Here is a 71,277-nt window from a genome sequence, read left to right as displayed (position 1 = left end):
GAGCTTATGTATGGTACTCCAGTCCTCTAATTAGTTTCCTGTGTGGGTTTGTAACTTCCAATCCTGGCCGGTGCCAGGGCTCACTAGGCTAATCCTCTGCCTTGCGGCGCTGGCACAACCGGGTTCTAGTCCTGGTCGGGGCGCCGGATTCTGTCCCGGTTGCTCCTCTTCCAGGCCAGCTCTCTGCTGTGACCCAGGAGTGCAGTGGAGGATGGGCCAGGTCCTTGGGCCCTGCACCCCATGGGAGACCAGGAGAAGCACCTGGCTCCTGCCATCGGATCAGCACAGTGCGCCGGCCGCAGTGGCCATTGGAGGGTGAACCAACAGCAAAGGAAGACCTTTCTCTCTGTCTCTCTCTCTCACTGTCCACTCTGCCTGTCAAAAAATAAATAAATAAATAAAAAGTAAATATTCCAATCCTCTCTGAACTCTGCTGAAAAGGATTGTGTATCAATTCTATTTTAAAAAAAAGATTTATTTTATTTATTTGAAAGGCAGAGTGGCAGAGAGGAAAAGGGAGAGTCAGAGAGAGAAAGAGATTTTCTGTGTGCTGGTTCACTCCCCCAAATGGCTGCAAGCACTGAGTCTAGGCCAGGCCGAAAGCAGGAGCCGGGAACTCCGCCCTGGTCTGCCTCACCGGGGGCCCAAGCACTTGAGCCATCTGCTGCTGCTCTCCAGGCGCAGTAGCCGCGAGCCTGACTGGATGCGGAGTCGCCAGGGCCCAGAGCAGACAGCAGACATGGGATGCTGGTGCTGCAAGGGCTGAACCTGCTGTGCTGCAGCGCGGCCTTGCGTGCCCGTCCTGCGCCCCACTGTCAGGGTCAGAGCAGCGCCGACCCCAGGCTGCTGCGACCATGGCCTTGGTGACTGTAGAAGAGGTTGCATCTTTTTTTTTTTTTTTTTTTACCTTTTTTTGAGTTATGGATCCTATTGAAGCCTGGTGAAGGAATAGTTGCTTTTTTCATTCACCCAATTCCCACTTTTCTATATTTTATGTCAATGCCATCACATTTATAGTATTATATGAGCTTTTACACACACACCCCCTTATTTATTTATTTTCATAAAGCAGTAGATGTGAGCGAGCAAATGCAAGTTGCCCAATACTGTGGCGCTTCTCCAGACGTGTCCGAAGTGCCCGATAAAGCACAGTGCCTAGGCGTCTAGCCAGGTGGACTCAGGGCAAACTCCGGGTTTTCTTTTTTGGCTGGAATTGGGGGGAAGAGGGTTGGGGTGCTCTGGGCAGGCAGGTGCTCCCTGTTGAGCAGAGCAGAAAACTCCAGTGTCCCCTTCGGCGCTCTGTGAAACAGGCGGGTTCTGAGAGTCAGCCGCACTCGTCTTCACAGAGAACGGCAAGGGTTTTGACAAAGATCGGAGGTGGGGACACTGGCGGGGGGGCAGCAGGGTGCAGCGGCTGGCCCAGTGCACCCCCCTGGTGTCTGGGTGTGGGGGTGAGCGATGCACCGCGTTCAGCACAGTGGGGAGAGTAGCAGTGTCTGAGGTGTGGCAGCTTCGGGTGCCACTGCAACTGCCACGTCAAAGCTCTTGGGTGTGGAGCCAGCAGCGTGACTCGGCAAGCGGGAGCATCATAGCTTAGGCAGCCACAGGGTGGGCGTGGAGGGCCCCGTTGCTACCTAACTCTGACTAGCTGTGTGACCTTGGAGGAGATTCCTCATGTGCAAGAGAGGAGAAATCATAGATTTTGTGGGGAGGATTGAGTGCGTTAACATTTTAAACCACTTGAAAGAGTGGCATGTGGCAAACCATCGTTTTCATGCTCAGAATATGCGACATCCTCTGGCCAGCAGGCTTGTAGTAGTCAGTTGACTTTTATTTTGAAACGGGAATAGTGATCGGAGATGGGGGGGCAGAAAACTGAATAGGAGGTGCGGGTCACTGCAGTCCTCGTTTTACCAAATAGTGGTGGAATTTTGTCAGGAAGCTGGTGACAGCTGGTGCCCCAGGCACTACCCAGGACCCGTTAGTGAGCTCTTAGATCTTTACGAAGAGATTCAGAGGGAGTCCTTTCAGCCATTCACAGATCTCTTTAACTGGACCCATGAGGTGAGGGTCAAAAATCTCTGGCTTGGGGGGGTGCAAGGTTTTCCATTTTCTTACAACAAGATAGTATATTGTGACAGAAAGCAATCCAGGTCCACCCTGGTCTACAGCCAAAGAAACACCTGCCCTGGAGTGCGGTGCAAGTTTTAATTTCTACTCCATCATTCCCAAACATAGCGTTCCCTGAAGGGGGAAAAAAGCAAAAAGGAAAGATGGAAATGCATAATTGGTCTCCAAAAGGCTGGAAGTAGTCCGAGATCTGCCTCCTGGGAACGGGCTGTACTGTCTCGGAATTTCTCCTCTGCGCCCCATCCTCCCCACTCCTGTCACATCCCAGCCAAGCGCCTGAGTCCAAAGCTCACCGGAGGAATGTGAGTGGAAGCAGGACTCTGCAGGTGCACCCCAAAACCGACCCTCCTGTCCCAGGCACTGGCAGATCTGCGTGAGGAGCTGCAGATAGGCAGCACTCGCCCACCCGCCTGCACCCCCTGCCCCCTGCGGCCAGCCCACTGGCCTATTCGGAACTGTGGCCCCCTTGCCAGGGTGATGCCCATGTCATGTCCCAGGCCTCAGTCCTCGGGAGACCTCCACGTTCGTGTTCAGACCCAGATCGGCTGTCTTACCTGAGGGCAGCCAGAGTAGCAGGAGACAGAGCAGCCCCGAGAGAGGGAGGCTCATGGCTGAGCAGGTCGCAGGGCGGGAGCCTCTGCAGGTGGCTCTGAGAGCCTCCTTTATAGCGATGGGCAGCAGTGGGTGGGGCTAGCCTCCAGCCCAAGGCTTTCTGGAAGGGAGTTTGAAGGGCTAGGGGAAGATCAGCCCTGGGACTGCTCACTGCCGCATTCTTTTCCACATATGAGAGAGAGAAGAGAAAGGGAGAGAGAGAGATGAAGAGGTTCTGCCAAGCCTCAAATGTTTCCCACCAGCAGTGCAGGGCCAAAGACCAGCTCCTCCGGTCGAGCCCCGAGCACTCGCCCTCTTACTTCCAATGAACACTGGCATGAGAATGACAGGGAACGTTCTGGAGTCCCACAGAGAGCTCGGAGCACAGGGACGTGGTGTTCGTTTCCCACGCGGGAAGGGTGTGCGCAAGGACTTTTGGGCATGGCTTCGAGACTCGAAGGGTCTCAAGGCATCAACTGTTGACCAAGAGTGGGCGGGAGTTCAGAAGCTGTGACTGACAGCTTCCTCTTCCGGAAGGGGACTACTGGCCCTGCTGGAGGCAATACTGCCAGGATGGCCCCAGACGGCCTCCGACGGCCTCTGTTCTCCAAATGTTGGCCAGGAGCTGCGGACTGTGAAGGCTCTGGGCGAGGGCCCACTTTGAAGTACATGGGTTGGGCCAGTCCCTTGATCTCTCACAAGGACAGTGGATTCAGTGCTGCATTCAAGGTTGGGTGGCCAGGGTCGGACAGCACTTCCCTGCAGCTACTGAGATGCAGCCCTGGGGAAGACCTGTCCCCCCAGGTGTGGCGATGAGTGACCAAGAGTGGAGAAAACACTCACTTTGATTTTATTCTGCCCCTTGAGGCAAGAGCGTGTCCAAGTGGCCCACGACTGTAGGATTCTGAGACTGATGAGGCAGCAGAGCATGGTTTTGTTGGTTACACCTGCTATGCAGGCGCACGCCACCAGGTAGGTCATTTAGCATCTCTGAGTCTCAGGGCCCTCTATTAACTACTGTGTTGTAAGAGGGCTTTTTGAAGATAAAATGCGGTAAAGCTTATACAATGCTGGTATATATTAGGTACTCATTACTATTAAATCCTATCACTGTAGCAGCCCCGTATTACTCAGGCCTCATATCAACAACCCGCTGCCACAGGTGGTGGCCCTGGCTCTGTGGCTTCCCCTCATTCTATGAGAGATGGAGAAAACAGGGCTCAGAGATGGGCTTGTGAGAGAGGAAGCACACAGTAGGCTGTGGGGAGTTGCCCATTCAGGTCTCTTGGTTCAGAACCCTGTCCTCCATATGTCTTATTTTTTGAAAAATTTATTTATTTTTATTCAAAAGGCAAAGTTATAGAGAGAGGGGGAGACAAAGACTGAGAGATCTTCCATCTGCTGGTCCACTCCCCAGATATATAATATATACACATATAGTATATATTTGGTTTACTCTCAAATATATATATATATATATTTAAAGATTTGATTTATTTATTTGAGAGGTAGAGTTACAAACAGAAAAAGAGGCAGAGAGAGGTCTTCCATGTGCTGGTTCACTCCCCAAATAGCCACACCAACACCAGCCAGAGCTGGACTGATCCAAAGCCAGGAGCCAGGAGTTTCTTCTGGGTCTCCCACATGGGCGAGGGTCCAAGCACTAGGGCCATCTTCCACTGCTTTTCCAGGAGAATTAGCAAAGAGATGTACTGAAAGAGGAGCAGCCAGGTCATGAACTGGCGCTGCAGGTGGAGGCTTAACATATTACAAGACAGAGTTACAGAGAGAGGTAGAGACAGAGAGAGAGGTTGTCCATCTACTAGTTCACTCCCCAGATGGCCACAGTGTCCAGAGCCTTGCTGATCTGAAGCCAGGAGCCAGGAGCTTCTCCCGGGTCTCCCACGTGGGTGCAGGGGCCCAAGCACTTGGGCCATCTTCTATTGCTTTCCAGGCCATAGCGGAGAGCTGGGTTGGAAGAGGAGCAGCCGGGACTAGAACCTGGCGCCCATATGGGATGTTGGCACTTCAGGCCAGGGCTTTAACCCGCTGCGCCACAGCGCCAGTCCCACCCCCTCCATATATTTTAAGTCATTCACTGCCTTATTAGGGAAGGTGCAAAGTCGGATTCTTACATTTTCTAAATAAAATGAGCCCACTCCTAGACATGATTCTAAAAAAGCAGACCTGAAACGTGGTTGGAGATCACTCCATGCTCAGGACAGGCCTTTCCCTCCCACCCACTCATGTCCTTGATAAGCCACCTACCTCATCTGTGGCAGGTGCCTCTTTTCCCAGTGGTGCTGCATGTTCCCAGAGCCTGCTTGAGAGCTTGTTGGGAAAAATTGCCAGGGAAATGAAAACTGCCTCCTTTTCTTCCCATTATTGTTGCTCACTTTAAAAAAAAAAAAGATTCATTTATTTATTTGAAAGGCAGAGTTATAGAGAGGCAGAGGGCAGGGTGGGGGGGGAGAGAGAGAGAGAGAGAGAGAGGTCTTCCATCCGCTGGTTCCCTCCCTAGATGGCCGTAACAGCTGGATCTGGACCAGGCCAAAGCTGAGAGCCAGGAGCTTCTTCAAGGTCTCCACGTGGGTGCAGGGGCCTAAGCATTTGGGCCAGCCTCTTCTGCTTTCCCAGGCACATTAGCAGGGAGCTGGATCAGAACTGGAGCAGGTGGGACTCGAACTGGCGCCCATATGGGATGCCGGTGCTGCAGACGGGTTTTACCTACTACACCAGAGCCCTGGCCCCTATCATGTCTACCTTTAAGAAAAAAGCATCCAATCCACATCTACACATGCTAACGAATTCTTGCATTGAAGGGAACTGCCTACCCTTTCATCACAGCCATGGTTCTTGACCTGGGAACTTTAATCTCTTCTGGTGCTCTGTTTGTCTATATGCTTTTTTTTTTAAATTTATCTGACAGAGTTATAGACAGTGAGAGAGAGAAACAGAGAGAAAGGTCTTCCTTCCGTTGGTTCACTCCCCTGAATGGCTGCTATGGCTGGCAGTGCTACGCCAATCCGAAGCCAGGAGCTAGGTGCTTCTTCCTGGTCTCCCATGCGGGTGCAAGGGCCTGAACACTTGGGCCATCCTCCACTGCTCTCCCGGGCCACAGCAGAGAGCTGGCCTGGAAGAGGAGCAATCGGGACTAGAACCCATGCCCATATGGGATGCCGGCGCCGCAGGTGGAGGATTAACCAGGTGAGCCACAGAGCCAGCCCCTGTCTATATGTTTAAGAAAAGGTTTATTTATTCATTTGAAAGGCAGAGTTACAGAGAGAGGGAGATTTAGAGATACAGAGATAGAGATAAAGAGATAGGGATTGAGGGATTGTGGGTTAAGCCACTGCATACAGCGCTGCCATCCCATATGGATGCCAGTTCGTGTCCCTGCTGCTCCCCGATCCAGCTCCCTGCTAATGTGCCTGGGAAAGCAGCAGAGGATGGCTCAAGTGCTTGGGCCCCTGCACCCATGTGGGAGAACCTCGTTGAAGCTCCTGACTCCTGGCTTTGGCCCCGCCCCACCCTGACTATTGCTACCACTTGGGGAGTGAACCAGTGGATGGAAGAAGCCAGAGCCTGGAGCTCCAACTGGATTCCCTATGTGGGTGCAGGGGCCCAAGCATTCGGGCCATCTTTCGGTGCTTTTCAGGGTGCATTAGCAGGGAGCTGGATTGGAAGTGGAGCAACCAGGATTCGAATCAGTGCTCATATGGGATTCCAGTGTCACAAGTGGCAGCTCAACCCACTGCGCCCCAACACTGGCCCCTATTAGTCTATAATTGCACTGATACCGCACTGTCCTAACTGCTACAGTTTTATAAGTCTAATAGGCTTTTAAGTAAGAACTATCTTTCTCACTCTATTTATCACCTGTCTTCAATAAAACAAATCCTCTAACTTTTCTTTTTTCCTGTGTGTCTTGGCTATTTTTGGTTCCTTGCATTTTCTTAGACATGTCAGAATCAACTTTTCAGATATCCACCCCCCCCAGTGTCATTTGGATATTTATTTAATTTGCTTTCATTCTGTAGATTAATTTGTAGACAATAAGCATTTTTAAAAGGGGATGTGCATGTGACTGCTTTATTTCACTTTATTTTTTTGAAGATTTACTTATTTATTTATGTTACACACACATGCACGCGCACACACACAGAGAGAGAGACAGACAGACAGACAGAGAGAGATATCTTCCATTGGCTGGTTCACTCCCCAATGGCTGCAATGGCCAGGGGTGGGCCAGGCTGAAGCCAGGAGCCAGGAACTTCTTCCACATCTCCATGTGGGTGCAGGGGCCCAGGCACCTGGAACGTCATCTGTTGCATTCCCAAGCACATTAGCAGGGAGCTGGATGGGAAATGGAGCAGCTGGGACTCAAGCCAGCACCCACATGGCATGCTGGCGCTACGGACGGTGACTTAACCTGCAGCACCACAGAGCCTGCCCCAACAATAAACATTTTTACATGATCAAGTTTTTTCAGGCCATGTGCTGAAACACTCTAAGTTGTTTAGTTCTTTAATTTCACAAATACATTTCTCTCTCTCTTTCTCTCTCTTTTTTTTTTTTAAGATTTATTCATTTATTTCAAAGGCAGAGTTGCAGAGGCAGAGGCAGAGAGAGAGAGAGAGAGGTCTTCCGTATGCTAGTTCACTCCTCAAATGGCTACAAGGGCCAGAACTGAGCCGACCCAAAGCCAGGAGCCAGGAGCTTCTTCTGGGTCTCCCATGCAGGTGCAGGGCCCCAAGGACTTGGGCCATCTTCTGCTGTCCTCCCAGCCTACAGCAGAGAGCTGGATTGGAAGTGGAGCAGCCAGGACTCGAACCGGCATCCATACGGGATGCTGGCACTGCAGGCAGCGGCTTTACCTGCTATGCCACAATGCCTGCCCTCACTTAATACATTTCTATGATTTTTCCACTGAGGATTTGCACATCTTTTGCTGGATTTGTTCTAAGGTACTTGATCATTTTTGATGTATTTAACGTGTTAATATTATGGAAAGAATTTTGCTACTGTGTGTATGGGTGATACTGGCCTGTAATTCTCCTTTCTTGTGTTGTCTCTATTGTGTTTTCTATCACTATTATGCTAATTTCATTTCCATTTGTTGTTTGTTGTTGTTTATCCTACACTTTACTACCTGTACTTTTTTTACTTGTGAAAATCTAATGTTAAGTTGAACCTGCAACTTTCCCGAATGCATTCATTAGTTCCAACGGTTTTTTGGTTGCACTTTTTAGGGATTTCTGTGTATGATATGTCATCTGCAAGCAAGGGCGTTTTGACTTCTTCCTTTCCAGTTTGGCTGCCTTTTACGTCTTTCTCCTGCCTAATTGCTCTGATTGGGACTTCTAGTGCTAGCTTGAGCAAAAGTACTGAAAGTGGGCATTCCTGAATGGATCTAGGAAGAACATTTTAAAAAATTAATGTGTTTATTTGAAGGGCAGCAAGTTGTAACAGAGAGAATGGAAGAGAGGGAGAGAGATCTTCCTTTGCTCACTCCCCAAATGGCTACAACAGCCAAAGCTGGGCCAGGCTGAAACCAGGAACCTGGAACTCCATCTGGGTCTCTCATGTGAGTGGCAGGGTCCCAAGGACCTGGACAATTTTTCTCTGCTTTCCCAGGTACATTAGCAGGGTGCTGGAGCAGGTTGGAACATCCAGGACTCAAACTCATGTCTCCTACCCCAACCCTGGGGTGCCAGCAATGCAAGCGGTGGCTTAACCCACCGCAACACACACCAGCCCCTAAAGATGTTCATTTTCCCTGAGTCTGATCTTAGCTATGAGTTGGTGATATATGGCTTTCAGTGTATTGAGGTATCCTTCTTGTATGCGGAGTTTGTTGGGACTTTTTTCAGGGAAAGATGTTGAATTTTCCTTTACCTATTGGAATGATCAGATGGTTTTGTGCTTGATTCTGTTAATGTGATGTATTACATGTTGGACTGTCCTTGCGTCTCTGGGATAAATTCCACCTGATCATGTTGAATGATTGTTCAAAGGTGTTGTTGTGTGAGGCTTGCTAGTGTGTTGAATGCAGGTTTATCAGGGATATTGGCTTGTAGCTTCCTTTTTTGTGTGTGTTGTGTCCTCATCTGGTTTTGGCATCAGGATATTGCTGGTCTCTCAGAATGAGTCTGGAAGGATTTCCTCCTCGTCAACTTCTTGGAATAGTTGGAGAACTGGTATGAGTTCTTTAAGTGCTTGATGGGATTCATCAATCAAATCATCAGGCCCTGGGATTTTTATTAACTGTTTTGTCATTTTGTCTAATTGTTCTGTTCAGTTTTCTGTTTCTTTCATGATTCAATTTTGGCAGTTTGCATGCACTAGGAGTTTACTCATTTCTTTAGCTTTTCCATGTGTTGGTGTATAGTTACTTATAAGAGTCTTTTATGTTCCTTTGTATTTCTGTGGTGTCAGTCGCCATGCCTCTTCATCTCTCATTTTATTTTAAACTTCTTTCTCAGTCCAGCTAAAGATCAGTTTTATCTGCTCAAAAAAGCCTTTTTACTGTAATGTAAATTTGAAATATGTTATCTCAAAAACTAAAAAGAAGAAAGGGAGAAGGAAGGAGGATGGGAGATAAGGAGGGGAGGAGGGAATATCATTATGTTCTTAGAACTGTATCTGTAAGTCACACAGCCAGACCTAAACCAGTGCTCATATGTGGGATGCCAGCATCGCATGTGCATGTGCTGGCTTAACCCTCTGTATGACAGCACCACTCCTAAATCAACTTTTGGTATCATTCTGAAAATAGAAATATATTGCCCTAAGCTTAAATATAGTCAATGATAAAAGTACAAACATTTTAATACATTTTACATTTTTTTCATATTTCAAGTAGAAAACATATGATGAGTGATGAGTCAGAGGAAGAAAGTGTGTAAAATACTATTTTGTTAACTTTCTGTATGAATAAGGTCAGGATTAATCACAAAGTTAAGAAGATTTCTCTAGGCAAGAGTTCTTTTGAACTCTTTTTTCTACAGAGTGTAGCGTGCTTTCTCTCACATGTATTCAGTGTAAATACTTTACTGTACAAATTTAGAACATTACCATGGGTTCAAGCTACATGTCTTAGGATTAATGATGAACAAAGAGGTGGAAGATACTTAAAAAGTCTCAGTTGGGACCAGTTTTCTAGCCTATGACCCACGTAAATATGCACTGACCTGTATGAAGAAAAGTGTTTTCAACCACACTTGGTGGGGGGTACAGGAAAGACAGCTGCATTGCTGAATACTCATTAATGCAGATCCTGATGAAATGGGGAATTTGCGTAATTGTCCTTTCAACACTGTGGACACCTAAACCCTACAAGGCATCAAAATAAAGGCTAATTTGTAAAACTGGGTACCTTTTTTTTTAAAAAAAGACTTTTTTATTTGAAAGAGTTATATGGAGAGAGACAGGGAGAGAGAGAGAGAGAGAGAGAGAGAGAGAGATCTTCCATCTGCTGGTTCACTTGCCAAATAACCACAATGGCCAAGACTGGGCCCAGGCTAAAGTCAGGAGCCAGGAGCTTCATCTGGGTCTCCCACAAGAGTGCAGGGGTCCAAGCACTTCAGCCATCTTCCACTGCTTTCCCAGGCCAGTTGGCAGGGAGCTGGATTGGATGTGGAGCAGCTGGCACTGGAACCAGTGCCCATATGGGATACAAACACTGCAGGTGGTGGCTTAACCCATTATGCTACAATACCGGCCCCCAATCTGGGTAACGTTAACGTCTTATCATTTAATAGTTTTGCTTTTCTTTCTTACAGATATAAATTTGTTTTCATTGAAGCAGCAGTCACATTATCTGTTAGCTAGCTTTAGATTAGGCTGCACAGAGTGAACCGGTCCTGAAAAAATGGTGTGTCTTTTTGCACACATGACGTAACATGTTTTCATACATCTTCGAATTCAGGAATGAAAAAACTCAAACACAACATGTGTCAGTGACTGGGTAGGTACAGTCCCGCTGTTAGCAGAGTTCATGTAGTTTACAGAGACCCCAAAGAGCATGACTAGTAAGACGAAAATTAAAAGCAAATAGAGTGGGGGCCGGCACTGTGGTGCAGCAGGTTAACACCCTGGCCTGCAGTGCTGGCATCCCATATGGGTGCTGGTTTGAGACCCGGATGCTCTACTTCTGATCCAGCTCTCTGCTACGTCCTGGGAAAGCAGTAGAAGATAGCCCAAGTCCTTGGGCCCCTGCACCCACGTGGGAGACCCAGAAGAGGCTCCTGGCTCCTGGCTTCAGATCAGCACAGCTCCGACCATTGCAACCAATTGGGGAGTGAACCATCGGATGGAAGACTTCTCTCTCTCTCTCTCTCTCTGTCTCTCTGTAACTCTTGACTTTCAAATAAATAAAATAAACAAACAACAAAAAAAGGCAAATAGAGTGACAAAAAACCATGAGCAAGGTAATCAAAGACAGAAGCTTATACATGTTTTTGCAATTGCTCTTTTCAGGGATGTTTTCTTTCTTTTCACAACAGTGGCTGCAAAGCTTCATTTAAATCAAATTCACAGATTTCTGGGATGGAAGCAGCACCTCTGGTGGCTGTACAATGGAACAATATCATCTGAAAGGATGACGTGTGGTTTCAGATCTTGAGGTCACATATATGAGTTTTAGAATCAGTAGCTAAAAATCCACAAAAATGATGGGCTCAACAAGAGAGATTCAAGAGTGAGAAGAGAAGAATGAGGAACACTTCTCATGTGGATATTTACAAGGAGGGACAGGAAGGTAGAGTCGTGGAAAACACTCTGAAGCCGTCAGAAAGGAAGGAAGCCCGCGAGGAAGAGTGTGATTGTGGTACCCACCAGTACACAGTGTTCAGACAGAGAAAACGGGGCAGGGTGACAGGACAGGCCAACTCAGATAGGGACCGAAAATGTGCATTGTATTTGCCAAGTAGGGTCTTATTAGATAACGCAACAGAAGTCTTAGTGAGCTGATGAAGTCAGAAACAAGATTTTAGTGGCTGAGAAGTGAACAGGGTGATAGAAAGTTGGGGCCATGGGTACAGAAAATTCTTATAAAGTGTGGTGAGAGAATGAGAGGTATTTTAGGAATGTAAGGTGAAATGAGAGTTTTGCTGGAAGAGTTTGAGTTAGATGTTGAGGTAGAGTTTTAAAAAATCTGAGTACGGTCATGCACTACATAATGACATTTCAGTGGACAACAGACTGCATTTTTCTTCAGCAGCTGAGCACACATATGACAGTCTCATGAGATTGTATCACCCAGTGATGCCACAGCCATCTTAGTTTGTGATGTTTGACAGCAATGAATTTGCCTGATGATGCATTTCTCAGAACATACCTGCATCTTTAAATGGTGCATAATTGTACATAAAAACTATGTGGAATTGGTGAGTTATTGGAAATTCATGCCATAGCAGTATCTAAAATACCCTCCAATGTGCATCCCAAGTGGACATCAATAGTTTGATAAATAAGAAATACAGGATGTGGGCAAAGTTTCAATACTACTTGGTGACTGAACCTGTATGTATCCTCAACCCCCAAAATACAAGCAGATGGGAATAAAACAAAAATCAATGAGAAGAGCTTATGATACCAGTCTCTGTGTGGGGTAGGGAACAGAAAGAAGCCAAAGTGTCTGACAGATCTGAGACCAAGAGTTGTATTGTGGAGAGCAGTTTATAAATTTAGTAGCTGGGGCCGGCACCTGCTGTGCCAGCATCCCATATGGGGGCCGGCTTCTAGTCCCGTTTGCTCCTCTTCCAGTCCAGCTCTCTGCTGTGGCCCGGGAGGGCAGTGGAGGATGGCCCAGGTGCTTGGGCCCTGCACCCGCATGGGAGACCAGGAAGAAACTCCTGGCTCCTGGCTTCGGATTGGCATAGTTCCGGCTGTAGCGGCCATTTGGGGGGTGAACCAACGGAAGGAAGACATTTCTCTCTGTCTCTCTCCCTCACTGCCTAACTCTATTTGTGAAATAATAACAATAAAAAAAAAAAACTGAGTAGCTAAAAAGGGAGGGTATTTTTTTTTTCAATTCAACAGCCAATGCCTTGTGGTGATTTCAGTACATGCTGATACTTACAACTCAAATATGTATGTATTTATCACTATTCTTTCCACCCAATATCTAGAAACAGTGATCAACCCAGTAGCCCTGATAATCTCTGTGCTCAGATTGTGGTCTTGAAATACCACTTCCTAGAAAAGTAAATTAGGGCCTTTGTACAAATGATTATTCCAGATCTGGGGCAGGAGATCTGTAAGAAGAATCTGGACTATCTTGTCATACCAGATAGCAAGGGACTCATCAAAGACCACTAGCGGCCAATTTTGAAGAGACTCTCTCTGATCAAAAATAGGATGAACTGAGCTTAAGTGATAATGATGATTGCAATAGATAGAAATCTATCAAAACATTTAAATCCATGATCTCATCATAGTAGAAAAATCTAATTGGACACCTTTGAAAAAAGAGAAAACCAATTCACTGTTTGGAAAACCAGTAAGTAAAGGATGGGAAAATACTTATTTTGACATTGATCCTGGCGAGGAAAAGTGTCTGCATGGAATCTTTAAATATTCCAACAAATATCTGCATAATGATAGGAATTACAAATTCACCCTTTTGTAATCTTTGATGAATTAATGGATCTATGCATTGAATATCAGCAGTGACCGACATCATGAAAAGAGAGATAACTAGACATTGTGAGCCTCTTAATGAAAATTACAAGAAAACCTGTGACCCTGCGAAAGGGACTGACCTGAATCTGATCAAGGCTTTGAATCCAACTTCAATTTTCAGGAACTATGAGGCCAGAGGTGAAAGTTAAACTGTAGCATGAAGAAATGTGCAATCAGCAAGATCAGGTTGTGGGTAACCCTGCAGGCCAAATGGCCCAGGTTCTTCAACATATAAATTATCAGAAAGGGGAAGGGAAACATGTCAACAGAAAGAGATAAAAAATAAGGCAAAAGTGGGAAAAATGAAATTTAATTTGTGAGATGCACACTGCGTGGTAAAACTTAAAGAAATTCAGACGTGTGGTTACAAAAGCAGGCAGGACAGTGTGAAGTTGAGGGAAGGAAGATATTGTGATTGTGGTGACTGTACAAGAAGAGGTTTCTGGGATACCCACAAAGGTCTATTTCTTTTTTTTTAGATTTATTTATTTTTTGAAAGGCAGATTATGGGGGGGGGGAGAGGTCTTCCATCCACGGGTTCACTCCCCAAATGGCTGCAATGGCTGGAGCTGCACTGATTCAAAGCCAGGAGCCAAGAGCTTCTTCTGGGTCTCCCACGCGGATGCAGGGGCCCAAACACTTGGGCCATCTTCCACTGCTTTTCCAGGTCACAGCAGAGAACTGGATTGGAAGTGGAGCAGCCGAGACTCGAACTGGTGCTCATATGGGATGCTGGTGTCTCAGGCAGAGGCTTCACCTGCTGCATTACAATGCCAGCCCCTGTTTTTACATTGTTTTAAAAGAGATTTATGTATTTATTTGAAAATCAGAGTTACACAGAGGAGAGTCAAAGAGAGGTCTTCCATCTGCTGGTTCACTCCCCAGTTGTCTGCAACGGCTGGAGCTGTGCCAATCTGAAGCCAGGAGCCAGGAGCTTCTTCTGGGTCTCCCTCGTGGGTTCAGGGACCCAAGGACTTGGGCCATCTTCTGCTGTTTTTCTGGGCCATAGCAGAAAGCTGGATTGGAAGTGAAGCATCCAGGACTCTAACCAGCACCCATGTGGGATACTGGCACTGCAGGTGGTGGCTTCACCCACAGCACCGGCCCCAAAGGTCTATTTCATGATCTAAGTGGCGATTACAATGGGATTAAAATTATGACAATTTGTGAAACTATCTTTTTAAGGGATTTTTGTATCCATGTATTATACTTTAAATACAATCTTTAATATTTCTTTTTATATATTTATTTATGTTATTTGAAAAGCAGAGAGAAAGAGCAAGTGCTTCTCTTCATAGGTTAACACCCCAAATGACCACAACAGCTGGGTCTGGTCCAGGGTGAAACCAGGAGTCTGGAACTCCACACAGGCTCCTACTCTGGGTGGCAGGGGCCCACGCACTTGGGCTATCATCTACTTCCTTCCAAGGCCAATTAGCAGGAAGCTGGATTGGAAGCTGCACAGCTGGGACTTGAACTGGCCCTATTCTATGAGATATATGGGTCACAGTGGCTGTGTAACCAGCTGTGCCACAATGCCAGCCGCACTTTAATTTTCTTTGAAGGAAAGGTTTTGACAAAGTAATGGAATGTACTTAGAGCATGGGTAGAAGGATACAACTTGGGGAAGACAATTGGTACCTGCTATTCTGAGGAAGAAAGAAAAGGAAAGGTGCATATATATATATATATGTATATATATATGTATATGGGCATATGATTGTTGGGTGAGTAGGGTGGGAATGGTGTGTAAAGGTAATTAATTTAAACCCTCTAACCTTTGCTTTCTCAGTGAGATGAAAAGCCAGAACATCTAATGAGAGTAGGGTGGGCTATGGTGTGTGCTATGCTGATTAGAATGCATACAGGAATTGGCCTGCGCCGCTGCTCAATAGGCTAATCCTCCGCCTGCGGCGCCGGCACACTGGGTTCTAGCCCTGGTCGGGACACCGGATTCTGTCCCGGTTGCTCTTCTTCCAGTCCAGCTCTCTGCTGTGTCCCGGGAGTGCAGTGGAGGATGGCCCATGTCTCTGGGCCCTGCACCCGCACGGGAGACCAGGAGAAGCACCTGGCTCCTGGCTTCAGGTCAACGCGGTGCGCCGGCTGCAGCGCGCTGGCTGTAGCGGCCATTGTCAAAAAGAAAGAAAGAAAGAATGTATACAGATATGGTCTAATTTCTAAATTCTGCTGGGTTGTGTGATACTCTCCCATGGCTTTTTTTGATTTGCAGAGTGGATAGTGAGAGAGAGAGAGACAAGAGAAAGGTCTTCCTTTGCCGTTGGTTCACTCTCCAATGGCTGCCACGGCCAGCGTGCTGCGGCCAACGCATCGTGCTGATCCGAAGCCAGGAGCCAGGTGCTTCTCCTGGTCTCCCATGGGGTGCAGGGCCCAAGGACCTGGTCCATCCTCCACTGCACTCCCTGGCCATAGCAGAGAGCTGGCCTGGAAGAAGGGCAACTGGGACAGAATTCGGCACCCCGACTGGGACTAGAACCCTGGGTGCTGGCGCCGCAGGCGGAGGATTAGCCTAGTAAGCCACAGTGCTGGCCCCGTGGCTTTCAAAAGTCTGGGAATATAAGCAGTGCTAAAGATGGCTTTTCTCAACCGGCACTGCGGCTCACTAGGCTCATCCTCCGCCTGTGGTGCCAGCACCCAGGGTTCTAGTCCCGGATTCTGTCTCTTCTAGTCCCGGTTGGGGCTCTGGATTCTGTCCCGGTCGCTCCTCTTCCAGTCCAGCTCTCTGCTGTGGCCCGGGAAGTCAGTGGAGGATGGCCCAAGTGCTTGGGCCCTGCACCCACGTGAGAGACCAGGAGGAAGCACCTGGCTCCTGGCTTCTGATCTGTGCAGTGTGCCAGCTGTAGCCGCCATTTGGGGGTGAACCAACGGAAGGAAGACCTTTCTCTCTGTCTCTCTCTCTCACTGTCTAACTCTGCCTGTCAAAAAAAAAAAAAAAAAAAAAGAAGAAGGAGAAAAGAAAAAAAAAGATGGCATTTCTCCTGAATGGAGGCTGTGGAAAGGAAAAGGTAAATTGGTGTTCTAGAAAAAAACATGGTTGATGTGATGTCCCTGAGGTCGCAGTTACTACCAGGAACAGGGAAGATTTATGTTTGTTTTGGGTTGAATTTTTCTCTATAAAATACACTGAAGCCCGATCTCTAGTTCTTGTGACTGAGACCTTATTTGAGAACAGTGTCTTTTGCTTATTATTATTTATTTGACACATAGATTTATAGAGAGTGAGAGAGAGAGACAGAGAGAAAGGTCTTCCTTCCGTTGGTTCACTCCCCTAAATGGCCGCTATGGCCGGCAGCGCTACGCCGATCCGAAGCCAGGAGCCAGGTGCTTCTTCCTGGTCTCCCATGCGGGTGCAAGGGCCTGAACACTTGGGCCATCCTCCACTGCCCTCCCGGGCCACAGCAGAGAGCTGGACTGGAAGAGGAGCAACCGGGACTAGAACCAGCACCCCCATGGGATGCCGGCTTCACAGGCAGAGGATTAACCAAGTGAGCCACAGCGCCGACCCCGTGAGAACAGTGACTTTACAGAGGACCAAGTTAAGATGAAGTCATTAGGGTAGGCCCTAGTCCAATATGATTCTATTCTTCTGAGAAGGGAAGAATTCAACTCGGGCGCAGATGTGTACAGAGGGAAAATGATGAGTCTCCCAGGGGAATAACATCCTCTCCAAGCCAAGGAATGCCTGGGGCTCCCAGAAGCTCTGTGAGGAGCCTGGGATAGACCCCTTTCTGCCGCCTCTGAGAAGGAACCAATCCTACTGACATCTTGATTTCAGACTTCTGGTCTCCAAAGCTATGAGACGATACATTTCTGCTGTTTGAGCCACCTACTTTGTTGCTACCTTACTGTAGCTGTCCTAGAAAAGTGATAGCATTCTAGAAAAAGAAAATCAGACTTCATTTATGTGGTGTCATGCATATTGACATACATGGTCCATGTTACTGTGGAGCTTATAGTCAAATGCAGGGAGAAAATGTTGAAGAAAGAAAACCATGGATGTACATCATGGCATTGTAATGTTTTATATACTAATGATGAAAAAAGGGTCTATGATGGGGGTTTACAAAGGGGAACCCAATTTTTATGGAGGCTCAGGAATATCTGTAGCAGAGATGGAGGCTTTCACTCTAAATAAGTCTGTGTTAGGTAAAGATGAGGGAGGGGAGTGATGCAGGTGTCCAGACCATGTGACAGCATGCATGGAAGTGCTGACGTAGGCACGTTTGGGAACAGGAAAGGCAGTGGGGTGCAATACAGTGAGAGAGAGAGAGAAAGAGGAGGTGAGTGGGGAGAAGAAACCAAGGACCAGACCTGGATCCATACTAAGCAGTTTCTACTTTAACCCAAAAGGAAGCCACTGAAGGCTATCACACAGGGCAAATTTATGAACCAATTTCAATTTCCTAAAGGTCGTTTTGATTACTGAGTGGAGATGAAAGACAACTGTCTGGAAATTGATATGGGAGGCTGTTTAGCCAGGTTGTGACTTGGATCAAGTGACAGTGGTGGAGATGGAGGGAACTGGGTGGCGTGAAGTATATGGTGAAGGCAGAATGGGTAAAATTTGATAACCAATTCAATGTGAATGGGGAAAGAGCAAGGAAGTGACAGGATCATGTCAGTTATTGTTCTGGCCATGGAATGGGGGCTGTTAGGAGATTGAGACATGCTACTTGATTGGCCAATGGTGTGGAGAGCCTGGGCAGATGCACAGCTTCCAATCACCAAAGGCTTCCAAGAAGCAGCGTCCTCAGGGGAGGACACACCGTTGTACTGAGACACAGAAGTGAAAGGTTGTGCTGGGGAGAAGAAGGGTGTAAAAGGTAAATTTTCAGTGGAACTTGGTTCTGAAGGGCACAGCAGGAAGGGGTGAGACAGAGCCTAAGGAGACTGGTGGAAAAGAGAACGCCAGAACTGTGTGAGCTGGGGAGTGCATGCCTGGCTGCCCCTAATGCCCTAGGTTGCAGAGTGGTCCTCAGAAGCCTCCTTTGTGCATTCATGCTCACTGGTTGTTCCCCCTGGGGCTCCTCCAGACTTGCGTCTTCTACTCTTTCTCTACTTAGTGATTTTCTGCTCTGTTAGTTCTTTTATGAGTCTTTTGCAGATATGTAATTTCAACCACAGCACAAACTTCCCAAAGCTGGAAAATAAGAGTTCACCAAAGGGTGATCATCTATGTCTATGTCTATGTCTATGTCTATGTCTATGTCTATGTCTATGTCTATCTGTCTATCTATCTAACTATCCATCCATCCATCCACCCATCCATACTATGGTGAATAACACATGGGACAGACTGATGGAAGAACTGGCTCCTAATACTGGCTCTTTCACTATCTAGTTGGAGGAGCAACATTTCTACCATTTCTACAACATTTCTACCATCTTTATTAAAAACATTTGGTCAACTACATAAAGTATGATTTTCTGTGCACAAAAGGCAGCTGTTCAGTGAGTGTACAATAAAAATACAAAGACGTGTACAAAGCACCATTCCCAGGCCAAGAATAGGGCTGTTCACGTGGTGTGAACTCAGTTGCTTAGAACACAAGTGGCACCCAGGAAGTGTGGCTTTGATGGTGAGATGTCAGGTTCAACATGAGAATGCTCGCTTATTGGGCTGCTCAGTGGAGCAAGCAGGTGTTCTTGTTCCTAAAGGTTCACTAGCCACACGTCTCCCCATCTCTCGAAAGCTACATATACAGTGGCTCCCCTTGGCATCTCACTTGCCTCTTTGCTGATTGGTTTGGCCATGAGGAGCTCAATCTTGATCCTTGTGGTCCTTGTCTTGCTCTCCTACGTTCCACCAGGTAAAAACGGAATCCCCTCCCCGTGGAATTAGGAATGGTGAAAGTTGAAGGAGTATTAGGTACTACAAGAGTTAGAAAAAAAAAAAACCAACAAGGACTCATCCAAAGAAAACGGCAAGAGGTAGAGATGCGAACAGAGACGGTTGCACCGAGCTTGTCCGGGGACTGGAGGGGAGATGCCAATGCTGTGTAACAGGAGGTGGCTCTCTCTGAAGAAGAATCACCCTCTGGATTTTGGTCTGGGGAGTCTATGAAGTTAGAGGGGAAGGTTGGACTGCTGGCATTGGCAGAAATGGGGCAGAGCAAAAAAGATGAGGTCTTTAGAAGACAGGTGGGGATGGAAGGGAGGTTCTTCCTGGAGAACTTCCTCCCAAATTCACTATCCATCTGGTCTTTCAGTCATTTGGAAGTCAAGCAGTGTTTATGCCTAGTAGGCTCATAAACAGTGCTCGTTGTTAAAACCTATCCGATTAGCTTATAGCGTGATAAGACCTGACAGAACATCAGTTTGAGGGACCAGAATTTATACTCTCAGGACAGAAGTCAGCAAGTCAGTAATATCGCGAACATACCATTTGAGTCATTAACGTTCTCAAAATTGCTTTTTTTTTTTTTTCTGGGATCTGTAGAGAGCACCTACCCCTTGCCTCAAACCTTCACATTCAAAAGACCACTGAAGGTTCAATTGTGAACTATCTCACAAAGACATAGAGGAGGAAACTCTGCTGCTGTCTTAGAGAAGATGACCTCCATGAATTTCTGCTGTCTCTCCGCTCGACCTCTCTGTCCCCAGAGAGGTGCCCCAGGGCCAGCAAGCACAGAGTGGGCAAGTCTGCTGGCCAAGGCCAGTGGGCTCGCTGCATTTATTGTTTTACGCCACAAAGGCCCAGTTCACGATCCCATGTGGTTGATTGATAAGAGACAGTGTTAAGGCTTAGCACACAAAAATGGGGTGACTCAGGGTCACCTTCGCCCTCTTAAACTACCGCCTACCACTGCTCCCCCACCCCTTGGCTTCCAGAGGTAGCTGGGTCTTAAACTTAACAGCTTGGTAAGTTACCATGCAAAACCACTCTCTACTCATTGCATGGGATTCTCTTGAGTACCTTATGGTTAAGCCAGGGCAGGTAGGACAGCACTTGGCCCAAGTCATGAAGAATGCTATTGGGGAACTCAAGGCTAAGACTATGGACTTTTGAAATTCTAGTTCAGTGTTCTTTCTTTCTACATGCAGGTACTGATAATCACACAATGCCCTGAGTCTCAAACCCTGCATGTTTCCCAACCGGGGGCCTTTGTAGACACCTGGTACTTTTTTTTGACATCTGATTGAGCTTTGCGTAGCTAATAGTCCCCAGGTGAATCTGAGGGACCCTGGTACTTGGAGTTGGTTGTTTAGTGATTCATGTAATTGTGGACCATGGAAGCTCATGGTCTCTAACAAGGTCCCTGGAAAACAAGGTAAGAGCAACTGAAAAGGGTGCATCCAGCCATAAGTGTTTGGGGTATCTTTGATGATGTCTAATTTACCTTTAAAGAGTTTTAAGGTATAGCCCTGAGTCTAAAGTATCCATAATAGCATGACCCTAGCCAGACACTGATTGCCTGAACTTTTGTTTCTATTGGCAGTGAAAAGTGGACCGAATATTTACATCAACAGGATCTTCTCTTCATGCTGGCGATTGAAAGGGACTTGCAAGTTGAAATGTACAGGAAGTGAATTATATCATATTATTTGTAATACTCAGTATCTGTGCTGCATCTCCAAAACCAATTTACCTATCCTTGTTGGGAGGTAGCTGTGAGACCGTGAAGGCTCCTGCTCATTTTTCCTGGGCTTCCAGATCCTTCTCAGTTGCACCATCCCACTAAAACCATGGCTTCAACCCAGCAGTGCTTTTGTGTCTGCTGTGCTTCTCTTGATTGTCCCTCCTGTAGAAACACTTTCTGAATTAAATTCCTTGTCTTTGGTATTTTTCTTTTTATTAATTTATTACTTACCAAGTCTCAGGAGAACTTCTTTTTGAAGCATACCATACAATTAGAAAAGTGTACAAGTTAGAAATAGATTGTGATGAATTTCACCAATTTCATTCATAGACTGGTGTAACCAGCATGCCGATCAAGAAACCAATATGTGTGGCAGTCATTGGTGCGGTGATGAAGATACCACTTGGGATGACCGTATCCCATATTGGATTGCTTCCGTTCCAGTCCTCCCTGTGCTTCCAATTCCAGTTCCCTGCTAATTAACATGCAGTCTGGTAGGCAGCATGTGATGGCTCAAGTACTTGGGTCCCTGTCATTCATGTGGGAGACCTGGATGGAGTTCTGGGCTCCTGACTTCAGTTTGGCTCAGCACTGGCTGTTGCAGGTATGTGGGGCATGAACTAGTTGATAGAAGACTTCTCTGTCTGTCTCTCCACCTTTCAAATAAAATGGAAATAAATGAAAAAAGAAAGAAAGGAAAGACTATCCCAAGTGCTGGCAGTTACTGCCTCACAAAAGATAATTCCTAGCCTGACTTCTATGGCTTGGCACCTGCTTTTGAATTTTGTATAAGTACAATCATACAGTAAGTACTTCCTTGTGTCTGACTTCTATCTCCATTATTTTTGAGAAATGTAGTCATATTTCACATAATTGTAGCTGGTCATTCTCAGTGGTATATTTCTGGGGTCAGCTCTGGGCAGAAGGCACAGACAGTGCCCATGTGCCTATTCAGGCTTCTGGGACTCTGCTAATAACACCCTGTAGACTCCCAGATGCGAGCTACTGAGAAACTTGACCCTCAGGCAGAAGCTGGAAGAGAGTGCAAATTCCTTCCAGGGAGAAGCTGGGAACTGGGTATTTTTGCCTGTTCTCTCTGCGCTAAGCCCAAGAGGAAGAGCCTTGGAAAGTGCTCATCTACTTGTGTACAACTGCCTCTTCATCCTCTGTGGTGCCAGGAGACTGGTGAATGCTAAGGCCTCCCATATACAGATTTAGGTGATTTAAGTGCCTGACCCTCATGTGTTGATGTCCCTGGCATTCCAATATCAGATGTAGGTGCCCTAGTCAATGGGTATGCCACAATGCCTACCCTCACTCGGAGAATTTTGACAATGCATACACCTGGGTAACCTAAACTTTATCAAGATACTAAACATTTTCTTTTTTTTTTAAACTTTTATTTAATGCATATAAATTTCCAAAGTACGACTTATGGATTACAATGGCTTCCCCCCCATACCGTCCCTCCCACCCACAACCCTCCCCTTTCCCACTCCCTCTCCCCTTCCATTCACATCAAGATTCATTTTCGATTATCTTAATATACAGAAGATCAGCTTAGTATACATTAAGTATGGATTTCAACAGTTTGCTCCCACACAGAAACATAAAGTGAAAAATAATAGATGATTTTTTTCAAATGATGATGAAATCAGAGCAGCCCTATTGTCATGTTTAATCCCAGTGAGAGTCAAGTTGGGAATTGATAATTTCTTTTTTTTTTTTTTTTTACAGAGGATCAGTTTAGTATGCATTAAGTAAGGATTTCAACAGTTTGCACCCCCATAGAAACACAAAGTAAAATATATTGTTTGAGTACTCGTTATAGCATTAAATCTCAATGTACAGCACATTAAGGATAGAGATCCTACATGAGGAGTAAGTGCACAGTGACTCCTGTTGTTGACTTTACCAATTGACACTCCTGTCTATGGCATCAGTAATCTCCCTATGCTCCAGTCATGAGTTTTCAAGGCTATGGAAGCCCTCTGAGTTCTCCGACTCTTATCTTGTTTAGACAAGGTCGTAGTCAAAGTGGAGGTTCTCTCCTCCCTTCAGAGAAAGGTACCTCCTTCTTTGATGACCTGTTCTTTCCACTGGGATCTCACTCGCAGAGATCTTTTGCCAGAGTGTCTTGGCTTTCCATGCCTGAAATACTCTCATGAGCTTTTCAGCCAGCTCCAAATGCCTTTAGGGCTGATTCTGAGGCCAGAGTGCTATTTAGGACATCTGCCATTCTATGAGTCTGCTGAGTATCTCACTTCCCATGTTGGATCACTCTCCCCTTTATTTACTCCATCAGTTAGCGTTAGCAGGTACTAGACTTGTCTATGTGCTCCCTTTGACTCCCAGTCCCTTCACAATGACCAACTGTGAACTGAAACTGATCACCTGGAACAGTGAGATGGCATTGGTACATGCCACCTCGATGGGATTGAATTGGAATCCCCTGGTATGCTTCTAACTCCACCACTTGGGGCAAGTCAGCCTGAGCATGTCCCAAATTATACATCTCTTCCCTCTCCCATTCCCACCACCATGTTCAACAGGGATCACATTTCAGTTAATTTTCAACACTTAAGAATAACTGTGCATCAATTACAGATCTAAACCAGTCATATTAAGTAGAACAGATAAAAAAACTACTAAGAGGGATAATGTATTTAGTTGTTCATTAACAGTCAGGGCTATGCTGATTAAGCCACCATTTCCCATAGTGTCCACCTCACTCCAACAGGTTTCCCTCTTGGTGTTCAGTCAGTCGTCACCGATCAGGGAGAACATATGGTATTTGTCCCTTTGGGACTGGCTTATTTCACTCAGCATGATGTGTTCCAGATTCCTCCATTTTGTTGCAAATGACTGGATTTCGTTGTTTCTTACTGCGGTATAGTATTCTAAAGAGTACATATCCCATAATTTCTTTATCCAGTCTATCGTTGATGGGCATTTAGGTTGGTTCCAGGTCTTAGCTATTGTGAATTGAGCTGCAATAAACATTAGGGTGCAGACCTCTTTTGTTTGCCAATTTAAATTCCTTTGGGTAAATTCCAAGGAGTGGGATGGCTGGGTCGAATGGTAGGGTTATCTTCAGGTTTCTGAGGAATCTCCAGACTGACTTCCATAGTGGCTTGACCAGTTTGCATTCCCACCAACAGTGGGTTAGTGTCCCTTTTTCCCCACATCCTCACCAGCATCTGTTGTTGGTAGATTTCTGCATGTGAGCCATTCTAACCGGGGTGAGGTGAAACCTCATTGTGGTTTTGATTTGCATTTCCCTGATTGCTAATGACCTTGAACATTTTTTCATGTGCCTGTTGGCCATTTGGATTTCCTCTTTTGAAAAATGTCTATTGAGATCCTTGGCCCATCTCTTAAGTGGGTTGTTGGTTTTGTTTTTGTGGAGTTTCTTGATCTCTTTGTAGATTCTGGTTATTAACCCTTTGTCTGTTGCATAGTTTGCAAATATTTTTTCCCATTCTGTCGGTTGTCTTTTCACTCTCCTGACTGTTTCTTTTGCAGTACAGAAACTTCTCAATTTGATGCAATCCCAATAGTTGATTTTGGCTTTGACTGCCTGTGCCTCCCGGGTCTTTTCCAGAAATTCTTTGCCTGTGCCAATATCTTGAAGGGTTTCTCCAATGTTCTCTAGTAACTTGATGGTGTCAGGTCGTAGATTTAGGTCTTTAATCCATGTTGAGTGGATTTTTGTGTAAGGTGTAAGGTAGGGGTCTTGCTTCATGATTCTGCACGTGGAAATCCAATTTTCCCAGCACCATTTATTGAATAGACTGTCCTTGCTCCAGGAATTAGTTTTAGATCCTTGATCAAATATAAGTTGGCTGTAGATGTTTGGGTTGATTTCTGGTGTTTCAATTCTGTTCCATTGGTCTATCCATCTGTTTCTGTACCAGTACCATGCTGTTTTAATTACAACTGCCCTGTAGTATGTCCTGAAATCTGGTATTGTGATGCCTCCGGCTTTGTTTTTGTTGTACAAGATTGCTTTAGCTATTCGAGGTCTCTTGTGCCTCCACATGAATTTCAGCACCATTTTTTCCTGATCTGAGAAGAAGGTCTTCGGTATCTTGATTGGTATTGCATTGAATCTGTAAATTGCTTTTGGGAGAATGGACATTTTGATGATATTGATTCTTCCAATCCTTGAGCATGGAAGATTTTTCCATTTCTTGGTATCCTCTTCTATTTCTTTCTTTAAGGTTTTGTAATTTTCATCGTAGAGATCTTGAACGTCTTTGGTTAAGTTTATTCCAAGGTATTTGATTGTTTTTGTAGCTATTGTGAATGGGATTGATCTTAGAAGTTCTTCCTCAGCCATGGCATTGTCTGTGTATACAAAGGCTGTTGATTTTTGTGCATTGATTTTCTACCCTGCTACTTTGCCAAACTCTTCTATGAGTTCCAATAGTCTCTTAGTAGAGTTCTTTGGGTCCCCTAAATACAGAATCATGTCATCTGCAAAGAGGGATAGTTTGAGTTCTTCCTTCCCAATTTGTATCCCTTTAATTTCTTTTTCTTGCCTAATAGCTCTGGCTAGCACCTCCAGAACTATATTGAATAGCAGTGGTGAGAGTGGGCATCCCTGTCTGGTACCAGATCTCAGTGGAAATGCTTCCCACTTTTCCCCATTCAATAGGATGTTGGCTGTGGGTTTTTCATAGATTGCTTTGATTGTATTGAGGAATGTTCCTTCCAAACCCAGTTTGCTTAGAGTTTTCATCATGAACGGGTGTTGTATTTTATCAAATGCTTTCTCGGCATCTATTGAGATAATCATATGGTTTTTCTTCTGCAGTCTGTTAATGTGGTGTATCACATTGATTGTCTTGCGCACATTAAACCATCCCTGCATACCAGGGATAAATCCCACTTGGTCTGGGTGGATGATCTTTCTGATGTGTTGTTGCATTCTATTGGCGAGAATTTTATTGAGGATTTTTGCATCTATGTTCATCAGGGATATTGGTCTGTAATTCTCTTTCAGTGCTGCATCTTTTTCCGGCTTAGGAATTAAGGTGATGCTGGCTTCATAGAAAGAATTTGGGAGGACTCCCTCTTCTTCGATTGTTCTGAATAGTTTGAGAAGAATTGGAGTTAGTTCTTCTTTAAACGTCTGGTAGAATTCAGCAGTGAATCCATCTGGTCCTGGACTTTTCTTTGTTGGGAGGGCCTTTATTACTGTTTCAATTTCTGTCTCAGTTATGGGTCTGTTTAGGTTTTCGATGTCTTCCTGGTTCAATTTAGGCAGGTTGCATGTGTCCAGGAATCTATCCATTTCTGATAGGTTTCCCTGTTTGCTGGCATACAAGTCCTTGTAGTAATTTCTGATGATTCTTTTTATTTCTGTGGTGTCTGTTGTTACATTTCCTTTTTCATCTCTGATTTTATTGATTTGGGTCTTTTCTCTTCTTTTTTTAGTTAGTTGGGCCAATGGGGTGTCAATTTTGTTTATTTTTTCAAAAAACCAGCTCTTCGTTTGGCTGATTTTTTGTAATGTTTTTCTTGATTCAATCCTGTTGATTTCTTCTCTGATTTTAATTATTTCTCTTCTCCTACTAGATTTGGGTCTGATTTGCTGTAGGTTTTCTAGATCCTTGAGGTGAATTGAAAGCTCATCTATTTGGTGTCTTTCCAATTTCTTGATGTAGGCACCTATTGATATAAACTTTCCTCTTAACACTGCTTTTGCTGTGTCCCATAAGTTTTGGTATGTTGTGCTGTTATCCTCATTTACTTCCAGAAAGTTTTTGATTTCTCTTTTGATTTCTTCTATGACCCATTGTTCATTCAGGAGCATGTTGTTCAATCTCCATGTGTTTGCGTATGCTCTAGGGATTCCTGAGTTGCTAATTTCCAACTTCATTCCTTTATGGTCTGAGAAGCTGCATGGTATGATTCTAATTCTTTTGAATTTGCTGAGACTTGCTTTATGGCCTAGTATGTGGTCAATCCTAGAGTAGCTTCCATGTACTGCTGAGAAGAATGTAAAATCTTAGCTGTAGGATTGAAAGTTCTGTATATATCTGTTAGATCCATTTGGGCTATAGTATCGTTTAAATCTACTGTATCCTTGTTGATCTTCTGACCGGATGATCTGTCTATTTCTGAGAGTGGAGTATTGAAGTCCCCCAGTACTACTGTATTGGGGTCTAAGTCCCTTTAAGTCCGTTAATAAATCTTTTAGATAAACTGGTGCCCTGTAGTTAGGTGCATATACATTGATAATTGTTATATCTTCCTGTTGAATTGATCCCTTAATCATGATATAGTGTCCCTCTTTGTCTCTCTTAACAGTTTTTGTGGTAAAGTTTATGTTGTCCGATATTAAGATGGCTACGCCCGCTCTTTTTTCATTTCTGTTGGCATGGTATATCTTTTTCCAGCCTTTCACTTTCAGTCTGTATGGATCTTTGTTGGAAAGATGTGTTTCTTGTAAGCAGCAAATAGATGGGTTTTGTTCCTTAACCCAATCAGCCAATCGGTGTCTTTTAACTGGACAGTTCAGGCCATTCACGTTCAAAGTGACTAATGATAAGTGGTAACTTTGCCCTGCCATTTGCCAAAGATAAGTTCTAATATATGCTTTGAATTCCCTGTGATCTTTTGCTGTGAGCTTTCCTTCCTTGGTTTCCTTCCTTTACCTTCTTTCATATTGATGACCGTGTTTCTGTGTTTCTGTGTGTAACACATCTTTAAGCATCTTTTGCAGGGCTGGACGAGTGGCAACAAATTCTTTCAATTTCTGTTTGCAATGAAAAGTCTTTATTTCACCTTAATTCACAAATGATAGCTTTGCAGGATATAATATTCTGGGCTGGCAGTTGTTCTCTCTTAGTACCTGGGCTATATCTCGCCATTCCCTCCTAGCTTTTAGAGTTTCTGATGAGAAGTCAGCTGTGAGTCTGATTGGAGATCCTCTGAGAGTAATCTGACGTTTCTCTCTTGCACATTTTAGGATCTTTTCTTTATGTTTCACTGTGGAGAGTTTAATTACAACATGTCGTGCTGAGGATCTCTTTTGGTCGTGTTTATTAGGGGTTCTGTGGGCTTCCTGTACTAGGATTTCTCTTTCCTTCTCCAAACCTGGGAAATTTTCTGCTAATATCTCACTAAAAAGGCCTTCTAATCCTTTCTCCCTCTCCATGCCTTCAGGAACTCCTAGAACCTGAATGTTGGGTTTTTTAATAGTATCCTGAAGATTCCCGACAATATGTTTCAGATTTCTAATTTCCTCTTCTTTTCTTTGGTCTGACTGTATCCTTTCCTGTTCTCTGTCTTCTAAGTCCGATATTCTCTCTTCTGCTTCACCCATTCTGTTTGTAAGGCTCTCTATTTTGTTTTTCATTTGATCTATTGAATTCTTCACTTCAGTCACTATCACAGTTTCCTGTTGTACTAGTTGTTTTGTTTCATTTTGATTCCTCCTTAATATTTCATTTTCACGAGAGAGATTTTCTATCTTGTCCATTAAGGATTTGTGTAGTTCCAGAATTTGTTTTTGAGAACTTCTTAATGTTCTTATCAATTTTTTGAGATCTGCTTCTTGCATTTCTTCTATATCATCATCTTCATAATCTTGAATTGGGGTGTCTTTTTCATTTGAGGGCGTCATGGTGACTTCCTTGTTTTTATTACCTCGGTTTTTGCGTTTGTTATTTGGCATATTGGAGATATTTGGTTTCTTCACTGTGGTGCTTTTTCTTGTTATACTATGACTCTAGATTAAGTGGACTATCTGTTTTTGATGGAGCCTTAGGGCTTGAGATGGGTGTGGCCTGAGAGCTCTGTTTGGTGTGCCAAAGGTGACACTCCCAGGTTAGGCGTGGTAAATCAATCTCTCTCTCTCTCTTTTTTTTTTTTTTTGATTCAAAAGGGAAGTAATTCCGCACAGCTGAACGAAGTTGGAGGTAGTTAGCAGGTAAATGATATACCCACAGGAGCCAGAGATCGGAAGCTCTTTCCCAAGGACCCCACAGGGAATCTGTTCGGCCCTCAGAGTGGGCTCAAATTCTCCTTCAGCCTCCCACTGGGTTGCCAAAGTTATGGAATTGTAGCGTCTCTGGAGAGTGCTCACGTGAATTCCGTGAGTTCTCTCCCCCACCGTCTCTTTTTTCACAGTCTCAGTTCAGTATCACCACAAATTTACTAGCTCCTAATCTCCTGTTAATTCGCCCTGCCCAGAGTCAGGTTTTTCTGCTAGGCTCAGGGCCGGTGCAGACCTGAGGTCGCTCTGCTTATGACGTATGTCCAAGATGGCGCCTGCTCTTTGTCTTGCTCGCCCTTGAGAGGTGAGCGGAGAGAGAGAAACCCGTGTCCGTACTAGTCACCCTTTTTTCTCTCTCTCTCTCTCTTCCAGTTAGCCTTGTGAACTTCCCCCCCCGGGGGTCGTTCCCTCTAGTCTCCTCTCTCCGCTTGCCTGCCGGTGTCTCGGGCTATTGAGGTTCGGCTCACCTTGCGTTCCAGCGCTGGTGTGTTGAGTCTGCCGCTGATGTCCCGAACTGTGGGCTCCCACGCTCTCCACGCAGATCCGCTGTGAGTCACGCGTTCCGGAAGAGTTTCTTCTGCTGTTTCCTCCCCTACTCTTCCTTGAACCTGCAGTATCTCCACTTTTATTAAACTATCTCTCCCCAGACTATCAGTGTGCTCCCTTCTTATTCCGCCATCTTGCCGGAAATCCCAAGATACTAAACATTTTCATTACTCCAGAAATTTCCCTCATACCATCTTCCAGTTGATACATATGACTAACTTTCTATTTTCTGAGAAGCAATAGTTATTATGCTTATATTAACCATAGGTTAGATTTGCCAGTTCTAGAGCATCATACACTAACATTATTAGAGGATGTTCTTTAACATGTGAGACTCCCCTCCTCTGCATTTAGAGAATATTTTTAGGTTTTTCCATGACATAACTTGTACCTGTAGTAAAACTATTCATTAAAGAACCATTGCAGCCATTAACCTCATCTATGCTTTACTACTATTGTACTTCCAAAGCCCTCGTTTTTGCATTAACCATATGATTGCATTACCTATGTCACACCCTTGAGTCAACATAAACATAGGGATTCTACTGATTCGAGCTACATCCAGGCAGATGCACACTCCGTTCTCTGACCAGGATGAGCATCACATTCAAAATGTGCATTAATTGGAGCCCTACAAGCAGTAACACAGTCTCAAACTAAGTAACCCAAACCATTATTCTTCTGAAAGGTCTAATAAATGGGCCATTCACACCATCAACCATAATCACTACTTAAGAATATATATGATTGAAGCCAGTGTTATGGTGCAGCAGGGTAAGTTGCTGCCTTTGATGTTGGCATCCCATACTGGAGTGCCAGTTCAAGCCCCAACAGCTCTGCTTCTGATTCAGCTTCCCACATTGCACCTGGGAAAGCAGAGGAAGATGGCCAAAATACTTGGGTCCCTACCACCCATGTGGGAGACCCAGATAGAGTTCCTGGCCCAATCTTGCCTGTTGTGGCCATCTGGGGGAAGTGAACCAATAGAAAGAGATCTCTTTGTGCTTCTCTGTCTCTCTCTCTGTCACTCATCTTTTCAAATAAATAAATACATCTTAAAAATGGAACATATAATCATGGCCTTTAGATATAAAATGTTTTATCTTAACATTAACAGAAAGAAAGTGAGCTCCATCTGACCTAACAGATGAGTCAGAACTAGTATCAGTCTTTAATGTTGAATATGCCACATACACATTTGCTTTATTCTTTTTAGCAGAAAACACTAGCAATTATTCTAATAGATGTCCTTCATGAGTCCAATACCCAGGCACTTACACCATTAATTTTTTAATAATTAAAAAACAATTATTTTCATTTATTTGAAAGGCAGAGAGAGAGAGACAGACAAACAAAGACAGAGAGAGGTATCTCCCATCTGTTGCTTCACTCCCCATATGCCTACAACAGACAGGGCTGGGTCAGATTGAACCTGGGAGCCAAGAACTCAATAATCCAGATCTTCCTATGGACAGCAGGGACCAAAGTACATGGGTTATTACCTGCTTCCTAGGCTACATATTATCAGGAATCTGGCATCAGAAGCAGATCTGGGACTCAAACCCAGGCACTCCAATATGTGATGCACGTGTCCCAAGCAGGTGTCTTAAGTGCTGTGTCGAATACCACCTTATACAATTAATTTTACTGTCAAAAGCTTCCTTTCAACCATTGTTTGTTTCAATAAATTTGAGCGTCCTATCCACAATTTTGATATGACCAACTCCTATACCTCCTATGAAATTTTTTTTTACTATTGACAATCACTAGCCCTATGCATATGACATATTTTACTCCTAATCCTATTATCAAGCATTCTACCACAACATAAGAAAGAGTAATTTTTATAAATAGTAGAGGCTTAAATCCTCTCATTTCTAGAATTTTCAGAATTGAGCCTACCCTTAAGAACTCAAAATTCTTGATGCAACTCAATACAACACAGTCCACAGTAAGGTCAACTAGATAAACTACTGTTACCCACCCAAAATTGTGGGCCTGCTTCCTGGCAAATTCTAAAAAACACACCAGAAGGAGTTGTCATGCAAAGTAAACCACAGGGAATAATTTCCAAAGTTTTGACTCCACAAGCAGGGGAAATGGGTGGGTTTTTTTGGGGGGGTGGAATGAATATGTAAGAGGGAAAACTCTTTATCACATATAGGGATGGAGACAAGTTCACGCTGGTGCAGTTCAGAAATATGCTTCAGGTTATAAGTTTAAGCTACTTCTAGAGCCAAGACTTCAGTATTGAAATGAAGCAAAAAGTGATCTTTGGACACCATTTAACCCATCTGCACAGGTGTTGCTCTTGCAGTAGAGTCTGGACTAGCCCATTGTGGCTAAGGCTGGCATCTCTCCCTGGAATGTGACTGAAAACCTGAGAGCTTTGAAGAACATCCAGTGTTTTTAGGGTCTTGAAAGAAAAATGAGTCACAAGGGGGCCTGACACTATGTAGTAGGTTAAGCTTCAGCCTGCAGGGCCGGCATCCAATATGGGTGCCAGGTTGAGTTCCAGCCACTCCTCTTCCAGTCCAGCTCTCTGCTATGGCCTGGGAAAATAGCAGAAGGCTCAAGTCCTTGGGCCCCTGCACCCATGTGGGAGACCCAGAAGAAGCTCCTGGCTTCAGATTGGCCCAGCTCCAGCTATTGCGGTCATTTGGGGAGTGAACAATTGGATGGAAGACCCTTCTCTCTGCCTCTGCTTCTCCCTCTCTGTAACTCTTCCTTCCAAATAAAAAATATATCTTTATAAAGAAAAGAAGAAATGAGTCACAGGAAAGACTTTTGAGCTGCTTCAAGCATTAGCTAGTAATACTCCCAGGCTCATCCCTGCAACATGTTGGTTTAAATCCTTCCCATATTAATTAATCCTGCAATTTTTATTCATTATTCTATTCATTCTTATCACAGGATCCATAATTATAATTTTTAGCATGCACTGATTAATAACCTGAATAGGCCTAGAAATAAATATACTAGTCATTACTCTCACTTTAATCAATAAAGCAAACCCACTGATCCACATAAGCAGCTGTCGAATATTTCTTAAACAAAGCAACTGCATTTATACACATAAAATAATATGTGTATAAATTAAAAAATTAATAATCATTATTATTATACTATAGTCAGGTTAATGAACAGTTATAACAATTCCTGATCAGGGAACAGCATTGTGCACACTAGGTTAAGCTGTCTTCTGTGATGCTGACATCCAGTATTGGAGTGTTGGTTCGAGTCCCAGCTGCTCCACTTCTAATTCAGCTCCCTGCTAATGTGCCTAGGAAAGCAATAGAAGATGCCCCGAGTACTTGGGCCCCTGCACCCTCCTGGGAGTTCCAAATGAAGCTCCTGGCTCCTGGCTTTGGCTTGGCCCAGCCCAGTTGTTGTGGCCATTTTGGGAGTGAATCAGCAGATGGAAGATTTCTCTCTCTCTGTCTCTCCCTCTCTTTGTCACTCTGCCTTTCAAAAAATAAAAATAAATCTAAAGAAACTCTGTTCAGACAGCATCTCTTTTTTTTTCCCTTTCTTTTTTTTTTAAAAAAACAAGGTAGGTGCAGGGGCATAGGCACGTGGGCCACCGCCTCAGTTGCTTTCTCAGGCACATTAATAGGAAGCTGGATCAGAAGTGGAGCAGCCAGGACTCAAACTGGCACCTATATGGGATGCTGGCATTACAGGCAGTAGCTTTAACTGTTACGCCACAATGCCAACCCTTCAAGTTAATTCTTGAGCGAGCTTGACTCTGAGTTGTTCTCCCGATGCCTGTCTGGTGATGTGATCTCTCACTCCCACGTGTGCCCCCCGCCACGATGCCATCACCATCAGGTCCTCACCAGACGTGAAAGCAAGGGGGCTGCCTGATCTTGGGCTGTCAGCCTCCAAAACTGTGACCTAAATAAACCTATTTTAAAAAGATTTTTTTTATTTGAAAGGCAAAGTGCTAGAGAGGGAAAGAAGAAGTGGGGGAGAGAGAGAGATCTTCCATTCTCTGGTTCACTCCCCAAATGGCCACAACAGCTGGGACTACTAGGCCAGGTCGAGGCCAGGAGGCTGGAACTCTAATTTTCCTTGTGGGTAGAAGGAGCCCATGTTCTTGGGCTATCATTTGCTGTTCGCCAGGTGCTTTAGCAGGAAGCTGGATTGGAAGCAGAGCAGCCAGGATGCAAACTGGAACTGCCTTATGGGATGCTGATATTGCAAGCCTCCTAACCTCTTACGTTAATAAAAATTACTCAGGCTCAGATATTTTTATTCATATTTATTCATTTATTTGAAAGGTATTGTGACCAGAGGGAGAGATCCAGAAAGAGATCTTCTATCTGCTGGTTCATTTCCCAAATGACTGCAGCAGTCAGGGCTGGGCCAGGACAAACCCAGAGTCAGGAACTCCATCCAGGTCTCCCATGTGGGTGGCAGGGGCCAAAGCACTTGGGCCTTCTTCTGCGGCTTTCCCTGGGTGCATTAGCAGAGAGCTGGATTGAAAGTGGAGCACCAGGGGCTCGAATCAGCGCTCTGATATGGGATGCCAGGGTTGCAAGCAACAGCTTAACCCTCTGCACTACAATGCTGGCTCTGGGTATTTTGTTATTGTAAAGCAAAATGGACTGAAACAGGCTGTCTGGGATGTTGTGAGGCCAGTTTCATATAATGTCCATGAGTCTTCAGGTAAGGAGTCCCCTGCCTTCTTCAGAGACTGACAGTTTTCCTGGAGTCTTTCTGGAAGAATTTTCTCCACATTCTCAGAAACCATGGTAACTCTTCTAGGCCATCTGTTAGCCCGTTCCACTTTAACCTACCTCCCCTCCAGAAACTATAGGTGTTTGTGCTTCTGAGAGGAGGGCACACTCTAATGAATTTTTACTATGTTCCCTCCCAAATCACCTATGCTTGATTTGCTCGAAGACTGAGCATTGTCTGGGGGTACAGAACTACTCACATCCCTCATTCTTTCTCATACACTGCTCTCCTTCCATCTCTTCCCACTTGCAGTATGTGACCAGGAAGCACTGTCCTTTCAGATGAAGAATTTAATTTAGCCAGTGATTCTTTAGCCTTGTACCAGATCAATAATTGCCTATTTGCAGCGAGAGCCTCACACTCTCAGAATCACTGGAGGCCAAGCCATAGCCAGTACTGATGCTAAAGAAAACTGCTCCACACAGTGTGGTGTTAGATACTAGGCCTACGGCACCCAACCAGAGAGGTGGGAAGATGGGCCTTACACTGACTCATACCCAGGCAGTCTTACAGCCTGTAGCTGGATACTGTGGGGCAGAAATGGAAAGTTCCAGGCTTAACTGAAACTAGGGAGGTGGATGAGAAGGTACCTTGTAAGAACCCCTCACAAGACGGCCTTTCTCCTGTTTCAAGAACTTCAGCGTCAGGCTCAGCTAAAACTGAGTCAGGTCTATTCCTCTACAGAGTGTAAGGTATATCTAGTGTAGATACCTAGATATAAAACACTGAGGGATTTCCACAGAACTAAGGCATCCTTTCTGTGATTACAGAAGGGAAATAGGCACTGAGGAGAGCAATGGATATTACTTTGAGTGAGAAAATATACTAGACATGGTCTTCGTGAGACGCCTCAGTCTGTTTGAGAAGGCTGCAGCTTTCCTCTTCAAATCCAGATCATGAGATTCAAGCGGTTCATGAAAACATACCAACCACTTGGCTGGGGCACATTACAGTGCTGTAGCTTAACCAGATTATCCAGCTTTTTGAAGGATGGGAGGGTCAAGGGGCTGCAAGTCGACAGGCATTGACCAGTTTCTCATGTCAGGGCTCAGGGTTTCCTCTGACACAGCATTCCAGCTGAAACATACAGTAGGCAACTAGCATTTCACTCCCATAGCACTCAAGTCGGCAGAGACCATTCTCAGAGCATTTCTTGTGCAGTTCTGATGATACTGGGTTCAAACCTAAGAGGAAAAAGAGTGGAAACACAATTCACTCCAGGTCTTCTGTGGACTACAGCATGACTATTACCTCAATTTTTATGCAACCGAATTCCAAATAGGCTTGGTCAAGTTAAATGCCTCTGTGACTTGAAAAAAAATTTAAGTGACAGATTGAATTGCATTCTCCAAAATTCATATTTTGAAACCCTAACCCCCAAAGTGACAATATTTGGAGATAGGCTTTCTCTGGAGGTAATTTAATTTAAATGAAATAATAATGGTAATCTTCTAAACCAGTAAGATTGGTAGCCTAATCCTGTAGGATTGATGGCCTTATAAGAGGAGGAAATAGCAAGAAGATGGCTGTCTACAAACCAGGACAAAGGCCCTCACCAGAAACTTAGTCAATTGATCTTGATCTTGGACCCTCTGGTTTCTAGAACAGGGAGAAAATAAATTTTATGTAGGCTGCTCAGTTTGCAATTTTTTGCTATGGCAGCCCGAGCTCAGTAAGACAATTAGGAACTTGGAAGTTTTCCTGAATTGTTCAGTCAATATGATCCAAAGAACAAGTTAGCTATGCATGTATTGTCATTCCTTCCATATTTAATTATTTACATATTTAGTTATTTACTCACTAGGATTTATTAATTTCAAGCAGGTTTTTATGAATCCAGTGAATCAGGCACTGTTGAGGTAAATTTGATCTTAACGTCACTGAATTTTCAGTCCAGACAAAAAGACAAGAAACACAAAACATCTGAGAGGAGAAAACATGAAAAGTGCTGTGCAGGGTTTGCAACATGGAATGGTCTTGTGAGTTTGAAGACGGTTGAAATCAATTCTGAATTTTGTACACATACTCTCCCTTAGAATAAACAAATATAAATGTTCATATGAAAGAAGGCATTCAGAGGAAAAGAGTGTGATTATTTGGCCATCCATAGTAAATTAGCCAACACATACCTAATCTAAGTCAACATGCTGTTGAAGATAATTGTCCTATAGGAGAAAGGAGGGGTTAGTTTTAATTAGTTGGCAAGATGGAAACCCAAGAGGAGAATCTGTAACACTGTTGGGAAGACAAACTATCATGTCTAGATAGTGACAGAAGACATTCCCAGGGATGTGACAATGGAATGGAATATTGTAGACCAATGGAGCTGCTGATCATTAGGAGGTCATGAATCAGTTGTCATCAACCATGGTAGAATTGATGCCACCAAGAACTTCAAGAGACCTGGATCCTATCAGTTCTTAATTCAACTTGTTGCCATATGATCTTGAAATCTGGTTCATCTGCCTAGAGAATACTTCAGGGAGTCTGAAAAATCAGATGGGCCTTTACAATGAAAGGGTTTGGAGTGATTCAGTAACTCAAGATGAGATTTCTACACTCAGAAAAGGATATGGTGAAGCCAGAGTGCAGGATCAGTCACGCTTCCCTCATGCTCTCCCTAGAGGCCACCTCATCTGATTGGGCATTTCTTCTACCACAGAAAGTGCAGTAGATCTCATGGAGCAAGCAGTTTCCAGTCTGCTTCCTCAGGTACCTAAAAGAGCCACAGATACTAAATTAGCTATAAGCAGTTTCAATATCTTAGAAAGCTTAATAAATTGTGTTAGCACTGTATGCTGACTGTTATACCCAGATAGGTTCTTGAGTTTGAAAAACAACAGTAGCAAAATAGGGTGGGGCATGTTTAATGAAAGTATGTGATGATGCATGGTAGCAGGAGTTGGATTTTTTTTTTATTTTTTAAAATTTTTTGACAGGCAGAGTGGACAGTGAGAGAGAGAGACAAAGAGAAAGGTCTTCCTTTGCCGTTGGTTCACCCTCCAATGGCTGCCGCGGCCGGCGCACCGCGCTGATCCAATGGCAGGAGCCAGGTGCTTCTCCTGGTCTCCCATGGGGTGCAGGGCCCAAGCACTTGGGCCATCCTCCACTGCACTCCCTGGCCACAGCAGAGAGCTGGCCTGGAAGAGGGGCAATGGGGACAGAATCCAGCGCCCCGACTGGGACTAGAACCTGGTGTGCCAGTGCTGCAAGGTGGAGGATTAGCCTAGCGAGCCGCGGCGCCGGCCATGAGTTGGATACTTTTCCCACTGTGCATAGGAATAATCTACACATTTTCCCATTTAATCCTTGTGAGACTTTGAGGTTAAAAGTGTTATTATTTCCATTTTGTAAATGAAGAAGCTAAGGCTCAGAGAAGCTCAGACTTTTATCCAAAGCTATGGTGCTAATAAGTCAGAGAGCCAAGAGTTAAGGTCATGTTTTGCTGACATCAAAGCTGGTTGACAGTTTTTTCTACTTGGGAAATTAAAGGGCCCACAGTGGGAGTGCATGTATAAGGTTGCTTCATAGAACTGCACTGCTAGTCAAAGTGTTATGGGTGAAACAGCGACGTCGGTTCTTGTCTTACATGAAAGAAGGATTTCCACGTGGACAAGGCAGTGAGCAAAACAAGATTTATTTGAGTCAGAAACCTCCTCTTGACGCAGCCAGGAGGAGGCTCCAAGAGAGGCAGACCTGAGAAACTGTGACGGTCGAGTCTTTTAAGCACAATTTTTTGGGGAAAAATAACCAGAGCATCAGCTAACAATCAGAGGGAGGGGACAACATCCATTGAAAGGCTGGCTTTGTAATCCTGTCTATCCTGTCTAGCTTGCTCGTGAGAAAGCAAAGAAGCAATCAGAGAGTGTGATTGGTAACTTCTCTTTTCTAGGCTCATGATAAACCAAAACTTGGGCAGAGTCACTGCTGCCCTGCTACTCTTGTGATAAAACTGCAAACTCAAGAGTGGGATTCGGCACTTTCATCGTGCTGGAGGTAACTTTTGGGGTAAAGCGAGCATTTTGCACCCTCTTAAAGAGATTTCCTCTTTCCTCATTCTGACCAGGACCTCCTCACTGAAGCCCCACCTCCCCTACCAGGAAGACTCCCATTTTACCTGCCAGTGCTGCATTCCAGAAGAACAGAAGGACAGACACGATGAGGAGAGGCTTCATGGCTGCAAACTTCCACCGAAGGGGCTGGAGGCGGAGTCTGACCCTGGGTGCCAGAGGACAGAGGGAAAGGGGAGGTCGAGCACGCACTCCTGCACAACCTCTCGGCTGAGGACATGCCCTACTCCAGGCAGACAGGCTGCGCTGAACACCCCCCGAGGCAGCTCATCTGCCAACAGAACTGGCAGCCTTTTCCTGTTGGACAGCTTTTCCCATTGACAGAGGCACCGTCCCCTAGCTGGGTTTAACAGAAGCACTAATGGAGGCCTGAGGGCTACAGGCCTCCTCTGTCTCAAATGTAACAATACATATTTTTTTGCTCACTTTTTACTCCTCTCTTACAAAAAATACAAATGCTACTTTTAGAAGATTCATGAGATACTGAAAGTGACAGAGAAAGAGTAATTATACTCGAGTCCTGTCTCTCAGAGACCACTTGTGTGTGTAATAAAGTTTTGTCTATGCCCAGTTTGTTTTTTGATGGTTTGTTTTACATGGTCATAAACTCACTATTCTTGTAATTTGGTGCTCTGACTATATATTTGTGTGTGTGTGTGTGTATGTGAATATCTTTGTAACTCTTTGTAAATAGTATTTTGAATGATGCACAATATTCCATCAAAGTAATTTTAAGTAATTGTCACTGTTTAAAAATCCTTATTAAGGCATACATGACATGCAATAAACTGCAAATATTGAAGTCAACTGGAGAGCACAAGATTTCACTCAAAGGGACAAGCTGATTGTACCATGGAATCATCACTTTCTACTCCCCAATCTAAGAAAATTTAAGGAAATTCAAATTGAAGGAGATAATGAATGATGTAGGGAGCAGGCATTTAGCCTAGCAGTTAAGATATCTATGTCCTGTATCAAAGTAATTGGGTTCCATTCTTGTCTCTGGCTCCTGACTCCAAACCCTGGGAGGCAGTGATGATGGTTCAGGTAACTGGGTTCCTTACCACCACATGGTAGCCTGGGTTGTGTTCCCAGAACCTGTTTCAGCCCTGGCTCTTCCCCAGCCATCGCAGTCCTCAGGGGAGTGAGTCAGCAATCAGGGGAGTGAGTCAGCAATCAGGGGAGTGAGTCAGCAGATGGGAAATCTCTCTCAGTCTGTCAAATAAATTCAAAAAATACAACGAATTATTGGTGGCTCAGGTAGATACCCAGATGTTTTATCCCTTCTTTGGGATACTTCTGCGGTAGATTCTGCATTGTCTCATGGGGTTTCCCGCAGAGATTGAGCCCCAGTTGCCTGCAGTGGCCATTGACTTGACAATACAACTTGTTAGCTTTGCTTCATTCCCTTCTGTATTGCATTTTCCAATTCTCTTACTGGTACTCTCTAGGATCACACTGCAAATAAATTATTTTCCTTTTCCTTTTTTTTTTTTTTTGACAGGCAGAGTGGACAGTGAGAGAGAGAGACAGAGAGAAAGGTATTCCTTTGCCGTTGGTTCACCCTCCAATGGCCGTCGCAGCTGGCGCACCGCGCTGATCCAATGGCAGGAGCCAGGTGCTTCTCCTGGTCTCCCATGGGGTACAGGGCCCAAGCACTTGGGCCATCTGCCACTGCACTCCCTGGCCATATCAGAGAGCTGGACAGGAAGAGGAGCAACCGGGACAGAATCCGGCGCCCCAACCAGGACTAGAACCCGGTGTGCCAGCACCACAGGGCGGAGGATTAGCCTAGTGAGCCGCGGCGCCGGGCTTCTTTTGCCTCTTTGTCTAAAAGTTTGCTTCTGAGGCAACCCTAAGACTTGTGCCAAATTTCATTGATTGGGCTTAGAATATTACAGCTAATCTTCCAATTCTGCAATAAGCAAATTTAGATGTGTTTTTATATTGCTGGATTAATTTATTATTTTGTTAGAATTTTTGCATGTGTATTTATGAGTGAAATGGGCCTGAAATTTCCTTTCTCACATTGTCCTTTGAGTTTTTGTGTCAAACCTGTTAGCCTTATGGAATGAGAAGGCACATCTTTCCTCTTGTTTCTCTAGTGACACCCCATCACTTCTGCTATATTATGTCCATGTGAAGTAATTCACTAAGGTGCCCTATATTCCAGGGGAGATGACCACATAAATGCATAAATACTACGAAGCAGGGATCTCTGGGGTCCCTCTGAGAGACTGTCCACCATGCTTCTAGATTTTGTTCGAGAATTTTCTTACTAATTCGTTAGATCTTCATCACTTTTAAGAACATTTAAACATTTCAACTGCTTTTTTTTAATTTTCAAAAGTCTAAAAAACTTAGTTCATGCTTGTATTCTATGTATGCAATGTATACTTCTTGTTCTCAAAAACAGAGAAGCCACGAGCAGGCTTCTGCATTTCAGAGACTGTTTTCATTGGGCATTGGAAGGAACGCTTGGATTCGTGGTTTGTGATAGATTTTGGAGGCGATAGATCAACAGCATGATGACTGCTCTAAAGTCTGCACTGAATGGAGTTGCGGCAGAGGGAGAATGTAGGGGTGAAGGAAGGAGGGGAGCTTAGCTGGGAAGGGTGATTGCTTCTTCTCCTATCCTGGGATTCGGGTAACAAGAAGCGGGGAGAATTGGGTGGCCAGACTACACATAGCATCGGTCGCACTGCCTTCTTCAGTCGATAGATCGGAGACAACCTCAGAGTTTCAGTTTCCCTTCCCTCACATAGGTTCTCCCAGTGGGAAGGGGTGGAAATAAAAGTATTGGATGACTCAGGGCCACACGAAGGTAGTGAAACCTTGCTATTCCCACCTGATGACCTAGAATGCACATGAAGTAACAGTAACACATTGCACCTAAGAGCTTTAGGAATTTTGTTTTTTAAAAGGATTTATTTATTTATTTGAAAGAGTTACACACAGAGAGAAGGAGAGGCAGAGAGAGAGAGAGAGAGAGAGAGAGAGGTCTTCCATCTGATGGTTCACTCCCCAGTTGGCCACAACATCTGGAGCTGGGCCAATTTGAAGCCAGGAGCCAGGAGCTTCTTCCAGGTCTCCCACACAGGTGCAGGGGCCCAAGGACTTGGACCATCTTCCACTGCTTTCCCAGGCCATAGCAGAAAGCTGGATTGGAAGTGGAGCAGCCAGGATTAGAACCAGTGCCCGGCTGGTGCCGATGCACACTTGGCTAATCCTCCGCCTGTGGCGCTAGCACCCAGGGTTCTAGTCCAGGTTGGGGCACGAGATTCTGTCCCGGTTGCTCCTCTTCCAGTCCAGCTCTCTGCTGTGGCCCGGGAGTGCAGTGGAGGATGGCCCAGATCCTTGGGCCCTGCACCCGCGTGGGAGACCAGGAAGAAGCACCTGGCTTCTGGCTTCTGATTGGCTCAGCATGCCAGCTGTAGCGGCCATTTGGGGGGTGAACCAACGGAAAAGGAAGACCTTTCTCTCTGTCTGTCTGTCTCTCTCTCTCACTAACTCTGCCTGTCAAAAAACAAACAAACAAACAAACAAACAAAAAAACAAAACAGCGCCTACAAAGGATGCTGGCACTGTAGGCAGCGGCTTTACGGACTACACCACAGTGAGTGGTGGCCCCAGGAATTTTATTGAGAATAAGAGTAAGAGGTAACTCAACAGTTGCACCTGGATTGGTAAGATCACCTGAAAATCAGAATGTTTTAGTCATGTTAGCATTATCAATGCTCACCCAGATGCTATTGCACTGCGTATCTCCTCTGGAACATAAAAGTAACATTGGGAGAAGATGACTAACTTTGAATTGACTAAATTTAAGTTTTTGTGACCAGGTAGAATGAAGTTCATAATGGGAATTAATTTATAAGCAAATAAACCTCCACCTTGGTAAACGTGGTTGGTGGACTGGCACTCATATCCCTTACATGACTTAACTCTGTTACTCACAAACATCTCTTTATTGACTGTCTCCACCCCATCCTGGCACTCAGCCTTCTTCCTCTTCTGACTCTAGATTAGTGAGCTTCATTGCCTCTATGTCTTCGTCATCGTTGGAATCTCAGTGCCATTTCTCATCCCTCTCATCGTGTCATATGGCCAATAAATCCTAACAACCTTACTTCAGAAACTCATCCCGCATCTTCTCTTTGTTTTCAAACTTCACACGAGTGTTCCAGTCCGAGCTCACTGAAGTGGGATGATGTTACATTAACAGATGATGGAGATCATCTAGCTCAGGTTGGCTATTATCAAAAAGACAAATGTAACAGATGCTGATGAGGATATGGAGAAAAGGAAACTCTTAAGCATTGTTGGTGGGAATGTCAATTAGTACAGCTATCATGGAAAACAGCACGGATTTCCTCAATAAAGTGAAAACAGATCTATGGTATGATTGAGCTATCCTATCTCTGGAGATACATACATACATATACCTGATGTGTGTGTGTGTGTGTGCTTGTGTGTAATGACATCAGCATGCCAAAGAGATAGCTGCACTCTCATGTTTATTGTCACTCCATACACAACAGCTAAGACATGGAATCAGCCTAGAAGCTTATCAACAATTGAATAGACAACAAGAGGTAGTTTGCAATAGTCTCTTATATATCTTCTGAATAACTAGAAGAGAGGAAATCAAAGCCTTCAAAAATAAGGTAAGGGGGCTGGTGCTGTTGCGTAGTGGGTAAAGCCACCACCTGCAGTGCCAGCATCCCATATGGGCGCCAGTTTGAGTCCCGGTTGCTCCACTTCTGATTCAGCGCTCTGCTATCACCTGGGAAAGCAGTGGAAGATGGCACAAGTCCTTGAGCCCCTGCACCCATGTGGGAGACCCGGAAGAAGCTCCTGACTCCTGGTTTCAGATCAGCAGAGCTCCAGCCGTTGTGGTCATCTGGGGAGTGAACCAGCAGATGGAAGACCTCTCTCTCTCTCTGTTTGTGCAACTCTGACTTTCAAATAAATAAATAAATCTTTAAAAAAAAATAAGGTAAGGACAAGGACATGGAAACCTAATCACCCTGATTTGATCAACACATATTGTAGACATGTATTGAATGATTACCCTGTACCTTGCAAACATGTAACTTAAAATATTAATCAAGAACGCTAAATAAAATATCAAAACATACTTTGTTTTCACAGTCAGGTGACATTTCAGCACATATAAACTGCTTCTTAGGAGCTAAGAATGATTCAGCAAATTCCAAAAAGCAATAGGACAGATCAGACTCTCTGGTCCATGCAATTATAGCTAACACCGACATGTGCTTGCAGTAGGGAAAGTGCTACTTAACACCTTTACCGACCCATATCATTCTCACAATACCACAGTCTGGGGAGTGTTGTCATGCCATTTACAGACAAGGAAACTGAGAGAGATACAAGATAAATAGCTGGCCCAAAGTCAAACATTTAGCAAGTGGTAGGGCTGGGATAGAGTATTACAGGTGAAGCAACAATGGAGTTGTGGGCATTCACCGATGAAATGAATGTTTAAGTGTACACACAAAAAAGAATGCAAGCCCTTATGAAATTTATTTTGACCTGATCCCCTAAACATGCAGTTGTCATGAGTTCCCTTTTATCCACCATATTAATTGTTCTTAGATAAATAAGAGAGTTTTAAGCATTTTCAGTTTTCTCTTCCTGGAGTCTGAAGAAGATGGATTAGACGTTTCACCACCTCTTTTTTTTTCTTCTTTTCCATCTTCTCTCTGCAGCAGATGCTCCAGTCGGCACAATATCGAGCTGCAAATTCATTTGCTTTGCACTTCATTCTGCAATTATGTAATGCTGCAGGACATCCAGTCTTAAAAAAGAAACTGGCTTTGAAAAGAGAAGACAATTATATTACACATATTACTTACTTGATATTTTTAATGTTGGAAATGTATCAGAACAAACTGAAAATAACAATAAAGAAGATGATAAAAGAGTGTGTGAGAAGTGGAGACAGAGACAGAGAATAAAAACAAACAATGACTTCTACAAAGACAGCAGATAAGTGAGGCAGTAGCTGGCAAGGCACAGAGCTTTGAATGAGCTATTTTTCTAATTATTTCTGCCTAACGAGAATGATCAATTGCAGGTAGAGATTCATGATGCATGGGACGATGCTGTGGGGTAGCTGGTTAAGCCGCTGCCTGCAGTGCCGGCATCCCATTTGGGTGTTGGGTGTCGGTTCAAGTCCCAGCTGCTTCACCTCTGATTCAGCTCTCTTTTATGGCCTGGGAAAGCATTGGAAGATGGCACAAGTCCTTGGACCCTTGCACCCGTGTGGGAGACCTGGAAGAAGCTCCTGGCTCCTGGCTTTGAATCAACCCAGCTCTGGCCATTGCGGTCATTAGGGGAGTGAACCAATGGATGAAAGACCTCTCTCTCTGCCTCTGCCTCTCTGTAATTCTGTCTTTCAAATAAATAAATAAATAAATAAATAAATCTTTTTTAAAAAATGAAATAAAGATCTCTTTTTTTAATTTATTTTTTATTTTTTGACAAGCAGAGTGGACAGTGTGAGAGACAGAAAGAAAGCTCTTCCTTTGCCGTTGGTTCACCCTCCAATGGCCACCTTGGCCCGCGCACTGCGGCCGGCCCACCACGCTGATCCGAAGCCAGAAGCCAGGTGCTTCTCCTGGTCTCCCATGGGGTGCAGGGCCCAAGCACTTGGGCCATCCTCCACTGCACTCCCTGGCCACAGCAGAGAGCTGGCCTGGAAGAAGGGCAACCAGGACAGAATCCGGCGCCCCGACCGGGACTAGAACCCGGTGTGCCGGCGCCGCAGGCGGAGGATTAGCCTAGTGAGCCGCAGTGCCGGCCCCTTAATGTCTTTCATAAGTGTGTGTACTTTTTAGTGTATGTTCTTTCACATCCTTGATTAAGTTTAAAGTATTTTATTCTTTTTACTATAGGAAATGGGATTATTTTCTTAATCTGTTTCCTGGCGGCTTGTTGTTAATGTATAGAATTGCAACAGGTATCTGTATGCTGACTCTGTATCCTATAACTTTACTGAACTTATTAGCTATAAAATATTTTATGGAGATTAGATTTTTTAGAGTGATGTGTGGGGGAGTGAGAGAGAGAAGTCTTACATCAGCTCAGTTGGTTCACTCCCTCAGTGCCCACAATAGCTGGGACTGGGTCAGGTCAAAGCCAAGAGCCTGGAACTCAATCTGAGTCTCCCATGTGGATGACAGGGATCTAAGTACTTGAAAAATCACTCAGTGCCTCTCAGAATGTGCATTAACAGGAAGCTGGAATCAGAAGCAGAGACTGAACTTGAACCCAGGTACTCTGATATTGGATATGGATGTACCAAGTGGCATTTTAACTGCTGCATCAAACACTTGCCCCTAAATTATTTTGACATTTGAAGATAATAATAATACAAGCTTATTTTCATTATATTTATGTACAACTGTTTCCTTGGGTATTCTTCAAGATACATTGAATAATTTTGCTATTGCTAAAATAAAAAAAAATCGTTTCTTGCTTTTGATTAGAGTTTGAATTTATAGGTTCAATTAGAAAGAATTTCTGGGGGCCGGTGTTGTGGCATGGCGGGTAAAGCTACCACCTGCAGTGCCAGCATCCCATATGGGTGCTGGTTCGAGTCCCGGCTGCTCCACTTCCGATCCAGCTCCCTGCTATGGCCTGGGAAGGCAGTAAAAGATGACCCAAGTCCTTGGGCCCCTGAACCCGTGTGAGAGACCTGGAAGGGATTCCAGGTTCCTGGCTTCGGATCGGTTCAGCTCTGGCCATTGTGGCCAACTGGGGAGTGGAGTGAACCAGCGGATGGAAGACCTCTCTCTCTCTTTCTCTGTCTCTCTCTCTCTTTCTCTCTCACTCTCTCTCTGCCTCTCCTTCTCTCTCTAACTGTGACTTTCAAGTAAAATAAATAAATCTTTAAAAAAGAGAAAGAATTTCTGTTTTGAACAATATTCCTAACAAGTTATTTATTCACGATTACTCATGACTTTGTACTATATATTCTACTTTCTTCATATAGGTTCTAGGAATGATTCTGTTTATTATATGATTTTTCTATTGTGAGTTAATTTTTTTCTATTATGATTTTCCAGGTTAAAATTATTTAATACACAATAGATTAATTTTATAATTGCTGATTTTGCTACCATTTGTGGCCAGTTTGTAAACAGCTGCTGCTCCAAGTATTTCATTAAAAAGAAATTTACAACGTGGGAATTGGAAGGGAGAGAACCAGGATAAGATAGTGTCGATGGAGAAGCAAAAGATCCCAAAATCCTTAATTCTGCCTATTACATTTTGTAGGCCTTTGGGTTAGAACCAGCAAGACCTTCCCTGTTGCCATGCTGGTTGAGATGCAATTGCTGTTACTTGAGGATCTGCCAAAAAGGCGTTGACGTGACCAGGCAGGGTCCCCTAGCTTAACTTGCTGGAGCCTTGAATCGCCTTACCATTAATGCTTTTACCACAACTACTGGTTGCTGCCAGTAACTGCAGAATATAATTGGCAGTCACGTAGGAAGGAAACCTGAGGAGTGTAATTTCTGTTTCTCAGGCCCCTAAATACACTGAAAACGTAAATGTTGGCCGATAGCAAAGAGGAACCATATGCAAACCAAAAACCAAAATAACCAGTTTATTACAATCTATTTGATACCTGTATTTTCTCCTGATAGTGTTTTGGTCAATTTCCTATGATTTCCAGGAATATACTCTTACCATGTCTATATTACAGTGATTTAAGTTCTCTCTGTTTTATTAGGGTGTCTTTTCTTAATAAACACAAGTTTCATCACTTGTTCAATGTTTAGTGGGAATGCTGTTAGTGTTGGTATTCGTACTTGATATTGTTAGATATTGTTAGTTTTTTCCTAAGTTCTCTTTTTCAGGCTTTTGCCTGAAGGCCATTGTGATAATTCCACAATAAATTTTTAAAATAACGTTGCTTGTGTTTTATTTATATACACCTTAAGTATCAGTAAAATTCCCTGGTCTGCTATTTTTGTGGGTGGTAATTCTATAAAAATTTTTGATTTATTATATAATTATTGCTACTTTTAAATCTCCTTGATTGAAATTTACTCATTTATATTTCCCTAGGAAATCAATACCTCAAGCGTGTTTTCAAATTTTTCAACATAAATTTGGAAGAGAATCCTCTTCTAGTCCATGAACAAGGGATATATTTCCATTTATTTGTGTAATCTCAATTCATCTCATTAATGTTTTGTAATTTTAAGTTCATAGGTCTTTCACCTTCCTGGTTTAGTTTATTCCTAAGTATTTTTTGGTAGATACTGTAAATGGTATTTTCCTAATATTTTGGATAGCTCATTATTAATGTATAGAAACACTGCTGATTTTTGTATGTTGATTTTGTACCCTATAAACTTTACTGAATTAACTCATTAATTCTAATATTCATTTGGTGGAGTCTTTAGGGTTTTTGTACATAAGATCATGTCATCTGCAAATAAAGACAACTGAACTTCCACCTTTCCTATTTGGGTTCCTTTTATTTCTTTTTGTTGTCTAGAATTCCCCAAAATTAAAGCTATACATATCCCATGTCAAACACTTTAAGTCCTGTGTATATATTCAGTAGAAATATACTCACATATGCAACAAGAATCATCTTAGTAATAATAACATTAATAGTGACCCAAACCAGGAAACAACCTAAATATTTTAACAATGATATGAATTAATAAATGTAGGCTATCCTTACAATTAAGTTTTTCAGCATTTTAAAGAAATGATAAACTAGCATATGCTGCAGCATGGATTGACTTTGAAAATATTATACTTAGGGAATGAAGCCAGGGACACAGGATCGTATACTGTATGATTTTATTTATATTAAATCCAGAGAGACAAAAAGCAGATTAGTGGTGTCCAGGAAGTGGGAGGAGGAGAGGAATAGATATGGGGATTCTTTTAGAGGTTATAAAAATATTCTGAAATTACACAGTGGTGACAGTTGCACAATTTTATGAATGTACTGGAAACTACTGAGGAGAACTTTTTAAGAGTGAGTTTTATGGTGAATTATAACTTCATAAAAGTAAAAAAGCAAGAGTCAGAGACATCTTGACATATGAGGCATTAAAATGTGCTTTAAGGTAGTATGTGCATCAGAAAAAATAAGTGCCAAGAGATAATAACATAAATGACAGGTGTAAATCCAAAGATGAATATTTATTGTACAGTATTAATGGACTTCAAACTTAGTTTAGGAATGTTAGATTGATCATTCAATAAATATGTCTATAACGTTGGTAAATTATTTGATTAAAATTTAGGTGAAATCTTAACTCCAATCACAAATAAAATAATTGTCACATATATTAAATAAATCATAAAAGTTTCATCCAACTTTAAAGAAAATCTTAACCCAGACCCTTGTTTAAATCCGTAATTAGAGTGTTCTGTGAAGGAAGGGTTGTGATGGAGCAACACCCTCAGCCCTTCTTCACCCTCAGCCCTTCTTACAGCCACCACTCACTATCCATTACAGTTCTAATTTCCTGTGTCCTGTGCACATCCTCCCACCATCTCTGGATCAAACAGAACCCTCAGGTTACAGGTTGTCACTAAGGGGATCTGCCTCAGAGATAGTCCGGGCATCAACTCTTCAATCCTCCGAACACCTTCATGATACAGTAAAATCTACCCTTGTCTAATTTATTTTCAAAATCTCAGGAGACCTTGTATTCTCTTGCATTTATAGTTTTATAACCCTGGGATGAAAAGTTTCTGTCTTACCTGGTGGAACTACAGCCAACAACAGAACAAGGACTCCAAGGACAGAAAGCAAGACTCTCATAGTTGAGGAGGTGAGTTAGAATCAATAGCTGGGATGAGAAGAACTTCTTTATATATTTAGTCCTCCAGAGGTGACCTGCTGTATGCTTATTGAACCTTTCAGTGGCAAGAACAGTTTTGTGTTTCAATGAGACTTTAAATCAGGAGACAGCATGCAATGGGCATGACTATCAGCCACTCAAAGATTTATCAAACGCTGACAGGGCTGGGCAAAGATACTAGGATGCACAGCACTGAAACAGAAGGAGCAGCCAGGGTGAAGTCAGGGTACTCTGTTAAAATGAGCACTGTCTTATGGTTTCTGGAGGAACTGTAAATGTTAAGGTAGCAGATTCATTGTTTCCCTGGAAATAGGAAGAGACACGTCAGGTTGAACAGCAGGCCTCTCTGCTAAGATTTCAGAGAATGTAAGCATAATTAAGCAACGAGATTGGAAACCACACTCAGCTTAGTGAGATGGAGAGAAGCTTTGGTTTAATTCTCTCTCTGCCCAATAAACTGAATGAGATGAATGACTTTTCATGTTTAAAGCTTCAATGAACACAAATTTTTTACACAGCCCACTAATATGCAATATGAGGGGAAACAAGGAAACAAGAGAGGGCCTCAGGGACCCTACAAGGCACTTAGGAAGACAAACAATATAGAAGAAACAATGGCAATGGAACATGTCTTACCAAGTGGCACAAATTACCCCTTAAACACTAAGATAAATGAACATAACGAAACATCGCAACAAGGACTAGGGAGTGTTTACCAATGCATTGGTAAGTATACCAACTTTAGAAACTGTGACATACATTCTTGATATTATTTGATCTTCACAACTTTCTAGATGGTCTCTTTCTGGGTTAGGTACCATGAAGAAAGCTCTCTTTCTGCCAGGGCTTCCTGTGGGTGCTCCTTCTACTCTAGGGCTTCCATGAGTGGAATATGCAGTTATAATACTTAAGCTGGTCTTGACTGGCTATTGAGATATCAAAAACAAAAATCTTGGGTTGAACTGGGGATGAGGGATGCATGGCAGCTGTGGAGACAATATTGGGGGCCCTGGAAGAGGCAAACTTCATAAAGCTTAGCCTAGAGAAGGGCCACTAAGGGCAGTGAAAGCTCTGGTAATGACTTTGTCTAGATCTGGGTTCAGGTCTTTTCCACTCTCATGGCTGGGGCAGCTGCACCCGGGCACAAAGCTCTCCCAGGACCCTAGGAACTCAAAGAGGAATCTCAGGGTTAGTGGAGGGTGTTCTGGTTGTTGACAACTGTTCCATTCACTGAAACTAGACTGACACAGAATCTTTAGCATCTCTGACTGTGAATCCAGAGCTCACTGATTTCTCTCATGTAGCTTGGTGTTTTCTAGGCTTCTTGATCACAAGAAAATGCTTTGTAAACACAGTTTACATAGCAAAGCAATACAATCTGAGTACAAGCAATTGAAATCCTTTATGGCACACTAAGGGTAGAATTTGTGGTGACTCCTTGGTATTTTCTATAAAAATTGATTTTCCAGCCTGATACAGTTGGAGCCAGGAGGCAGGCTTGGAGTGCTGCCCAGGACACACAAGAACACTGTGTGATCCACGGGCTGGCAATCAAAGGCATCAAAGGCAGAGTGAGAGGCAGGGTCACCCCAGGTGAGTGTTGCAAGGTAGCCTCTGCCCAGACTGCACAGCGTCTCAGTAAAGACAGATAAAGTGCTTTGCTAAATGCCCTTTCTTCAAAGAACACAGAGAAGAAAGGCAGATGGCAATCAAGTACACGGTGTCACAGAAGGAGAAAGGAGTCCGCTCACCCTCAAACAGTAAAGCTGACCTAGGAATTCCTGGGGTTTACTGAACATAGCTCCCCAGGAAGACGGTAGTTATTCAACAAACGAGCTAAAACGAAGCCTCCGTTGCCTACCTTCTTTCCATGTACTCAGCAGGAGCGGGAACTTGGGAGTCCTTGCTGCGCTCCCTCTCCCTCCTGTTGCTACCACTTTCAAAATTCATTGTTTCCTTACTTGTGTTTGTAAACCTCCTCAAGCCCCTGTGTTTTCAAAACAAAAACCAAGATTACTTTCCTTGTTTTCTGTTTGCTTTTTACCTAAGACACGCATTTTTCCCAATTCCTTAGGAAAATAACAGCCCGTATGCTCTACTTGAACTTTTCTTCCCCTCTTACATACAGGATCTTGACATCTTCCCTCATCTTTGTGTTGGCTACACTTTCACTAAATCACCAGTAATCTTTCTCTATAAAATAAAAAAATGTACATAATGCCTATATGAGTTTGTGTCTATTTTACTTTTCCATTTTTATTAAAATCAGAAAACAAAGATTATCAATATAATATAAATATGATGTTATTTTACCACTTCATTACTATTTTGGTCTACTTGTTTCCATTCAACTTCCCTGTCTCTGTCACTCTCCTGATTCACCTGAAGCTTTGTTCTACAATTACTACTTCATCATAAACATTTTCTCATGTCACTTTATATACTTAAAACAGCAATTTTAATTGCTAGGCAATATTCTATAACACATGTAAGCATTTTTTCATTGTTGGGCATTCTTCCGCATTTATGCTTTTGCTATTGAAATGCTATGAGACTGCCCCAAGCAAGTGAGTTTATTTTTGTGTAAATTTTTTTGAAATCATGCAGTTTTTTCCTAATAAGCATGTTTGTAAACCTTTTGAAGACCTCTCAGGCACAACACTTGGGCTAACACAAAAATGTAATGTAAAATATTTACATTTGAAAACCTTGAAAGCAGCATCAATCAAATCCTGTGGGTTGACACAAAGTGAGACCATTTTCTGTGTTTTTATTCAATTATGGGGATCACAAGAGTGATGTTTACAATTTGGAGATTCTTATTTGTCTTTCCTTTTTTTAAAGATTTATTTATTTATTTTGAAAATGAGAGCTACAGAGAGAGAGGGAGAGAGGGACAAAGATCTTCCATTGGCTGGTTCACTCCCCAGATGGCTGCAACAACCAGAGCTGGGCTAGGCCAAAGCCAGAAGACAAGAGCTTCTTACAGGTCTCCCACGTGGGTGCAGGGGCCCAAGTACCTGGGCCATCTTCTGCTGCTTTTTCCCAGACCCTTAGCAGGGAGCTGGATCAGAAGTGGAGCAGCCAGGACATGAACTGGCGCCCATATGGGATGCTGGCATTGCAGGCAGTGGCTTTTCCCGCTACACCACAATGCGGCCCCACTCTTATTTTTCTTGTGTGTTACAGTTGCTAGTTGAGCTTTTTGTAGGGAGTATTGAATACTGGAAACTTCTGTGCTGATGTCTTGATCTGCCAATTGTTTTAATTTGCATTTGCATTGTTGATTTTCTCATTATAGAGTTGTAATACAATATACAGAGCAATTCCCCATAGCAAAATTACTCTTCTAAAAATGTTGGTAGTGTTAACGTCGAGAAATGTTGCTCTACTGTGTATCTTACTGTCTGGTCCCTGAACTTTCTTGTTGAATGGAATCAATACAATATAAACTTATTCATTTATTTGAAAGACAGAGTTACACACACACCAAAAACACACACACACACACAGAGGAAGAGAGAGATTTTCCATTCATTGGTTCACCCCTAAAATGGCTGCAATGGCTGGGGCTGCGCCAGGCCAAAGCCAGGAATCTGGAGCTTCTTCTGGTCTCCCACATGGGTGCAGGGGCTCAAGCACTTGAAGCATCTTCTGATGCTTTCCCAGGTGCATTTGCAGGAAGCTGGATTGGAAGTAGAGTAGCCAGGACCACGAACCAGTGCCCATATGGGATGCTGACATGTCAAGTGATGGCTTTACCCACTACACCACAGTGCTAGGCCCAATACTATACAACATAAAGGAGCACTGTAAGAATAGAAATTAGTAAAAAAAGGTATTGGAATTAGATATTAGATTTCCTGGAATGATTTTCGTTTTTTACTTTCTTTTCCATCTTTGTTTTCTATTTGTTCCTCTTGCTCAGAGATTAAAATTGAGGGTCATGGGTGGGCATTTGGCCTAGCAGTTAAGATGCCAGTAGGAATGGATACATCTCATGTTTGAGTGCCTCTGTTTAAGTCCTGGCTGAGCTCCTAATTTCCAACAATGTGAACTTGGGAGGTAGTAGTTGATGGTTCACACAGTTGGGTCCCTGCCATTTGTGTGGGAGACCTGGCTTTTGTTCTTGGCTTTTAGATTCTGACTAAGCCTGTGCTATTGCTGGCATTTGAGGAGTGAAAGGTGCTTTTTTTATCTGTATGTCTGTCACTGTCTCTCAAATAACTAAAAATAAATAAATAAGCTTTAAGTGACATCATAGAAGACTTGACATTACATTAATATCACTTCTCAAATCATTGAAGGAAATTTAACTAAAACAGTAAGAAATGGGTGATGATGTTTTTTTATTTAGGGAGATAAGAACTTTGGATATTAATACAAGAAGGAAATTTCAATTCAAGCAGTAATTCAATTGGATTCTAATGTCTTCAGTCATTAAACAATAAAAACAAAAGTGGAGGCATCGCAATAACAGATTTCAAGACATACCACAGGGCAGTTATATTCAAAACAGCCTGTTACTGAAACAAAAATAGACATATAAATCACTGAACAGAATAGAGGCCCCAGAAATTAATCCATGCATATACAATAAACTAATCTTTGACAAATCAGCTAAAATCAATTCCTGGAGAAAGGACAATCTCTTCAACAAATGGTGTTGAGAAAATTGGATCTACACATGCAAACATGTAGAGCAAGAGCCCTACCTTATACCTTATAGAAAAGTCAACTCAGAATGGATCAAAGATCTAAATCTACGACCTGATACCATCAAATTACTTGAGGAGAACATCAGGGAAATTCTGTAAGATATTAGCATAGACAAAGACTTATTGGAAAAGACCCCAGAGGCACAGGCAATAAAGGTAAAAATAGACAAACAGGATTACATCAAACTAAGAAACTTCTGCACTGCAAAGGAAACACTCAACAAAGTTAAAAGGCAACCAACAGAATGGAAGAAACTATTTGCAAACTATGCAACTTACAAAGGATTACTATCCAGGATCTATAAAGAGCTCAAAAAGCTAAACAATGACAAAAGAAACAATCTTGTCAAGAAATGGGCAAAGGACTTGAACAGGCATTTTTCAAGACAGGAAATTCAAATGGTCAACAGACAAATGAAAAAAAAATGCTCAGGATCATTTGCCATCAAGGAAATGCAAATCAAAACCACAATGAGGTTTCACCTTACCCCGATTAGAATGGTTCTCATAAAGAAATCAGCAACAACAAATGCTGGAGAGGATGCGAGGGAAAAGGTACTCTAATCCACTGTTGGTTGAATGTAAATTGGTGAAGCCACTGAGGGTGACGGTATGGAGATACTTCAGAAATCTGCATATATATCTACCATATGACCCAGTCATCCCAATGCTGAGAATTTACCGAAAGGAAAAAAATCAGCATATGAAAGAGTGATCTGTACCCCCATATTTATTGCAGCTCAATTCACAATAGATAGGTATGGAATCAACTGATAGGTATGTCTATTAATTGATGACTGGATAAAGAAAATGTGGTATATATACACTATGGAATATTACTCAGCCATAAAAAAGAATAGAGTTCTGTCTTTTGCAACAAAATGGAAGCAACTTAAGTATAGTGAAATAAGCCAATCCCAAAAAGACAGCTATCATATATATTTTCTGATATGTCACAGTTAATATAGAAAACAAAAAATATCGGGGAATGAAATGAATATCTTGTGATATGATTGTTGTTTTCAGCACTTGCTCATATTCCTACGGGTCATTTTTCTTCCTACTTTTTATTTGTTGAATTTTGTGGATAGTGGTGAATTAAGTCTGTGATTTTAGAGTATATTGAAAGTATTTCTTTGAAAAAATTAAAGAAAAAAAGGAAGGAAGGAGGGGAGATTGAGGAAGGAAGATGGGGAGGGAGAGAAGTATGCTTATCTTAGAACTGTATCTATGAAATATATAAAATCTGTTCTCTATATATTAATTTAAAAATCTATTTAAACAGAACTTTCATTTCTGCCTGTAAATTTTTAGGAGAGTTGATATTTATTATAGGAGAATATTTATTACTTAAAAGTATAAGGTGCAATGTTTAGCAATGTGTACCTGGTGAAGATTTAACTAATGTATTATTCTAAGACCAAACTGTAAACTGTTCTTGAGTGGTACTAAAAGGTTCTAGAAAGAGTATTTATTATTAAAGAAACAGGTCCATGAAAATTGGATTAGAGGTTTTTTTTAAAGATTTATTTTATTTATTTGACAGAGTTACAGAGAGAGCTAGAGACAGAAAGAGGTCTCCCATCCACTGGTCCACTCCACAAATGGCCACAATGGTCAGAGCTGAGTTGATCCAAAGCCAGGAGCTTCTTTCAAGTCTTCCACACAGATTCAGGGGTCCAAGGACTTGGGCCATCCTCTATGGCCCTCCCAGGCCATAGCAGAGAGCTGGATTGTAAGTGGAACAGCCTGGACTTAAACTGGCACCCATATGGTATGCCGGCACTGCAGGCTGGGGCTCCAACCTGCTGCACCACAGTGCCAGCCCTGGATTAGAGTTATTTTAATGGCCCTCTGATGGTCTCTTCTGCTGTCGGTGAAACTCATCCTCTTCTCATTAATTGATAAGCTTTGTGTTTAAGAAAATAAGAAGACTCGAATTTTGTTTGTGAAGTCATTTGGGCCCATTCTAAAAGATTATCACCCTCTTTGTGGAGTTCATGCCACACCATACAACAATGACAAAAACTGTTTTAAAATGTACCATTGGCATTTTTCAAAAGAGAACATTCAAATGGTCAACAGACACATGAAAAAATGCTCAGGACTACTAGCTGTAAGGAAGATGCAAATCAAAACCACTGTGGGGTTTCACTTCACCCCCCCCCCATTAAAATGTCTTTCATACAGAAATCAACAAACAACAAATGCTGGTGAAGATGTGGGGTAAAAGGTACCCTAATCCACTGTTGGTGGGAATGTAAACTGGTACAGCTACTGTGGAAGACAGTATGGAGATACCTCAGAAATCTGAATACAGACCTACCATATGACCCAGCCATCCCACTCCTGGGAATATACCCAAGGGAAACGAAATCAGCAAATGAAGGAGTTATCTGTACCCCCATGTTTATTGCAGCTCAATTCACAATAGCTAAGATATGGAATCAACCTAAATGCCTGTCAACTGAGGCACAAGAGACCTCGAATAGCTAAAGCAATCTTGTACAACAAAAACAAAGCCGGAGGCATCACAATACCAGATTTCAGGACATACTACAGGGCAGTTGTAATTAAAACAGCATGGTACTGGTACAGAAACAGATGGATAGACCAATGGAACAGAATAGAAACACCAGAAATCAACCCAAACATCTACAGCCAACTTATATTTGATCAAGGATCTAAAACCAATTCCTGGAGCAAGGACAGTCTATTCAATAAATGGTGCTGGGAAAATTGGATTTCCACGTGCAGAAGCATGAAGCAAGACCCCTACCTTACACCTTACACAAAAATCCACTCAACATGGATTAAAGACCTAAATCTACGACCTGACACCATCAAGTTACTAGAGAACATTGGAGAAACCCTTCAAGATATTGGCACAGGCAAAGAATTTCTGGAAAAGACCCGGGAGGCACAGGCAGTCAAAGCCAAAATCAACTATTGGGATTGCATCAAATTGAGAAGTCTCTGTACTGCAAAAGAAACAGTCAGGAGAGTGAAAAGACAACCGACAGAATGGGAAAAAATATTTGCAAACTATGCAACAAATAAAGGGTTAATAACCAGAATCTACAAAGAGATCAAGAAACTCCACAAAAACAAAACCAACAACCCACTTAAGAGATGGGCCAAGGACCTCAATAGACATTTTTCAAAAGAGGAAATCCAAATGGCCAACAGGCACATGAAAAAATGTTCAAGGTCATTAGCAATCAGGAAAATGCAAATCAAAACCACAATGAGGTTTCACCTCACCCCGGTTAGAATGGCTCACATACAGAAATCTACCAACAACAAATGCTGGCGAGGATGTGGGGAAAAAGGGACACTAACCCACTGTTGGTGGGAATGCAAACTGGTCAAGCCACTATGGAAGTCAGTCTGGAGATTCCTCAGAAACCTGAAGATAACCCTACCGTTCGACCCAGCCATCCCACTCCTTGGAATTTACCCAAAGGAATTTAAATTGGCAAACAAAAAAGAGGTCTGCACCCTAATGTTTATTGCAGCTCAATTCACAATAGCTAAGACCTGGAACCAACCTAAATGCCCATCAACGATAGACTGGATAAAGAAATTATGGGATATGTACTCTTTAGAATACTATACCACAGTAAGAAACAACGAAATCCAGTCATTTGCAACAAAATGGAGGAATCTGGAACACATCATGCTGAGTGAAATAAGCCAGTCCCAAAGGGACAAATACCATATGTTCTCCCTGATCGGTGACGACTGACTGAACACCAAGAGGGAAACCTGTTGGAGTGAGGTGGACACTATGGGAAATGGTGGCTTGATCAGCATAGCCCTGACTGTTAATGAACAACTAAATACATTATCCCTCTTAGTAGTTTTTTTATCTGTTCTACTTAATATGACTGGTTTAGATCTGTAATTGATGCACAGTTATTCTTAAGTGTTGAAAATTAACTGAAATGTGATCCCTGTTGAACATGGTGGTGGGAATGGGAGAGGGAAGAGATGTATAATTTGGGACATGCTCAGGCTGACTTGCCCCAAGTGGTGGAGTTGGAAGCATACCAGGGGATTCCAATTCAATCCCATCGAGGTGGCATGTACCAATGCCATCTCACTGTTCCAGGTGATCAGTTTCAGTTCACAGTTGGTCATGGTGAAGGGACTGGGAGTCAAAGGGAGCACATAGACAAGTCTAGTACCTGCTAACGCTAACTGATGGAGTAAATAAAGGGGAGAGTGATCCAACATGGGAAGTGAGATACTCAGCAGACTCGTAGAATGGCAGATGTCCTAAATAGCACTCTGGCCTCAGAATCAGCCCTAAAGGCATTCGGAGCTGGCTGAAAAGCTCATGAGAGTATTTCAGGCATGGAAAGCCAAGACACTCTGGCAAAAGATCTCTGCGAGTGAGATCCCAGTGGAAAGAACAGGTCATCAAAGAAGGAGGTACCTTTCTCTGAAGGGAGGAGAGAACCTCCACTTTGACTATGACCTTGTCTAAACAAGATAAGAGTCGGAGAACTCAGAGGGCTTCCATAGCCTTGGAAACTCATGACTGGAGCATAGGGAGATTACTGATGCCATAGACAGGAGTGTCAATTTGTAAAGTCAACAACAGGAGTCACTGTGCACTTACTCCTCATGTAGGATCTCTATCCTTAATGTGCTGTACATTGAGATTTAATGCTATAACGAGTACTCAAACAATATATTTCACTTTGTGTTTCTATGGGGGTGCAAACTGTTGAAATCCTTACTTAATGCATACTAAACTGATCCTCTGTTAAAAAAAAAAAAAGAAATTATCGATTCCCAACTTGACTCTCACTGGGATTAAACATGACAATAGGTCTGCTCTGATTTCATCATCATTTAAAAAATCATCTATTATTTTTCACTTTATGTTTCTGTGTGGGAGCAAACTGTTGAAATCCATACTTAATGTATACTAAGCTGATCTTCTGTATATTAAGATAATCGAAAATGAATCTTGATGTGAATGGAAGGGGAGAGGGAGTGGGAAAGGGGAGGGTTGTGGGTGGGAGGGACGGTATGGGGGGGAAGCCATTGTAATCCATAAGTCGTACTTTGGAAATTTATATGCATTAAATAAAAGTTAAAAAAAAATTGTGAACATCAATGTGTGAACACATTGCCTTTAAAGAAAAAAAAAGCAGCTAAGCAACCTCCACCTCGGACTGCAACCATGCAGTTGCCACAATCTGACCTTGTAACGTACTTTCATGTGCCAAATTTCCTTTCCACTTCTGTTTCTGTTTTATTTTTCCTATTAAATAAAATGATCAGTATTGCTTTTTTGTAATGTGCTTTGGCATGTATTTCGTCTTCATTTCATTTGGAGTACTGAAAGTATAAATTGTATAAAAACTTTTGGAAAGGTCTGATTTGTTTTATGCATTTTTGACACCATGAAAGTTAAATATCACAATATTAACTTTGTGAGCATTGTGAATATACATGAAAATGCTGCACCTTTCTCAGTAAATGAAGAAGTGTTCTTTTGTATAGCTGCCTTTGTGAGAGATGAAATTGCTTAATATTTAAGCCTTTGGGGACACTGCATTTGCAATGGTAACCCATCATGACTTTTGATTGATCTTTTCAGAAACTCAAGTTGTCTATCCTGGTATGTCAGATGGCCACACTTATAAAGGTGCACACACACACTAAGAGTGGCATGCATTTTTACATTTTTATTTTGTTTAAATTTTATTTTATTATTTTTGAGATAACATTTTAAACTTACATTATAGTCAAAGCCTTAATGCTCAACTAACTAAAGAGTTCAACAAATAAAAAGTAAAGACTATAGGTCAGAAGGGAAAGCAGGCAAGGTATATAAACAACAATCAAATGGAACGATGTTCAACTTCACTCATAGAAAGTAAATTTAAAAAGTCAGAAATCATTAAGACTATAGAGGCATATAATTCCTAGCAATTTGACAAAGCTTTGACACAGTATACCGAAACACTGTATTGGCAGCAAAACAGATACACACATTTATTTCTTTGTTCCATTCTTTTGGATTAAAAAAATTTAGCTCCCACATAGCAGGCAGAACATGAATATTTGTCTTACATTTTGTTTTTTGACTTTTTAAATGAATATAGTGTGTCTCATACCTGTGTGACTGTATGACTGTGTACACCTGAGTGTTTATGTTTGAAAAAGACATGTTTTTGTTGTCTATTTTACTGTGTATGGTGGCTGATGAAGTATTCTGTCATGGTCTTGTATGTTTCTCAAATAAATCTCCCTTTTAACATATGAACAAATGTCTTTTAATTTTTTTAAAATTATTTTTTTTCAGGGGCACGTGCTTAGTGCTGCAGTTAAGTTACCACTTGGGATGCCCATATCTTATATTGGAGTGTCTGGTTCAAGTCCTGGCTCCACCACTTCCAATCCAGCTTCCTGCTAATGTGCACCCTGGGAATCAGCAGATGATGGCTCATATGCCTGGGTCTCTGCTACCCACATGAGAGACTTAAATGAGTTCCAGGCTCCTGACTATGGCCTGGCCCTGTTCTGATTGTTGTAAGCATTTGGGAATTGACCCAATAGATGGAAGATCTCTCTGTCTGTCTCTCTGCCTCTGTTTCTCTGACTATCTGCCTTTAAATGCAATGAAAGTAAATAGATAATTATAAAAATTTTTTTCCAGAATTGTACATTTTGTGATTTTAATCTTTCTGAATTTTACACTTTAGAGATTTTGATCTTTTTTAAATTTCAGCATTCAGGATTATGGCCTTTGGGATCGTCTTTTGGGATTATGGCCCAAATCCAGGTGCCAAATAACCAGGTGCAATGCTAGCAAGGCCACATGTTTAGTAGATTTTAACCTTTATCCTCCAAGAAGGTCTCCATTAGCAGTAAAAATGACACTTGTTAAAAATCAGATGAGAAAGAGCATTGATACTCTACTTCAGACAGTTAAACACTACCTGCCACCATTCTATAGTCTTTTTCTGTTACATATTTAAAAATTTATAATTTTTAACTCTAGAATTTTTCTTAGATACTCATATTTTGTATCCCTATCTTTACAGAGTGAGATTCTTCTACTGTTTAGTCTTTGAGTTACTAAAAGACTTGCAGGTGTATCATGAAGAAATGCCCCAAGGATTAGTACCTGTGGAATTAGAATGATATTTATTTCCAGTCAAGAGGAAAAAATGAGTTTGGTTTAGTAGAAGTCTGAAAAACATGTCCATGGGTTGTGAAGTTCGAAGTTTATGGTCTGCCTCCATCTAGGGAGATTTTCCTTTGGGAACTGGCGTTGGGTAGGGATTGAATATCCACCATTTCCTACAACACCTTTTTTCATCATTGCAAACGCCAATGGTGTCTTCTGTGGAGGTGCACCCACCATCTTTGCACCGCCCTTTCAAAAGAATACACTGCTTCTGCCCTGGAATAACACCAGTGTTTCCTGCACAAAGAGAGATTTAATAACATCATTAATTCACGATAAGATTATTGGAGGTGTCCCTAAAAATCACTAAGCCCCAAGAAGATAGCTTTGGGATAGGAGAGATACTGTTACCTGTTTGGTTTTCTCATCTGTAAAATATAGAAAATAAAATCTTATTTCACTAGTTTTTATAAAGTTTAAAGGCAATAATGTATGAAGGATACTTCGAAAACTTTCAAGAGTTCTTCAGGAGCTGGCACCATGGCGTAGCGAGTAAAGCCACTGCCTGCAGTGCCGGCATCCCATATGGGCGTTGGTTCAAGTCCCGGCTGCCTCACTTCCAATCCAGCTCTCTGCTATGGCCTGGGAAAGCAGTAGAAGGTGGTCCAAGTGCTTGGGCCCCTGCACCCATGTGGGAGACCCAGAAGAAGCTCCTGGCTCTGGGCTTTGGATCAGCCCAGCTCTGGCCATTGCGGCTATCTGGGGAGTTAACCAGCAGATGGAAGATTCTCTCTCTCTCTCTCTCTCTCTCTAACTCTGCCTTACAAATAAATAAATAAATATTTTTTAAAAAATGCGGGCTTAAGATCTGGGACTATAAACATCTTGGAGGGAGCAGGCTGATTTCTAAAAGGCTTCAAAGATGCTGTCTTCCCCTGGAGCAGAGCATTTGGCAATGTGTGAGGCTGTTGCTGTCGCCACGACTGGAAAGCTGTCTGTTATCTCATGGGGAAGGCACAGCATCTCTAGATGTCCGAGCAAACGCCAACAGTGCCTCCGCTAAGAAGCTTGTCCAGGGGAATTACCCATCCTCCCTCCACCCGACCTGTGCTTCCCTCCGCCCGTATCTTGTGACCCAGGTTCTCATCTCCAGCTCCTTCTACGGAAAGCCTACCAGAACTCGATTCCATCTTCATGGTGTTCAACGCCCACTGCATATAGATGCTCAAGAGAATTCCTCTCAGAGCCATAGGTGTTATTCCCTAAGTGTGTCTGTCTGTGTTCTTAACTCACACGGCCCTGAGGAGCACATAACTACGTGTGAGTTCCAGTGCAATAGTTTCCTTGCTCTTGCCTTTCCAACACCACCGTGGATCGCAGTGGGTGTTAGCTAACAGAGACTTGCGCTTTTTTTTTTCCAACAGTAGTTAGTTTCCAAACTATCCCATTAACCTACTACCTGTTTTTTCATTTAATCTCCTGTAATATACCAACCCTGATTGGCTGCTCTGTTGCCTAAGTTCTATTCCTTGACTAAATTTTTTTTTTTGGTGGGGTGGCTCTGGATCTTTTTGCTGTTACTGTCATTTCGCACCTAACTGAGACTCTCGCTGTTGTGTCTCTACCCTGTAGAAACATATCCACAACCATATAAACCAGTGCAGGCTTTCAGAACTGAGTGCTCGCAACCTGTGTGGTGCTGTGTTAGAAGCGTCAACCTCATGCAGTCTGCAGTTCCATTTGCTACTGAGCTAACAGTCCATAACTCAGTCTCTGTGCAGCAAGAGAATGGCATGATATTGGGGCTGGATAATATCTTGTGACACTATCTCTGTTTTGCCAAGACTATTCTTGGAGAGAAAATGACTATCTTTCAGGGAGAGAACTGAGGTTTCAGCAGCCAGCTGTGGAAGGCAACGAGGAAGCCGTGTGATCTTACATAGAGCATGGACTCGGGCTCAGAAACACAGCGGACCTGTTGCCAGATGTTGGTCTTTGTCCACTAACTATATCGATGCATTTAGGGCAACGTCTGGAACGATTGTCAGGTTTTCTAATGTTAAAACCAAGGGTTGTTAGAACTGGGAAAGACAGCAAGAAGCAGAGTGTAGTAGCAGGAGGCATCCTCTGCAGAATGAAGCAGAATGTGCTAGTCTGTAGCTGAAGTCAACAGAGCTAATCTCGCCAGCAGAGCAGAGACCCATAACCCACTACACAGTGAAGTTCAAGCCTTCTTATACTGCATATGACCTAGGGTAGTGTCAGTCTCTCTACCTGGGGAATACCTTTTATTTCAACCAAAAGGAGAGGGACAATTCATCCTGTCAGTTCAGTGCTTCTAAATGTGCAACTTAATTAAGGAGGCATTTTTTTGAATAGGAAGCCAAAGGGTTATAATCTCTTTTTCACCAATGTCTGGGATATATCTTTATGCCAAGGCTTTAGTTCAAATCAAGAAGATAATATTAAATTATCTGGTTCACAAGGAAGAATAGATACATAGAAATTTATTTTCAGACTTATTGGCACAAGGATAGACATATAAATCAATAGAAGAGAATGGCTTTCTAAGAAATCTCAGAATTTATACCATGTGTAATAGTTATATTTAAAAAGGCAGTGGCAGAAAGGATACATATTTAATCATTGCTTTTGGAAAAAGATACAATTTAGATGCTCACTTCATAGTGCAATCGAAACTTCTGCAGGGGAAGGGACAAAACAGAATCACAATACAATAAAAGGTCCTGTGGGGTCACATGCACTTAATTCCTAAAGGGGTAATGACTTCTCAGCATCAGAACTCATTGAGTCATTTACTGGTCAAATTTTCTGTATGGTAGGAGGTAGAGTTTGGATGGGGATAGATTCTTCTTGAAACTTTGTCAACTACAAAATAGAATAATAGCAAACTTCTTTCCTCTACATAATATAAAGTTCAAGCTGTCTTTTGCTCCTGTTCATTGCGGTTATTTAAGTATTATGTTATTCTCCAAAATCAGCATAAAAAGAATGTATAATTATCTAATTCCCTAGGGGTTAATTAATCAATTGAAGAGTTTTTCTATTGCTACCTCTTTATGCCCATACATTCAGCATGTGTACACACACACACACACACAAATAAATATATACAACATATATATACTCACATATGTTTATAAGCATGAACAAATTTTTATAATCTTTTCTGTGGTACCATGGATTCTTTTTTGAGAAGTACAAGGATATATGAAGATGGATAGTCAATTAATGATCACTTAAAATTTATTTAACTCTAGGTTGATAAACCAATATTTTATATTACATAGTTTTTGTGGAGAAATTTTCTTCATGAAAACAATTGTTTTACCTGATTAGAATTTTTGTAAAGGTCTTTATCAGAACTCTTCATGATGCAGTCACTCAATTTTTTGCAAAATAAATTGTATGAAATAAAAGTTAATATAGCACATAAAAAGTTTCTAAGATTATCAGATTGATTCTAGACAATGAACAGATTCTAGACTTCCCCATAGGTCACAACAAGGATCTAAATGAGGACCTTGAGGAGTGTGCTATTATTAAAAACATGTGAACAGCTCAGCAACTAACCTGCTAGTACTAACAAATTGCTTTTCTTTGACCCAAAGAGTGTTCTGGATCTCATGTCCTAATGTGTCCAGGATCACCTCAGCATGCAAAAGTAAGGCTTTTGATTTTTACATTTTCATATGGCATTAATATTCTCCGTTCATAAGAGACCAAGCCATTTGATTGCATCCTGTGCAGGATTGTAAGACTTTCACTTAATCCATCCTTCTAACATAAAGAACAAAAGAGGGCTGACATCGCCTGTTCTGGAGGAAGATGGCGTGACTTCAGAGGCAGGCCTCTGGAGGTTTCTTATCACATTTGTAGGGAACCTCACTTTGATTCCAACTCCAAGTAGCCTCTTGCTATTCACTCCTTCTTTTATTGTGGTAAGAACATATCAGGAGATTGGCCCTCTTGAAGTTTTTTGATCTCTAGATCTTATTTATCTTGTGTAATTAAAACTTTGTATCCATGGAACAGCAGCTTCCCAGTTCTCCCAACCACTGGCAACCGCTGTTCTGCTGTCTGCTTCTATGAGTTTGATATTTTAGGTACTGCCTGTAAGTGGAATCATGACTAATCTCTGTCCTGTCACAGGCTTATTTCACTTACCATGTCCTCTAGGTTCAGCCATGTTGTCATGTATGGCAGAAAAACCTCCTCAGTTTCTTCAATATCCAATTAAGAGATTTTTTTAAAAGCCTGACAAATCAAGGTCACAATTTTGATGTGCATACACACATCTATAGATTGCCGAAAACAACACTGACCCAGACTAAGTTAGTGCGATTCTAGCTGCAATGTTGCCATTACTTGCGTGGCCATAGTAAAATCCCATTCTTCATGTGGACATGGCTTCTCTTATCTAAAATGAAAGATGTGACCACCAAAGTGCCTTCCAATTTTAAAGCATTAACATGACATCATTTTTATCTTAGTGGTTACTATAAGCATCTCTCACCACAGCTGTGTCTTCTGACCAAAGCTGAGAATAAAGTGAGAATTACATCAACTCTTTTGGGAGGAAACAACTCTATTTCAGGTAGATACCAAGATGCTCATAAATTAGGCAAAGAGCAAACAAGTAAATACCTTTGATTATATTTAATAGAGTCTGCAAGATGAACCAAGGAAGACCTCTCTGTTCAATAACCAGACATTTGTTGAGGGAAAGGAACATCCTGCCATTAACAGTTCTTGCCTGGATCTGGGTGACACTATTCCCTCTTCACTTCAGTTCTACATTTTAATGTTCAAGCTTCTGAATCATGGGTCCTTCTACAGAGGCAGCTCGGATTCCTGAAATGCTTTATGCCTGATTTGCTTCACACTGAACATTTTGCCGTTAGAACTTCATTCCACTGTGTAAAACCTTTTTCAAATTTCCCTGCTACCAAAATTCCATCGGTCTTTTATAACTGGATGTAATATTTTCTTATATGCATTGTCTTACGTGCTTAACTTCTATCCTTCACAAATATTCATCACTAATCAACTCTGCATTGCTTTCATTCCCTAACCAAGTGTCATCATCATTCCGCTTCTTGGAGAGCAGGCCCCTGGTGATGATAGCTATTTGCTTTATACACTATAAATGGTAGTTTGCATGCCAAAGCTTCTAGACCTCTCTCTATTTGAGCCCCATTTTCTAATCATGGAGCTTTTGGATCCCTTTATACGTTGGAATTCCTTGTACTGCTTCTCAATTCTGACCTTATTAGTCTAAAGAGATGATTGAAATGGGTATTTGGCAAAGTAGCTGTCACTTGTGATGTCCATATCCCATATTGGATTGCCTGGGCTCAAGTCCTGGTTCTACCTCCAATTCCAGCTTCATGCTAATTCACTCCCTGCAAGACAGTAGATGATGGCTGTTAGTTGGGTCCCTGCCACCTTCATGGAAGACCCATATTGAGTTCCGGGCTCCAAGCTTTCATCTGGCCCAGCTTCAGCTCTTACGGGCATTCAGGGAGTGAACCAGTGGATGGAAGATCTCTGTCTACCTCTGTCTCTCTGCCTTTCAAATAAAATATGACAAATTAAAATCTTTTTAAATAAAGCAGATCATTGTCAGACTTCTGAATCCTCAAGGCCATGCATGAGGATCTGAGTTACAGGGACCGAAGTATTACTGAGCATCCTAGTAGGCCCTTTAAGAAACCTACCTCTACAATCACTCACCATCTTACCTTTTGGTATTATAGTCACAAACAGGAGGAGAACAGAAATAAGGGAATAGAGTCTCATGGTTGAGTGCTCAGTAGAGTGATGTATGATCAAGGATGGTGGAGCAAGTCTTTTATTTACTTCTGGGGGCCTGAGGTTCCTCTTGGTCAGTGAAGCTTAACAAGTAAAGAAATAAAATAGCTTCCGTTGGAATATACCCAAACCTCGTAGTCTCTAAATTTGGTGACAAATTAACTCAATTAAAGGAAATCAGGTGGCTAGCCCTTTCCTTTTTCTCTGGGCTCTCAATTTCACCAGAGGTCAGTACCCTTAGTCAGTCTTCTCTTGAAGGGGGACAAGGATTAAGGACATGTGGGTATAGAAAGTCCTTAGGAAAGAAAGTCCTTATTACCAAAAATACTCTAACTTGTAAGAGTACACTCCTCACAATTCATGCTTCTCCACTACAGGAGTAAGAGAATTGCCTGAAGCACATTTGTAAAAAGAGAAACTGTGTTTTCCACTAAGCTACTCCTTACAAAGAAAAAACAATTTCCCACATATACAATATTTTTAGTAGCATCTGAAAGGCAGATGCACTTAGTTTACATTGCAAACTAATGCAAAGGGACTTCAAAATGTTCCTGGGTTAAAGATACTAAAAGATAAATTTATTTTGATGCAAAAATTTTAAATGAATGCATAGTGCTTTCATAAAATGCATTTAAAATGTTTATTCATTTTTATTTATTTGAAAGGCATAGTGACAGAGATAAAGGGAGATACAGACACACACACACACACACACACACACAGAGAGAGAGAGAGAGAGAGAGAGAGAGAGAGAGAGAGAGAATCTTCCATCTATTGGTTTACTCCAGAAATGCCTGCAACAGTGCAACAGCCAGGGCTGGGCCAGGCTGAAATCAGGAACCAGAACTCCATCTGGGTCTCCCAAGTGAGTGACAAGGACTCAAGTACTTGAGTCATCATTTACTGTCTCCCAGATGCTTTGCATGATTGGAAGATGGAGGCAAGACTTGAACCAGACATTCTGGTAGGAGATGAAGGCGTCCCAAGTGGCAGCTTAATCCACTGTGCCACAACATCTGACCAATAAAATCCAATTTTCGTGAACTTTTTGAAGACCTTCTATTTTCTTACCTGTTATTGGTCCCTTGTAAAACTGTTCCATGTAACATGGATAGTGAGATCAGAAGAGCTGAAAGAGCAAAGTCAGAGTAAAGTACATAGTATATCTTCAGTAACCACCTCTTGTCAAAAGACTATACTCACAGCTTAAAGAAACTCCCTAACCTACCACTCCATCCCACCATGTATCAACTAAGTACTGGAAATCTAAGAGCCTGGCTTTGACCAAAACCCAACTTACCTATGGATCAACTGCTTAATGAAATATTTCCCTGAATTAATTTATTTTAAAACTTATAATTTATAAATTTTTAAATTTATAATCTTGCATATATGATGGAGAAGATATCAGCCATTTTTGAAAAATTTCAAATACTTTGGAAGTGAGCCCTTGGTGCAGTAGTTAAGATGTTCCTTGAAAGCCCTGTATTCCATATCAGAAGAAAGGTTCAAGTCCCAGCTCTACTACTAATTCCAGCTTCCTGCTAATGTATACCCTAGGAGGTAGCAGATGATGGCTCAAGTAGTTGGGTCCCTAACACCCACATGCAGAATTTGGATTGAGTTCCAGGATTATGACTTCAGCCTGGCCCAGGGCCAGATGTTGGAGACTTTTGGGGAGCAGAACTGTTGATTGCAGATCTTTTCTCTTTCTTTTCACTCTGTCTCTCAGCCTTTCAATTACATAAATACAATTTAAATATTTTTACATGTTTTCCATTTGAGTATGGATCTTTTTCATGTTTTACAACTATTGTTTATGAGCAATCATTATTTTATTATTATTACTATTTTAACATTCTAAAATATTTTTAGGCTTACATAAAAGTTATACAAAGAGTAATTGTCAAAACACATTTTTTGGGATTCCAAGATGGTGGAGTAGTGACAGGATGGCCTTACACAGGGCAAACTTAACATTTAAAAAGGAGAGGAAATACACTTGTGAGATAGAACTCTGGGGGGACCCCAGCAGGAGACTCAGCATGAGCAAGACCCGCACCTAAGGGAGCAAATGAACAGCAGAAAACAACGGAAACTTGGATCCCAGGAGGAAGATGCCTGCCCTGGCAAACAGGTAAGAGGGGATTCCATGGGCCCATGACACTGTTGATATAGCTGGAAGGAGAGCTTGGTGAACTGCTTTTTTTTTTTCTTTTTTAACTTTTATTTAGTAAATATAAATTTCCAAAGTACAGTTTATGGATTACAATGGCTTCCCCCCGCCCTGTAATTTCCCTCCCACTCACACCCCTCCCATCTCCCGCTCCCTCTTCCATTCCATTCACATCAAGATTGATTTTCAATTATCTTTAAATACAGAAGATAGATTTAGTATATATTAAGTAAAGATTTCATCAGTTTGCACCCACACAGAAACACAAAGTGTAAAATACTGTTTCAGTACTAGTTATAGTACTTCACATTGGACAACACATTAAGGACAGATCCCACATGAAGAGTAAGTACACAGTGACTCCTGTTGTTGACTTAACAATTTGACACTCTTGTTTATGGCGTCAGTAATCTCCCTAGGCTCTAGTCATGAGTTGCCAAGGCTATGGAAGCCTTTTGAGTTTGCCGATTTCGATCTTATTCAGATAGGGTCATAGCCAAAGTGGAAGCTTTCTCCTCCCTTCAGAGAAAGGTACCTCCTTCTTTGATGGTCCTGTTCTTTCCACTGGGATCTCACTCGCAGAGATCTTTCATTTAGTTTTTTTTTTTTTTCCAGAGCGTCTTGGCTTTCCATGCCTAAAATACTCTCATGGGCTCTTCAGCCAGATCTTACTGTCTTAAGGGCTGATTCTGAGGCCAGAGTGCTATTTAGGACATCTGCCATTCTATGAGTGTGCTGTGTATCCCGCTTCCCATGATGGATCGTTCTCTCCCTTTTTGATTCTATCAGTTAGTATTCGCAGACACTAGTCTTGTTTGTGTGATCCCTTTGACTCTTAGACCTCTCAGTGTGATCAATTGTGACCTGAAATTTCAGGACTAGTGAGATGGCATTGGTACATGCCACCTTGATGGGATTGTATTGGAATACCCTGGCACATTTCTAACTCCACCATTTGGGGCAAGTAGGATTGAGCATGTCCCAAATTGCACATCTCCTCCCTCTCTTATTCCCACTCTTATATTTAATAGGGATCACTTTTCAGTTAAATTTAAACACCTAAGAATAATTGTGTGTTAATTAAAGAGTTCAACCAATAGTATTAACTAGAACAAAAAGTACTAAAAGGGATAAAGTATTACATTGTACATCAACACTCAGGACAAGGGCTGATCAAGTCACTGTTTCTCATAGTGTCCATTTCACTTCAACAGGTGAACTGCTTTTAAGGTTTCACATGAACACCACTAATCAGAAGACAGAAGAAAGAAAAAAAAGAGAGAGGGAGAGACTGCATGTCCCTCTTCCCCACCCCAACCCCTGCTACAGCAGAAATCTGGAACCAGCAGCAGGGGAAGGGCTCATAGGCTCATGCTGGTTTTTTTTTTTTTTTTTTTTTTTTGGACTCAGGCAGATAGCTGCTGTCCCAACAATAAATAACAGGGATTATATCCCATCCTATCAGTGAGGGCTACAATAACTCAGAAGAATTCCTTCTCCCTCTGCACCACTTGCATCATGCCAGTTGCCCAGCAATGGGAGGAGAGGAGAAGTGCAGACTGTGGGACTCTCTCCAAGAAGTGAGCATAGCTGCAGTGGGTGGGCATTTTACACACCTGTGAATCACCTTCCTAACCAGAGGAAAAGCACCCCACACCCAGACACCAAAACTGGTTTGAAGGACCACACACACACACAGCAGTTCTGGGAACCCCTGAGTTTCCTTATAAATAGGACTGCATGCCCGGGGAGCTGAGTCTGAGAAAACAGCGACTGAGTAAGAGGAGACAGAGTGTGGCTAGATCCTGGGCAACCACAGAGTGCCTCTCCACACTCTCTGATCTCCTCAGTTACCTATAACAGCTCATAACAGAAAAAACTTTGCTCATGGGAAAGATTCCACAGATCAAATGTGCAGTTCATTAAGCAGAGCGAATGAGTGCTGAGCACATTGGGACTAACACCAGAGCATCCATCAGTTCAGAAGAGAGCTACCATGCCCAGTGGTATGGGGGTCTTTCCTGGATACCTGCCCCACCCTGGAATACTAAACAGAGCACCCTGGATACACCCAGCACACACCTCTTGGTATTCACTGAAAGTGTAGACATCCCACTAAGGCAGAGATGAAGACTAAAGACAAAAGCCACCAGAACAA

The 71,277-nt window shown here is 42.7% G+C and overlaps 4 protein-coding genes across 4 annotated transcripts; 1 reads left to right on the top strand and 3 right to left on the bottom strand.

Moving 5' to 3' along the window:
• Positions 1–1,643: 1,643 nt before the first annotated feature.
• Positions 1,644–2,754, bottom strand: DEFB136 (defensin beta 136). The gene is made up of 2 exons (XM_017337699.3): positions 2,685–2,754; positions 1,644–2,244 (listed from the first exon to the last, which is right to left on the bottom strand). Exons 1-2 carry the CDS (start codon positions 2,737–2,739, stop codon positions 2,072–2,074), a joined length of 228 nt encoding a protein of 75 aa, XP_017193188.1. The 5' UTR covers positions 2,740–2,754; the 3' UTR covers positions 1,644–2,071.
• Positions 2,755–19,127: 16,373 nt separating this feature from the next.
• DEFB135 (defensin beta 135) lies at positions 19,128–21,167 on the top strand. The gene is made up of 2 exons (XM_017337693.3): positions 19,128–19,235; positions 20,865–21,167. The coding sequence occupies exons 1-2, from the start codon at positions 19,178–19,180 to the stop codon at positions 21,032–21,034; spliced, it is 228 nt and encodes a 75-aa protein (XP_017193182.2). The 5' UTR covers positions 19,128–19,177; the 3' UTR covers positions 21,035–21,167.
• Positions 21,168–33,878: 12,711 nt separating this feature from the next.
• On the bottom strand, positions 33,879–38,608 carry DEFB134 (defensin beta 134). Its single transcript, XM_017337690.3, has 2 exons — positions 38,420–38,608; positions 33,879–35,486 (listed from the first exon to the last, which is right to left on the bottom strand). The coding sequence occupies exons 1-2, from the start codon at positions 38,475–38,477 to the stop codon at positions 35,344–35,346; spliced, it is 201 nt and encodes a 66-aa protein (XP_017193179.3). The 5' UTR covers positions 38,478–38,608; the 3' UTR covers positions 33,879–35,343.
• A 22,598-nt stretch (positions 38,609–61,206) lies between these two features.
• DEFB130B (defensin beta 130B) lies at positions 61,207–66,931 on the bottom strand. Its single transcript, XM_017340964.2, has 2 exons — positions 66,874–66,931; positions 61,207–61,405 (listed from the first exon to the last, which is right to left on the bottom strand). Exons 1-2 carry the CDS (start codon positions 66,929–66,931, stop codon positions 61,224–61,226), a joined length of 240 nt encoding a protein of 79 aa, XP_017196453.1. The 3' UTR covers positions 61,207–61,223.
• Positions 66,932–71,277: the final 4,346 nt, after the last annotated feature.

Source organism: Oryctolagus cuniculus, chromosome 2, assembly GCF_964237555.1.
Source record: "Oryctolagus cuniculus chromosome 2, mOryCun1.1, whole genome shotgun sequence".
Taxonomy (NCBI): Eukaryota; Metazoa; Chordata; class Mammalia; order Lagomorpha; family Leporidae; genus Oryctolagus; species Oryctolagus cuniculus.
Note: the sequence above shows the minus strand (reverse complement) of the source record. Positions and strands in the feature narration are given on the sequence as shown.

Bases quoted from the DNA above. Each gene is read 5' to 3' on its own strand.
- DEFB136 (XM_017337699.3), bottom strand. From the start codon at position 2,739: ATGAGCCTCCCTCTCTCGGGGCTGCTCTGTCTCCTGCTACTCTGGCTG. The intron at 2,245-2,684 runs GTAAGACAGCCG...TTCCCCCTTCAG, and splicing joins GCTACTCTGGCTGCCCTCAG to GGAACGCTATGTTTGGGAAT.
- DEFB135 (XM_017337693.3), top strand. From the start codon at position 19,178: ATGAGGAGCTCAATCTTGATCCTTGTGGTCCTTGTCTTGCTCTCCTAC. The intron at 19,236-20,864 runs GTAAAAACGGAA...TTCTATTGGCAG, and splicing joins GCTCTCCTACGTTCCACCAG to TGAAAAGTGGACCGAATATT.
- DEFB134 (XM_017337690.3), bottom strand. From the start codon at position 38,477: ATGAAGCCTCTCCTCATCGTGTCTGTCCTTCTGTTCTTCTGGAATGCA. The intron at 35,487-38,419 runs GTAAAATGGGAG...TTTTCCTCTTAG, and splicing joins CTGGAATGCAGCACTGGCAG to GTTTGAACCCAGTATCATCA.
- DEFB130B (XM_017340964.2), bottom strand. From the start codon at position 66,931: ATGAGACTCTATTCCCTTATTTCTGTTCTCCTCCTGTTTGTGACTATA. The intron at 61,406-66,873 runs GTAAGATGGTGA...CTCTTTGTGCAG, and splicing joins TGTGACTATAATACCAAAAG to GAAACACTGGTGTTATTCCA.